Here is a 72,089-nt window from a genome sequence, read left to right as displayed (position 1 = left end):
CTGAAGCCTGAGAGGGCTTAGTACAACCTAAGAGAGCTAGCTCACAGTCAGTACTGAGACCACAGGCATATATAGCATTAGCTTGAATACACAGGTTAGAAAGAGCCCAAACATTAAAAGCTAGAGCAGAGAATACAGATAATACAGCCTGTTAAAATGGATTAGGTAGATGGTTTGCTAGATTTGTTTTGGCAGTGGTAAACACCCACAAGGTGATTTAACGGCAACACAGCCATAGCAATACCGCGACTGCATTGCGATGCTGGTGTCAGGGAAATATTTTACACAATAGCCTCCTAGGAGGAGCTGCCTGGTGGGGTAGCAGGGCACATCAAGCATTGTTTATGAGCTCGGCAGCAACCCAAATATGCAAAAGAACTTAACGTAGAATATATAAAGAAGCAAGATCAAGGTTTTTTCAAGAGTCCCTTTTCTCAGGGGTAATGATTATTAAAAACCTTGATTTGCTAATCATAAAGGTTAAACTAATTTTAAAAGCATGAAAATGAATATGGATTAGATACTGTAAACTACCTTGTCTCATTATTCTACATCTTGATAGAGATGACTGCTTTGGCTCTCCACAAGAAAAAGAAAACTGAGGGAAAGAAAGAAATACTAATTCATTTCTTCCATGGTTTTGCTCAACACCTCCAGAGGTACACATCAGCAGAAAGCAGGCTCCACATCACAACAGTCCCTTCACCCACACAGGGGTTCCCACTGAGTACACTGCAGAAAAGAGAAACAAAATCCAGGCTTTCTGAGGGAAAGAAGTTCAAAAGCACAATGCAGACACACGCTACATGCAACTTCCCCTCTCTGCTTACGTTAGGGCCAGACCAGACCAGGCTAGGCTAAGAGCAGAGGCACAGAGCACCATTTCAGGATCCACTCCCCAGCTTCTGGAACAGCAATTAAACCCCCCAAACATTAGGGGCTCAGGTGCTGACCCTTAAATAGGGTTGGGTGAGCCCCCACCCTTCCCTACCAGCTGACATCAATGGCCTGTAGCTGCTGTGGCTGCAGAGGCCATGGGAAGCTTCTAGGAGCATCAGGGAATGACAAGTTACATCCCCTCCTCCTCCACCCCAATTAATAAATGTGACAAATTTATTAACTAATAAATTACTGAAACACCAGGTTAGTTTCGCATCAAACCTGCATGCATGGCAAACTGCCATTTGTGTAGAACAAGGGGATCCTTGGGCTGCATCTCACATCAGGGGAGACGTAAAGAAACAGACTTGTGAACAGCAAACATCCTACCATTCAAATAAAAGGCATGAAATGCCTAATCGTGGTGCTGGCAGAGAAGAAGAAAGAAACATCTTTTTTTGATGCAAACAGGATATTTTAAGTTCTATTCACCTCAGAGCTTCCAAAATCCGCCTTTCCTCTCAATTTATTTCATTCTTACAACGTAAGCAGTAGCCAGAGTATTATGAAAATGTTTACATGAGCTTTTCAGACACAAAAGCAAAAACAAAAAGGGGGGAGCAGGATGTATGAAATGCAAACTGGTGTAAACCCGGTGAAGTTGTGCATGTGACCATCATACGCCACAGTGTTTTATACTTGCTTTGCCAATGGTCCTGTCTGCCTCCTCCACGGTGCAGTACAACTTGCGTGATCATAAAACAATGAGTAACAATAATGAAAGTGCTCCGCACACATTCTAACTCGAATAATTGCTTTCCGTCTCTCTACATTCCCCCCAAAGTCTCAGCAGGACGCAGCTACTCCCGTTACTTGCTTTGCTAACATGAAAAATACCAAACTCTTAAAGCAACACGTCACCGGGGACGTTAGGAATGTATTTATACAGCAGAGACACCTTGGCAGCAAACACCAGCATCCCCGTGGCTGCCTTCAGAGATACGGCAGGGAAACAATCACAGCAAGGAAGGCTTCAGCACATTTGCCAGGCATGGACTGACTAGGAAAACCAGGAAGGCTTTCAGCTTTTTCTGTGAACGTCCAGCTCTTGTTCCTTCACTGTGGTGCTGCAAACTCTAGAACCAGCTTGTGGTCTCAGGCACCAGGGCTTTGCTGGCTAGCAACTCCAGGACAGCTGCCTTAGTCACCGAAATACCTACCTAGTTCACTGAAAGCATCTGTACCCTTTCTCCAAGTATATGTTTAGTCATTGATGGTACGTTGTTACTGCCAACTTTTCCCATGTCAACACAGAGCAGTAACATTTGCTAGGCCCTGCTATAGCCACACTCATTTTACTACAGAGCACCAAAACAAAATGCCAGAAGGGTCCAGACAGAGAAGATGTTGGCAGCCCTGTTACACACGGAGTGCCTCACTGTACAGTTCCAGCCATTTACAGGGGGTGACAAAGAAGTCAGCTGGTTCACTGGCCCTCAGCTGTTTGCTCAAGACCCTCCAAGATCACAAAGACAGAAGAGGTATCTGCAGCTCTAAAGGTCTAGTTCATCCTCGTTCCTTCACAGTTACTCAGTCGTCCTCTAATTCCTTCTCTCCTTGCACAGCCCTAAACTGTGCTTCCTGGCCTGATCTCCCCCATAAAAGCACAGATGATTGTAATAAAAGAAAGAAATCAGTAAAAGAGCCCTGGGAAACAGTAGAGAAGAGAAAGAGGTAAAGGGTTAGAGATTTGAGGAGATAAGGATGGGAAAGAAAAAGTGATCGGTAGGAAATGGTGCAAGGTAGGAAAAATGGGAAGGCCATGCATTGTTTTATACTGAAATGGAACAGGGACATAAAAGGTGGGTTGCCAAAAGCTCTGTGTACTGGTCTGCCTCTTCTGTTTATTTAGTGATAACACTCATACCAGTATCAATGCTCAGGTCAGTGCTAAACAGTTCAGGAGCTCCCCACAGGGAGTGTGCAACGTAGATTAAAGTTAGCATGCAGAACTGCAGGAAAAGGGGCTCAGGAAGAGAAGAGAAAGGAAAAGAGGGAGAATAGGATCCTGCTGTGTTGGAAGACGTGCTCCTTTGTGATTATACACGCTCAGCAAAGTGCTGTTAGCTTTTCTCTCAGTCTTCGAGAGGGGGAAAGTCCATACGTATGCAACCATGACAACAGCACACAAACACGAAGTCTGCACAGTAAAATATGCACTCTTAAGAGACCATCAGAAGGCCAAAAATAAAAAATAAAATCCGAAACCCAATCTACAAGGTTTACAGCATGAAACTCTTCAGTCACTGGACCACTAGCACGAAGCTGGCCACCACTATAGGCTCAGAAAAACTTCAGAGGTCAGTTCACATTTATTGGGAACAACTAACCACTTTTGGCATGTCTGAAAAAATCAAGCAAACAACAACAGTAACACTAAGCTGTAATTTCTCTCTAAACTTTGAAGCTATTGATGTTTTTAGTATTGTGATTATAGCTTCAGTCTGGTGTAACCCTTAACATCCGAAATGACTGCATTTATCCATTCATCACCATCTGCTGCCAGAAGAAGAGTGACAAATAACCAGTAATGTCACTCAGCTTCATTTGAATGCTGTTGGAAAAACAAGAGCCACTTTTCCCAAGGTAGCCACACCACACCAACCGCATCCCTCCGGCTACAGAAGAACATCTGTGAAGCCTCAGCACTGCCTCCCAGCCCCAGCCCTGGCTTTTCCCTTGGTGATTCACTGACCGCTCAAGTCCAGCAGAACCCAGTGCATCAGGCTCTAAAAGGTTAGCTTTGTGTTAGGGAGAGGTCTGTAATATGGCCAAATAGGCCTCAAAAAGAATTTCATCTAGGGCCCTGTGGGAACAGCTTTGATACTCTGTCTGTAATGAGTTATTATTGCGGATCTTAATATTGGTTTATCATCTAGAAGCTCCAGGCAAGATCAGGCCCCCATAAATTTTTGTGTAGCACACTGAGAAAAAATCTCAGCTGCAGACCTCTCTGGTTGAAAGCCTGGCCCATTTCAGTGGAGCCAGGATATAATCCCAAGCCAAGACGAGGGCAGAAAGCTACACAACACAGTAAATCTCCAGGGGAGCTCAGTGTAGAGTGCTGGACTCCAGATTCGCACTGTGATGCGCCACTCGGCAGAGCACTTTCCTCCCCAGGATGTAGCTGGAACGTCAATAGGCTGATCCCTGCAATAGCAGCCTTGCAGAAGGGCAGCACTGGGCAATACAGGTAATTCTCCTGGGCAAAGAAACACGCAGACAGGTAGCTAATGCCACCTGCCCCTGACAGCCTTTCACATCACAAGTCCTTCTCAGCAGGGCAGCTCCACTATCACTGCACATATTCCCCGTTACGTTGCTTTGTGTGAAAGCTGTCTGATCACACAACCTATTCAGAGCTTTGCGTGAGGGCTCTCAGGGCTTGGTGGTGAGGAAAAGAAACTCAATGCAATTTGCCTGCCATCAGCCACAGCTCAGCAGCAAGAGATACGCCAAAGCCTCCTGATCCAGCCATCTTGGGAGGGGAACAATCGATGGCCACTTCGGGAGCATAACAGCCTGCTTCTGTACAACGTGGAGCCTGCATTTCCTAGGCCTTACACAGAGGCTGATGCACTGGCTTGTGTAACAGGATGATTATTTTAGCTACTGAACCTGTAACTTTTACAGCCAAAGACTCTATGTTCAATCCCTGTTGTCAACAATCCACCACAGGGTGCCTTACATTATAGTATCTCTGTACAGTAAGGGTTACCATGGCTTCCAGCATCCCATATTGCTACTTTTAAATATCACCATGTCAACTAAAACTCTACAAGGAGTTGCTGTGTTTCTCAAGGGATTGGAAGTTCATGCTTTATGGCAGTAATTATGTCTTTTTTTTTTCTTCCTGCCACTGGTACACAGTGAAATGCAAACCAGAAGCGGTGCCATGCACAATACCACGCTTGGGGTTTTTCAAGTCGCTGTGATTCATTCTTGTGCCTTGTCATCCTTCCAGATTTAAAAAAATAATAATAAATAAAAGTGACATACTTCTCTGTAAAGTATAGCTAGCACATAGTGATCATTTCTGACTACACTAAGGGCGGATTGTCGTTGCTATGACAATACAGTAAAAAAAAAGGAAGGGTGACTCCTGAGTCCGTGTAAGCCATCCTCATTCATCCCCACATCACTTCACATTTGATGCACAAGCTTACTCAAAAGAATCACTTCTTTTAAAGAAAGAGAAGGGCTGGAGGGATATACAGTGCATTACTTGCAAGACCAGGAGATTAAAGTTTGGGAGCTCAAGGAGGGATTTTCAAAACAGCTTAGCTTTGGTGTAACCCTGCTTTTAACACAGCAGTGATAAGACTCCCATTGTCTACAAAGTGCAAAACGCTACTATTTTTCTTGGTGAAAGAGGATCAGCAGCACGTGGTTTCAAAAACGCCCAGCAGTTCTGAAGTTGTTTGGTACCACAGAAACATGCTTTATCACTTCATACATGCTTTTTAATCACAAAAGCTTGGGGTCTAACAGAATTGCCTGTCTTAAGAAGACAGGACGCTGGCTGCTATATAGGCCTGTGTCTGAGACCTAGCAGCCCTGAGTGGGGACAGTGGCAGTTTGCAGAAGCTTGTCCTCTTTTTTTCTCAGCCATCTCCTGGCTAATGCCTGTTGCTGTGCTCCAGAAAAAAAATAATAATAATAAAAAACAGTGTATGGGAACAGATGTGATGTACCTAAGGAGATGGCAAAGGATAAAACAGAGAAGTGAAGGTGAAAAAACTTGGAAACAAATGTCCCTCTTCACTGTGTCTCTATAAAATCTCTCCTCTTGCTTTCCAACTTCTTGGGCTGAACAAACTCTACCCAATGCTGAGCATCTGGAAAAATACACATATCTACAAAATGAAGGAAAAAAATAAACCGGGAAAGAACAGCAGAGCACTGTGAAGAGCAAGTGATGTTGTGCTGTACCCAGCAGAAGGGATGGTGAAAGTCTTGAACAGCAATGTGGCAAAGAGAGGATCAACCAGAAATTGATTGGAACAATCTTCTACTATTCCCAGCTCTGCATCCTACTACACAAAGACAGGAAACCTTGACCAACACAAGATGTAGCAACTGGAAAGATTCTGCTCCTGGAAAACCAAGCCTGTTTGCTTTGAGATGCTAGTTAACCTATCCAGTATCTGCTGATGATCAGAGACAAAAGTCTGGTTCAGAAACACTGGTGGACAAGAAAGCTCATCAGAGCAGAGGCAGTACAAGAGAGAGGCAGTTCTTTTAAGCCGATAGTTTGGGGAGGGTCCCCGGACAATAAGACCGGTTTGCTTCTGGTGAAGGTACTCTGCTTACCACCATAGGCCCAATTGTACCATCTGCATTTGCTTTCTGGATGGCAAGCAAGCTGAAAGGAGAAGTCTAGTAAAGTGTCAAGGGATCCCAGAAGCCCTCCAAGGGCACACACTTCTCCTCCAAGGTCAAAAATGCTAGCAGAGACAGGGCCCACCTTGAAGCACAGCAGATACCGGCATGGCAGCGATGTTGGGTATCAGTTCACAGTGACACTGGAGATGCTCTGCCAGTTGGAAATGACTCTGAGGAGCTTCATTTATGGCTTCCTTCCTCACGCTGGAGGCACACAGTAACCCCACACATGCAAACAGCCCTAACAAATGCCTCCGAGGTTCTTTACAGGCACCCAGGTCCACCCACACAGCTAGATTTGTAAGACCATGGGCAAAGCAGACAGCTCTGAGGCTCTACAGCCACTAAAATACAGGGGCCATTAAAAAGGTTGGTCCGTAAGCTTGGGTCAAGTGGTATCCACGACCTGTTGTTGCCCTAGAATTTATTTCCACGTACCACAAACTCCTAAAGCAAAGGTTTCCTTTTTTCTCTCTTCGGTTTTCCTCGTGCCGTTTCTAACTGCATGATCAGCCCTTACTGTTTTTTTATTTGTTTAAAATGAAATGAGCCTAAGGCTGTGCTTGGTTTCTGCATATTTTATTTGATCATGCTGTACTTCAAGTATTACATTCCTTCAGTGATGTCAGGTCTCAGCAGCTCTGCTGGAGCTCTAACACACAGAGAGGACAGATTCACTGCCTCATGTATTTTCAAAGGATTTTTTCTCTCCGTTCACTGAGAATTATGCAGGAAGCTCAGGCAGAACCTTCATATATTCTGCAGAGACCTTTAATTATAAGTTTCTAGGATGTATCCAGCTACTATATTGTACCATTTGAGGATAAAGTAAGAGAACTTGGTGCCCCTTTGCCCTCCCACTTACACATCACTTTGAGTCCTTAAATTAACATTGTGTGCCTGCTCTAAAGGCACGCACCATCTTAACCAAGAGGTATGCATGCCCCCAGACTCATCCACGCAGGTCTCTTGTTTGCACCCTACGCACAGCCCTGCTTAGCTTTTTGCATCAAATTAATTAGGCCTCCTACTCATGTGATGTGGGATCCTTTTAGCTTGTCCCCAGTGGGAAGAAAGAAGTTAACCTCACATTGCACAAACTCAGAGAATGAATTTGAGAAATATGCCAGCCTGGCTTTGTCGGTAAAGGTCGGGAATCCTCATAAGGGTGTAGCTGCAGTGATACAAACATTTATACCATTACATTTGTGTTTCCTTAAGATACACTATGCTTATTACAAGTATAGCTAACTTAGCTAGGCTGGTTTAGGCAATAGCTGGGATACTGCCAAAATATCCTGTGACAAAACCAAGAGCTAGAAACACAAGACAAAAGAGGCAGAGTGACATGCCCAAGGTTTTAGGGCAGTTCAGTGGAAATGCAAAACTAGTCTTCAATTCTCAGATCTCCTACTAGTGTCTGCCCATCACATATTGCCATCTCCTTGTTAGGACTCTGCCCCAGAAGTCAAAAACCTCCCCTTCCTGGTGTTCAGGGCTTTCCCAGTACAATGTCCCAGCTGAGGCGGGATTCAGACATGGGCAGAGGTCAGGAGCACCTTCCTCTCCTTCAGATAGCATGGGTAAGTTCAGGTAGTGCTTACAGACTGAACTGTCACAATAACAGATCACAAGAAACATGTTCTGAATGAAGTTAATCTCAGGCTTTAGACACATTTATCTCCTTTCGAGCCCAACAGCCCTTACCTCTCACTCCGTAAAACAGACAGAGCTAAAGCCTATGGCAGTTGCCTTCACTTAATCACTAGATCATACAGCTTGTGAGAAGGAATGAGTCAACAAATCACAGGCATGGCCAGGGCCAAGAAACAAAAGTAGTTTTAAATGTCAAAGCAGACGTCTGATAAGCTCCTGGTGGCCGAGGTGAAGAAAGCTGCAGTTCAGGGAGGAGGGACACACACGGCTCACGGTTTTTTAGCAAGGCAACAGGACATTCAAAATACAGTGGAACTTGCACAAGGACACGAAGAGCAATTTGGGGGGACAAAAAAAAGGTCTAGGGACAAAGCCAAATAAACAGAACAAGCAAATCTATTCCTCACCCGTTCTAAGTTCCAGCCCTAGAGAGAAGCTGCTTCAACCTTGGAGACAGCAGCAGCCACTTCAGCAAGCCGTGGAGGGGCTAATATTAAAGCACCCCAAGTTAAGCCAAACTTTCAGGATCTCTTTGTAAAAGTGTGCAAACGCGGTTAGAACTGATACCCACACACTCCAAAGTAACCAGAAGTCTTCAAATAATCCTGCAGGCCAAAGAGATGAGCTTAGGAAAGGCAAAACATCAAGGAACTGTGGAAGGGACTTAAAAAATTAAACAACAGAAAAAAATCCCCAAGCACTGCAGGATGCAGAAATGACATTATAATCTGATGTATCACAATTACCAGTTAACAGTAAGAGCACCAGCATCTAACTTCCTTCTGGAATAAACTCAATGCACATGCTAGATGCAGATGTATTAAGTTCATTCAAGCATATCTTCCTTCGCATCAAACCCAAATCTACACCGGTATTTCAGTTTACCTGGTGGCATCAGTTGAAGAGCAAAGAGCTTTGCTTACTCTAATCATCTGAAACTCCACGGGAGGCTAGGGCTGCCTAGTAGCTAAGCCTCACATTTTAGACACTGCGGAGCTTTTTCCTTATGAAAATTTTGGCTTCAGTATGAGAACAAATCTCACACTTTGCAGACAGCGGGGTCGGGGACAGTCCGTATTTTCTCCTACCACCAGGATAACTACAAATTCCTTGCAATGCTTGCAAACTAGTAACACTACTGAAACCATCCTATCCACCACTATTGTTGAATTTCCAGCTTAATAAAGGGAGAGAAGGCTTAACACCAGCTCAGGGCTCCTGGATTTCGCTAGAAATAGCAGCTATATGGTGTTCTCTGTAACGTAAAGGAGAGGAGCACTCAGCTGTTTCATGTCATGCTTGACAGTAGCTGTCAAACTGTAAGATCAGGTGAAGCAATCAGTAGAGGCAATGCTCTAGCTACATCATAGCCTTTGCCATTTCTAACATCACCTGGCATTAAAGAGGAGTCTGGAAGCAAGCTTAACTTGTTTATATTGCACAGCAACCTGAGAGGAGGTAAAAAGTCTTAGAAAATAGAGCTTGGTTAGGTCTGCTACATACTGAACTGTTTATTCCAAGTAGCATATCCATAAATAAGATTTCGGTGGAAAGTTTGATGATCTGTGTTATTTAGGTAACTCTGGGCAAACAGAGAACTGCTAGAGGCACCCGGTTCCTTAAGGGCTCCATCCATTTGTGTTTGTTTTGTGCGTGTGTTTGGGTTTTGTTTGTTGAGTTGAGATGACCTGAAATTAATTGCTGTTTTACATTATTGGAAAACTTTGTTCTGTATTCCAAGAGGAAGTACTGCTGATTTGGGGATGAGACTGCATCTTCTGGGCATAATAAAATGGTGGTGACCTGTAGCCTCTGGGAACAGAGCAAACCTACAGAAGCAGCATTCACAGCGTCCCCCTGCACACTCACACACACACGCTTAGCTAACATCTCCACCCAGAAGCTTCCTACATGCTCACAACCCCATAAAATAAGTGTTTTTCTCCCATGAAACACTTCTAATGGATTAATTTGACCGATTTTGTTTCATGTGGTTTATTCCTTTCACTCCTACCACTTCATTTTTTGGGTGAGTTTCCCCCAAAAGTAAAGCATTAGCAGCGTTTCCTCAGGAATGGGAAATTTCACCTGCTGTTGCAGAGGTTCCCACACCCTACTGCTCAAAACCTAGCAGTGGTATTTTTATTAAGAAAAACAAAACTCGATTGGAAAGTTAGCCATTTCATTAACAGAAATTAGAACACCACGATTTTGGCAGCATTAGAACAGAACTGTGGCTAAAAAGCTTATCTCTATAAAGAAGTGCGGGAATGTTATGGAATTACATCGTTGCCATTACAGAGTTGAATTTCACACTATGTTGGCTGCAGCATCAAGAGATTAACTATTTTCTCATTTTATGTATTTTATGGAGACTCAAGCTGCACCTCTTAGGGGTTTTACAAGGAAATACAAGAAACACTTATTTCCAGTTTATTAGAAAATGTGAATAAATTTAATTGTAACAATAAATGCAACTGGAAATAATAGTTGGTAAGAGCTGGACATGACTAAAATTCTGGATGAGAAGTAAAATTTAAATTCTTCTCGATACCTGAGCTAGAACTATATTGCAGCATGTGATATGCAGCATGAGAACTGAAAACAATACGTGGAAGAATACACTGAACATACTGAATATATGATATACTGAATATACAATACTGAAAACCATGTGGAAGTAAATAAAGGGAGAATGACCGTAAGAACAGAGGGAGGATAAAAACAACTTTCCAGGAGGCAGATGACGTTCACATGCAGTACACCACTCATTATTTTTCTTCGTGCTGTCCCACGCACGTGTGAATAATGCACCCAAAAATGACTACAACAGAAACTCAGGATTAGAAACATGTCCTGTCACCTTCCTCTGTTTGAGCACCATAACGTCCAGAAATGATGGCACAGTTTTATCTTTTTTTTTTTCCCTGCCATCTTGTTATAGTCTGCATTTGAGACATCAAAGGTCCGTCTCGTTACATCTGAAGTTGGGTTGCTCCACTAGTAGAGGAGCAACATAAAATCCTGAGCTCCTTCTGAACTTAGCCTCATCTCTTGAAATTCTTTTGGGCTTCCAGAATTATCTGATGGATTTAGATCTCTAACTTTCCCTTGGCTTCAGTTGTAGCCATTCAGAGATACTGAAATCCAATTCTAATGCAAATCTACTTTATCTGAAGGCAGTTAAATCAACTCTTTTCTTTGATTGTAGCTTTTAATACTCTAGAGATGTCATGCTTGTATGCACTTGCGAGGTGCACTTTAGTGTACCTAGCTCAGGGATGGTGTGTAAAAACATCAACAGTATGGAAATAATTATTACTTAAAAATTAAGATTAAATGATTTTGACTTCAGGGAAAAAAATAATGACCATAATAGAAAACCTGGTTACAAATACTGTGATGTAACTATGATCTCTGAAGGACAATGTCCCTTCCTAGAGTAATTACTCCCCACTCTCATCTGGACGGAAAAATAATTGATTTATGGTACATGATTAATAGGGTTCTACTATATATGCTATTTCATACTGTATTTAGCAAACCTTTATGATGACTTTGTGCTCAGCAGGGAAATTCTCTGCACATCCATGCAAAAACAGCCCCCTTAGCTTAGGAGACAAAGGCAAGGTGTCAGGTAAAGCAAAGGAGATACTAGTAGTTTTTATGGTAGAAAAAACAGTTCTCTCCACTATTATACTTGATTTTTTAATTAAGATTTAAAATTCCTCATTGGAAACCACTGCCACCAGTAATCTTTTTAAATAACCAGTATCCAGAATCCCATAATTTCCATGTTCTGCACATTAAACCAACTGAGCACTTATGTATTGTGTTTCTTGTCACTTTGTCACTTTCTGGGCTGGTGCTTCAAAAGAATTAACACATGAGGAGCATTAAGCTAAGGAAAGACAGACAATGCTTTAAGGTCAGTCTTCAAGCCAGAGCATGGAATGAATTTGGCATTCACTGTGTCAATGGAGGTCTGCGTTTATCTGTATGTAGGAGATGGTTGTATGCTATTTTATTACTGTATCTCATTACTGATTTTATTAGGATCATTTTGCAGGTTTTCAGAGGGGATGCTTTTTTTCTTTTTTCTTTTTTCTTTTTTTTTTTTTTTCTTTTTTCCCAGTATTATTATTCAGTGCCTTCTGGAAGCTGATAGGGGGAGCTATTATCACAAAATGTCAAATGCCAGTAATGCAGAGACATACCTTTCACTGCAGTACAGTGGAAGTAGATTCAACAAATTTGGTGCCCGGTCAGTACTGGGAAATGCTGAAAGCAGTTGCAGGGAAGGCAATTGTGAGACTGGTGTGATGAGAGAGACATTTTTCAGTGAAGTGGAACAGGCTGAAGTGATGCTCAGAAACCCTGAGAAGTATTACATCTAATTAGTGTGGCTGTGCAAATGATGTAACAAGGCATTTGAGAATGAAAATGAATAGCAGTTGGATAAAAGATTAATAATCAGTATGTCTGACATCTATCAGATGCCCAAGAGAGGACTGCATCAGAAAGGTCTAGATACAGTAATCCACACTGAAATAAGATGGTGCAGATAGATACTGGAATAGTCAGTTAGAGGGGGGTAGATGAGCAGCTGCAGAGTGGAAAGCTGAGAACAGATGAAGTCCTTACATTTACATTTCGCTTTGGACCACACTACTGGTGGGTTGGAAAGCCAGCTGCCACTTTGGCATCAGCTTTACTTCCACTGCCTTGAGTATGATCTCTTACTTGCCCAGAGCAGTATTTCCATCTTGAGTGCTAAATATAGGAAACTCCCTTTTCTCCTTGTCCTCCTCCAATATATTGACATTATTGTGTTGAGATGGTATTAGAAACACAGAGGGAATTTTCCACCTTCAGAATTATGGTTTCAGATTGTCTGCAAACTTGGGAGGAAATAATAGACTTATTTGCATGTTGATTATTATTATTATTATTATTTTTTAAGTGAAAGAGAAACATGATATAAGAGAAATAGATAATCCTCATGACGCTGTGACTATATGCACCAAACATGGGCCTGACCACTGGGATGTAAGCATGTCTCAGGATTCAAGTTTAATGTGTTATTTTATGGCTATTATTTTTACAGTTAAAGAAAGTAAGGGATAAAGGATGAACTTTGCATATAGGTCCGCTCAAGGAGAAAAGCGTAAACTGCTACTTTGCCAAAAACTTCAAAGCGGCAAGGGCGTCAGCGTTCACTCACTGGCCACAGGAAATGGCCAAAAACTCAAACAAAATCATCCCATTGCTCTGCCGAGACCATGAGTCCAAACAGATCATAAGTTATTTGGTGAGGGAGGGAATACCTCTATTAATATTAAAGAAATTACACTAACAACTCAGTTAGAATTTGCCCAATGGGCAATGACCAGACCTAGCTACAGTGATTAAAGGACCTCATTCATATCTAATGATCACAGAGAGTAATAATCTCGTTGTAAGAGGCAATCAGGCACTTGTTCGCTCTTATCTTTTCTCCACATTTGTAGTTACTAAGAAAGGATCTGCCTTTGATCATTTTTCCTGTGTTGCCCTTTAAGTCATTTCATTAAAGGGCCAGAGTTTCCTGGATTAATGGTCATTTGTCATTTCCCCAAATCAATTTTGCCTCTAGTCCACTGAGACTTCACAAACATTTCCGCAAATGTTTTTCAGAACTTTGGTAGTTACAATAGTTCCTTTCTGAAAGAGCACTGTATTTCAATAAAATATGTGCCATACTGAAAACACTTCCTTCATGGGGAAGACTTGCATTGTCTCAGGGTAGCACAGCTGTTCTGATTGTTAATAAAAGAAATTCAGTCCTTCATATCAGCGAGGGGCTGAAGTTCAGAGGCTGTGCTTTTCTTCAGCATTCGGAGTTACCTGGGAGACTGTATTAATGCCATCTTAATAATTGGACCTGACTTTTTTCAGCAGGGATATATCTTTTTTCTTCTTTTTCTCAGACAGAAGCAACTTTTCATTTTTTCAATGGCACAAGATGGGAGGGAATTCAACTGCTCCATTCCCATCCTATGCCAAGACTGCTCCCCTTTCAACTCCAGCACATTTACTAAGAGGTACAACAAGTTTAACATAACTTCACACAGAGATCTCATATGATTTTAAACCAAACCATACATCTTCATCCACCAAGTGTAATTTATCCCACTTTTACAGTGGAGGTATAGCGATAAAGAGACACTAAAGAGACACTAATTGTGTTTTACTTCTTGGGCACCTACCACAAGACACATGTGGCCAGATTTTCAGACTGCTTTTGAGGCAGGTAACTCCCCTTGCACGGAGATTTGCAAAGCTGTTAGTGTGTTAGTCATTAGGGTAACACCAGATACCCCTCTGAGGCTCTCTAAATATCAATGCCAGAGTTGTTAGATTGCGAGTGGTACCAGCTATGAGCCTGAGCAGGCTTTTTTTACCTCAGCAAGGGAAGTCCAGGCCTAAACATATGACCAGATGAAGCCTGGGCAGGTGCCGTATTTCTCATCTCTGCAGATCGAGTGGCTGCTGTGTAGTTTGGTTTGGGCGGGTGAGAAGACACATGAGATATCAAGACAGACAGTTCCTGTGAACAGCGCAAGAGCACGCGCTGCTGCTAGCAGGAGGAGGACATTACAAGTTGCTCCACCCCTGGCATTCCTCCTTAGTAAGTCCATGCTGGAGCTGAACCTGTATACTCATCACATTCATGGGGATGGACCCTATTGAAATCTGGGGCTGTCAGGGTTTGCTCGTGGTCAGTCACCGCACTGTGCAAGCCACAATACCGCATTCTGGTCATCTCATTCAATAGCTTCATCAAGTACAATTGCAATTTGTAACTGTGATCGTGTTGCTTTTAATTTATTTTTTTTTAAATGGTAATTCACCTAAGTGACTCCCACCAATTGACAGGCATATACAGGTCACGCTTCATTCAATTCAGGCGTTTCAGTTCAATCAGCACGCAGTTCTTTTCAATGAAACCTTCCAGAAGTAGGCTGGCCAGGACCCATGAGATGCAATTGTAATAATAAATGCCAGTCTTTTTGAAATAGGTTTGAAATGCCTGACTGGCAAGACAGAAGGCAGCAGAGAGCTGAGGAATCGAATCTCATAAGAGTGCTTCTTAAACCCAAAGTGATGTGGCTACCAAGCATCTCAGTGAAACAATAAATTCTATTTTACACAGATCCAAAGAAACAAGGGATCCAAGGAAATGTTTCTCCAAGTTGAATGGGCATTTCCCAGGACTTGTTGATTTTATGACCTCATCTGTGCCCTTAGCTGTCAGCAAAACAGTGCTGAAAGCTCCCCATTTAAAGCAAGCCATAGCAAACAGAGATTTACCATCTATCCAAAGCTTGTATAAATTTACTGTGGGCAAAAGCTCAACAAAAGCTTATAAAAGAGGTACCTGTGGCTTCCAAATTAAGCTCATTTTCTCTAATTAGCCTCCTTTTTCACAGTTTTCCTTTTTCCTGCACTTAAAAAAAAAAAAAAAAAAAAAAAAGCTGCAATACCATGAATGCCGTAAAATTCATCTGCTTTTACTGAGCAGAGACTTGACACTTCAAAATTTTGTTGGAAGAGAAGTACAAACTTCTAGCTCTATTGCAAAGCAGACAAAGGAAAACAGGCACTGTGGTTGACTTGGATGTAGTGGTCAGAAATCTTCCACGTTTGCCTGTTATTAATTTCCATCTGGTTATATTCCAGAAGAATCTCTCCTCTCCTTGGACATTAATTCCCATCATAATTGTTCATTGTTTGTAGGCCAGTTTCTATGTTACCCCTTTCCACTGACAGAGCAAAAATTCATTTAATCTGATAGAAGTCTTACTGAAAGCAACCAGTACAGAATATGTTTATGGCAAATGCTGTCCTTGTCATTAGATTATCATTGCAGAGAGGAGGCAGGCAATTTGTTCATTAACTTTAAGCAACTGCGAATAAACGACTGGTTTCCTAGGACCAGTCTATAACAGAGGAGCTCTAAGCTCCTAAAATAATTATTTTAATAAGCAGCTTAGGAGGAGTTAATGGCTCTAGGAACTAGAAATGGGCTACAAAGCAAAGAATGAGGTGCTCCGTGAGCACCCTGCGCGCCCTGTGCTGGGCTCACCCTGAAATCTTGGCTCTGTGAAAGCCCAGGTCATCTAGCCTAGCTTTAACCTCTGCAGCACTGGGAGTGACATGTACAGAGAGAAAAAAAAATCTACAGTTAAGTTTGGCGCTCCAGTTGGATTCATCTGGTCCCAAGAGCATCTTAGCTCTCCCAGCAGTCCATGACACAAGGCAAAGGATACCTTCTGCAACCTCCCATGGGAGCAGAAAGTATAAATTGGCCAGAAAACCACAGCCCGTGCCATTCAGTGGAGCTATTGCTTCCTCGTTTTCAGCAGTTTCACATTTCAACCGGTTCTGCCCTGCATTGGGCACGTGCTATTTTTCGCCTCAGAAGAAAGGTGAACGCGGCCCATGGCACTGGGGTTTGTTTGCACATCCCTTCCCAGCAGCAGTTCTGCTATGTGAAGAGCTAACTGGCTTCCACCTACCTTCTTCTTCCCCACCGAGGCAGCCACAGCTGCTCCCTGCTGTGGGTTACTGAACTCCAAATCTACCGCTCATGTGAGTACTGCTGGCATTTCTCAGCCAAAGTCAGAACTGTAGTTAATAACAGCTCTTTGCTAACATTGGTCCTCTTGGTTGAAGCAGGTCTGAGGAGACGGGGACGTCTGAATAGGAGAAGGCAGCGAGCAGGATGGACGGTGATCTCTGTGCAGCATCTGCAGTCCAAGGATGCTACCCAAACGTACCTTCATTTAACTTAAACTCATCTGTCTCCACAAAGCAGTGAAAAATTACTGTGCTTTCAAACAGTCCTGTACCCTGACTTAATTGCAAGAGAAGAAAAATAAGTCCAACCACCAGGACTGTTAGCTGAATCACTCACAACTTAGCCTGCAGGAATGAGGCTGGATAAGCAGGGAGGCTCTTTCTGCTCCTAATACACATTGATCTATTCACTGCATGCTGAAAACCTTCAAGCTTTTATTCTGTACCAACAAACAGTGCAGTCATTTAGGTTGTACCAGATATTTACCCCCCTCCCTATCTCTCCTTGCAGACATGAATACTATTAGGAATGCAAATAACGTACCTGTGAAAAACAAAGGGTCTCACAATCAGTGAAATACAAACTGAGTTTAATAGAGCAGGCCTGGAAAATCTTCAGTAATGAGTTCTCCATAAATGTATCATACGGAGGCAACGTGCATGTAATACAAGATTTTGAGTTGGCTCGTTTGTTTGTTTTAGCAAAGAGAGTTATTATCAAACTACTTTGAAATGTTTACACTGAAGATGAGGCTTTCTCTCTATTTATTTGTTGTCTGCAAAATATGCTCATCTTTTCACACATGGATCTTGATTTGTACCTGCATCCATAGCTAATGATGCTGACCCAAAAATAATTCAGTAAACCTCTTTAAAAGGACAATAATAAATTCCTTCAAAATAAGGGGAGAAATTTAGGACTAATAAGCCAAAGAAATGATAGATCAGAGAGGGTTTAAAAATCACCTAGTTGTTGCTCAGCCTAATTTAAATAGAGGAAGAATATCATGTTTCATCAGCTTCCATCTTCAAATTTAAGAGCTCTTTAAGTCCTTTATACCTGAAGTGTCACTAGCACATACATTAATGCTGGCAAAATCCATTTACTGCAGGCAAGGTGTTCAGGTTCATCTCCTTGTTTTCCCCAATTGTGTTAATTTCTCTCAATGTTCTTTGTTTGTAGTAAATAAACAAACAAGCACTTTGCGTCCATTAATCTGAAGTTCTCCCCCAGTCATTTACATGCATTTTGGGACTGTGCTTATGAGCGTTGCCAGCATTCAGCCTAACTGCTTTGAAATCCCCAGCTTATTTCGCCCTTTGGACACAGCTCCTCCATATCTCACTAAAATAAAATGTAAAATAACCTGGCATACCTAAACACATTTCCTAAAAGTACTCAAGTCTTCTGAAAAAAATGAAGCCATCCAAATTTTAAATAGTAATTAGAATTAAAAATAAATGAGAACTTTGTCAGAGACTCCCAGGCATTACTGTTCAAGGAAAGCCATACATCCTTTCCCATCCTCCCTCAGCCATGGAAAGAAACCTTGGGGAAGGTGACTCACCCTTTTGTAGCATCCTGATTTGTATCCTGATCTCTTCCCTAGGAAAAGAGAATCTTCTGCTTGTATCTGAGAAGAACAGCAGGAATTTACCTTATATCTTGATTCTTTGGGATCTGACAGGGCACATGCTGTAAAGACGTGGGCCTTCTCCCCCTGCTTGGGCACCAAGTCTTATGAAACCAAGATCCTAAGGCATCTGCCACCTCACCCAACTGCACCTAAAATTGGCCCATTCGGTCAGATGTTTCTGAACAAAGACAGGAGGGAGTCAATCACTTCATACCGACCTCATATCCTTAATGATACAGAAAAAAAAAAGTATTTCTCAGAATCCCGTTCTTTACATTTCTTTTTTTCTTTTAATTCCTCCCCCCATACAGGCATAGCCCCGTAACAGGCAGCCTTTCACACTCTTCAGAGAGGGGCCAGACAAGTCCATCCCAGCAGACATCCTAAGAAAAGCAGAGAAACCTTTAAAATTGTGTCAGTTCATCACCGAATCTCAACCTCCCCGACTAGAACAACTGTAGCTCCTTACAACAGCTGAAATACCGGAGTGAGTCCCTTACTGGTGTTAATTAGTTGCTCACAATTGATTTATACTTGCTGTCATCTGCTCCAGTCTAGCCGTATTTACAGTGCTGCGTAGAACATACCACTGGTAAAAAGCTTTGGATATTCCCTGCGGTAGCACAACCCTTCATCATTCAGCTATCGTATCTACAAGTACAAACCCCAGTGTTCCTGCACCAGCACTCATAAGCACCCCATGACCATCCCTGGCATTCCAGCACCACTTTGGTCCCCTTTCAGGAGGTAGAGGGAAGATGCTCAGGTCCTTCTGCTCTCTTCTCCCTGGTACCCCCTCATCTTTGCCCAAACTGACCTGGATCCTGCAGGGAGCTCAGCTCACCTTTCTTTGACTTTTCTTTCTTCAGAGGGGCAGCGACTGGGAAGCCAGCAATCAGACTTGAAAATGGGTCATTGCTCTACACCTTTAAAGGCCTGTAATGTGGGTTAAACCTGTTTTTAAAGCTCATGGCAGTTGTACTTCTGTGTGGGTCAAAACCTACTTCAAGATGACTTCAAGAGTTTTCACTCATCCCTCACACTGTGCACCACTTTAAGGACAGACCTAACACTAAAGCCTTATGCTAAAGCCTTATTCCATGTGCTGTTAGCCATGCCTTTAAGTCCCTATGCTTCAAAGCATCGGTGCACTCCCATCTATCACCTCTTCCCCTCATCTCCTCTTCCATCATAGACCACAGCTCTCTAAAACATTCATTTCTTGGTCAAGCCAGAGCCTAACTTTCCCCTTCCCCTCACTCTGCAAGCCTTGCTAGGACCCCTCACACGTATAGTCTCATGGGGACATATGGAGTGGATGGGGACATACCTGTACCTCTCCGTGCTGATGGGCTTATTCTCACAGACTCAGTTGCTTACAGACTGGTTTCTTATGCCTGCTGGATGAGCCCCAAACAGGTGGAAGAGCACAGAGGACACAGCTTGTTTGCAAAAACAGTGACAGTAGAAGCCAGTAAATTTAGTTCACCAGAGGAAAAAAAATAACAAAAGGATCTTTTCCCACTTAATTGCTCTTTTCTTTTTTTTTTTTTAACTGCAAATTTCCTGCTTCCTTCTCATTTTTTTTCCTCTTTCTTTTATCCAAGGCTGTTTTCTTCCTGCTGTCTAAGAAACCGAAGCAAATTGTTTTCAGTGGATCTATCTACATGTGTGAAGATAGGCATGAGCAGAGCTGCTCATAAAATCAGCACCCTGAAGAGATGAGATCATTTCACACGTGCTGTTTGTTTCCCGTTATACTGGGGAATTTACAGTGGCTGCTGGCCACTATAAATACTGGACTGGTATGAGGTATTTCTCATATATTTTACCGCAACGTTCACTGCTGCGTTTTTGTCCTAAGAGTCATTTGATTTGTTGTAATTGATTCGGGTGGGTTTTCTTTCCTAATTAACTGTTGTTATGATGGAATGATGCAATCCTTTTCACAAACCAGAGCTTAGAAATGAAATCTGGAATAGGGTAATAGCAGGAGAATGGAGGAGAGCCTTACCTACCAGGAAGGCCTACTGATGGACTGTGAATCCAATTAGCTGTGGCATTTTTTGGTGTTGCTCTCATTAGCGGTGTGATTGGACATGCTCAGTTTTTCTGTGCTTGTGGTCAGCAGCCTGCAAAATGCATTTCTTTTTAAGACTTACTAAAAAAGGACATAGATCAAGAAGAGCTCCTGAGCTGACGTTGTGGCAGAACTTGCCTTCTGCTGGTGCTTTACCCATCACTAGCTCTACTAGCAGAAGAGTGAGGCCATGGAACTTGGCACACCTGCTGCCATCTCTGCAGAAGACTTCATCTGCACAAGGGCACACGCACAATGGAAGGAGAGATCAGACGAGGCTTGTAGAGAGAAACAACACCCCAGTTGCACTGCCAACCAGTACTGATTTACTTTTGGATGCTTAAGTCCAGGATCAAATGCTGAAAGGCAGGCTAGAAGTGAAATCATATCTCACCATTTATCCATCTGTCAGGCCAATGCATTTACCTTTGTTTAACTGGAATGCATGCTGTTATTTCTCTGCTTGCTTATTTTCAACAGAGGGTTGAGAGTGCTAAAAATGTCTACGTTGAAATCCTTTCCAGTTGTTAACCATGAGTTTGGGAGGGGACTGAAACCAGGACTTGCAGGAATTCTTTGAGAAAACATGAATCCTGAGTCTTATTCTGGAGACACCTTTTGAGAGAATCATCATACAAGTCAGAAGGTCTCTGTCAGCCCAGCCTTGAGATGAAAAGACTGTAATCACAGCACTCAAACTCTCCTCTGCTTTTCCAATACCATTGCTGCTGTTACAATACTGATACAAGATAGAGTACTGGTATTTCCACCTTGATCAGATAATAAAAAATGCAAAAGCACCTACATGTATCACTTGAATAACTAAAGTAAACATTATTACTCACAAATATTGGCAGTTTCTCCTGACTTTCTCCTTTCCTTTCCCTTCCCAGAGACGCCAGGCAGTGAAAACTAGGGTTTGGTTTGGTTTTAAATCAAACCATAAATTATGTGTATTTGACAATTTATATATATTTTTTAAATTTTTGACACTCCGGGGTTCAGATGTTGCAGGGTGTCATTCTCTTCTGCAGAAAAGGCTCTCGACTTGGTTTTATGATGCACCAAGCTCAGGACTCACATGATGTCATCGCCCTCCCAGAAGTCATTAAGGGTAGCCTAAGTGGATCAAACCAGGGTACTTTGGGCACCTGCTTTTTCTGTCTAGGTCAGGATTGCAACTTCCATAAGGCAAAATAGAAGCATTTCTGAATTAAAGTCTTTCTGGATATAAACCAATAAATAAATAAATACAATTTCCACTAGAATATTCTAATAAAGGGGAGAAAATCTCTGCCAAAAACAAACAAACAAACAAAAAAACCACCTCCCACCCAAAAAATATCAAACAACAACAACAAAAAAACATTTCTGGGCACAACAATCCTTTACCTAGAATGAAAGATATTACAGAAAGTCTTTTCCATTTAGTTTCAAGCAGACAAGCAAAGATAAGGTAATGGCCAGCTCTCCTGAAGTCACAGCCTCTATGTCATTATCCATTTTTTCCTTTTATGGAGATGTCCACGCTGGGAAAAAAATATGGCTGTCTTTTTCTAAAACAGAAATGGAAGTTACAGGGAAGAAGTAACATTAACAAACTGTTCAAACAGTGTTTAGTAAGGAGCATAAATGATGCTTTCCTATTGGCAAAATATCTCTTCTGATCCTGGGTTTCAAGAAATGCTGGGCTTGTGGAGAATGCACATAATAAACAAATGCAGATACACTTTTTTTTTTTTGGCCCTGAAAAATGTTGCTTAATTAAATAACCAGAAACAATCTTATTCAGCAAGTGTTGATCCAGTTGATCCTCCCTCTGCTTTGCTCTTTCTTGCTTCCTTTTGCTTCTCCAGTCCCTTAATAACAGATGGGCACAATGGTGTTAAAAATATTCCCAGCATTCCCAACGGCAATACTGAGGAGACCTATATGCTGCTATTAACATTAATTGGCAACGTTGCCCTTGATGGACAAGCTATTATCTTCCTAAGCTTTAGTTGTCCCGTTCTGAATACTTATCTTTATCCAACTGGTAAAGTCAAGGTCCCACTCTATTGTTTTCTCCCACAGAGGGTGATTTATTTGATAATGCAGTTTCAAACACAATTTCTTCCTAAATTGTCCTATCCATTCCATTATTTCTTTTCTATTATCTCCAAACTCCAAAAGACTAGGTAAAAAAATTAGGTGCCAAATTCATTGGAAGTTTAGAAACTCAGACTGACATCTCTAAATCCCTTTGATGAGATTCTGTGATGTCCTTCTGTCTTTCCAATTAACTTGGAGTGGTGCGGTTGTGATAAAAAGATCTGGTCAGTATTAGTCTTCTAGACGTGTAAATAAAAGTATCTGCATTTCATCTACACTTAGTCATTGTCACAGTTGCAATGCACATTTTTTATTTGATAAAGGTCATGCTTACTTCCTTTCCATGCCACAGACACATTCTGCATGTGCAGAGAGTGTCATGATTAAATAAAATTTAAAATAGACTGGAACAGGTACTAGTCAAAATGCTCTTGGGGAAAGCAGTGATGTTTATATTATCAGGACAGCCAAATCTTTAATGCTGTGATACTGTCATAGCAATTCACAGCTAAGCCACTTTATAAATGTTAAATTCCTAAGGAAATGGAAATTCACGTTGTACTAGTTTCAGAACGTTACTTCCACGTGTCACTTAGATCCTGAACGTGCAGTCGCCGTACAGCAAAGAACTTTTCCAATATGAAGATGTAGGTGTCAGGATTATCCTTCTATGTTTGTATGAAAAGCTCATTTTTGCTGCCCTGTTTTTTTCTTTTTTATTTTTTTCCTGGAAGTTAAGTAAAAGTCTTTCTTCTCAGCATGGTCTTCTGTTCATAAGAAGGTATCTGGGCCCGGTTCTGCCAATGCATAGACAAAAACAAGCAAAAAAACATTTCCGTATTGCCCAAGGCACAGCTATTTGAAGCCAACACTGTTGACCAAAACTCATCATCTGACAAGACCAAAAGGCAAACTGATTTTGTCTGACTGGCAGACAGGCTGGAGTGCAGATTCTGCAGCTCTGCCTCCTTGGCCCCATTCACTGGACTTTGCTCAAGACAGACAATTACAGAACAGGCACAAAAGCTGGCAGATTGACACGATTTTTTTTTTTTCATTAACACAACCCCTGGGTGTAGCTAGTTTGCTCCTTTTCCATATACCCACCCTAAAGCACTGAGTCTATTTAGCCAGGTAGGGCTGATTGAACTGTTTCTTTGTTACTGCCTTGAAAGCTCTGTAATAATGCCTTACCATTTCTTCTTCCGCCAGGTGAGAGCCCTTCTTGACTTTCAGGCAGAAAGCCAAGAAGAGATCTTGTAATAACTTGAATTCTTTGCTTTGCTTCAAACTCGTGGCTTTCTCAAGAGCAGGGTCATTGTACTGAAACAGAAGAGAGCAAAGCTCCAAGCTATCAAGCAGAGTACAAGCAGATTAGGAAGAAATGAAATTCATCAATACAGTGGCCTCTTGGTCAAAAGTTCACTAAGAGAGAAGGGAGCTGTATGATGCCCCCGTCTCCTTTTAATTGGCTTGGAGCTGTTTCCTACCATGCTCAAGCAGATGTGGTGTCAATAGAAGTCATGCAAAAGCAGAAACTTTTAATTATTTTAAAATAGCCTGCGTCATCCTGGGGAGCTGTGCTTAGAACTTGTCAGGGAGAGGAGAGATAAAAAAAAAAAGAAAAAGAAAAGAGAGAATGAGCTAATATTTGCTAGACTAAATCTCTGAATTTGCTTCCAAAATATTTGTGCCCACTGTTTATTAATGTAAGAGTTAAGTCGTTCAGCAGCACATCAGGAAAAATAAAATGCTGTAAGCATTTTTGCAAACATGAGTATTTGTGGCAGAAGCATTGTGCGATTACATGGGATTTATTTAAATCCTTCTCTTAACTCAAAAAATTGCATCTGTCTGGGAAGGGAAGAAACAGGTCACCATGCAACCTACTACAAAGCACAAAACAACTAGCTGTATACTGGGTATCCGAAACTTGGGCTATAGGGCAGAAGTTAGACTGAAATACCTTTGCCACAGTGTAGGCAAACCCGTATTTGAAATATGGCCACCATGGGACAGATCACAAGCTCATGATAATGTTTAGCAAGAGTGAAACTTAGCTACAGCAAGCTCACCTGAAGATAAGCATCTCATCTTAGCATAACGAGCAACAAACACATAACTAAATGTTGTGAAAAGCAGGAAACTTCCCCTCTACCTTCATGGCAAAAGTGCTTTCTAACACTGATTTGGCACTTCTGACAAACATTTTATTGACTCATCTTTCTTAGCACTGTGAAATTAAGCCACAACTGAAACCCTCTGGTTAAACCTAGCTCCAGGTCATACATTATCCTAGTACCTCCAACCAATATGAGTTTTAAAAGTGCTTACTGTTCACTCATTTCCCACTAGGTGTTACGAGGCACTTTACCACCGAGTCCAAAAAGAGATTAATGAGACTACTACAGCAAGCTTTGAAATACCCCAACCTACCTTTGTTTTCTGCCTTATGAAGCAAAAGAAAGATCAGAGGAAATATGTGTTGCTGATCAAATATTGATTTATTACAATAAAAATTCTGGCCAGTTATGATTATCTGCCAGCCGTATTTTTGCAGGGCTGCTCTTGGTACCTGTGCCTCCTGGGACTTCGTTTAGCACATCAAAGTGTCTGTCAGCACCAGTAGTTCTTTGTAGCACTAACAGGATCAGTTCAACAGTAACTCCCCTTGAGGACAAATGTGTAGAGCTGCTGAAAAGCATGCTAGAAAACAAAACAAACAAAAAAATCTTACCAAAAAGAAAAAAAAAAAGACAAGTTTGTGCAGGATGGGGCAATAACAAAGTAGAGGGAAAAAAAAAAAAAGTAAGCACTTGTAGTGAAGTCTCTAGATTTTTTCTTATGACAAATACCCTCTTTTCAAATTTCAGAAGTGACGTGTAATGTTTTACTTCTTGGCAACACAGTGCAGCCACAGCTAAGCCTGATTTCTGCAGATGCCCCCACGCGGACTCCTTCAGGCAACACGAACAGTCCTTCTGCAGTCTGTGGACAGCCTTGTCTTTCCAGACAATGAAGATGGTGCTCTTCCCTCCCCACGAGCTCTCCAGCTTGGCACCATACAGTCACCAGCTGTCCTGGGACACCCAGATGTGTCTGGAGGTACATCCAGTGATGCCCAAGCCCAGGCTTCCAGGTAACATGTTTTGAGCACCAGTACACTTTCAAAGTGACTTTGATAACATATTTGAAACCATGCACGCCTCCCCTGACATATCAAGTGTAGGATGCACGTAAATGCCTGCAGAATCAGTGCGCTGCTCAATACAAAACATACTAATAAGCATCCTGAAAGCTTAACTGCTTTGTGCTATAAATAACTGATTTCCTTTCCCCCCTGTGACTGTTTGTGTATTTCTTTAAGATTCTCAGTTTAAAATAAACACAGACAAAAACAATACATTAGAAGGTGCCAAACTGTACATAATGGAAAGGCATGTGGAAGAGTGCACGCTATTTTTGAAAGGCTGACAGACTCAGGCAACATTTTTCTTAGTTTAATAATAAATAATCATAACATTCAAAGCACACGTATTGCATTGACAAGCACAGGATGACACGGAAAAATGCTCAGGTTTTTGGCTGGTAGCACGTACTTGCACAAACTGTTTGCCAGAAGTGACAGTTCGAAGGAAGATGGGAATGTGTCTCCTTGGATCACAGGGGCCTTTCATCTAATTCCTAATTACTGTAGGTGCCCCTCATTTCTCTCTTGTTCTGTGTTGACCTATTTTGGTGTTTTGCACTAAGGATCATTGTCAGGGAGTCACAGTGAAAAAAGGCCAGGGACTACAGCTAAGTGAGAACTTTCTAACCCAGGGGGGAGCGCAGTACCTTGACCAAGGTGGAGCTGAGGCTGGGAGTCTGAGCAACAAGGATGGCCCGAAGATAGTCCGATGCTCAGGGACATTCGAAGTCCATCAGGCAAGGAACGAGGCAAACACACACACACAGGCAGGTCTAGATGAAAAAAAAAAAATCATGGAGAATACACTACAACTGAGTCCAAAATAACAGACAGGTAACTCAATCATGAGAGGCAACAAGACTTCAGCAGTAGAAAGCAAGAATAAAGAGGGATCTATGAGAAATGCAACCACAGCCAACTAGCAGGCTGAGCAGCAGAGAGATTGCTCTTTGGCTCCTGAGAGGATAAATTGCCTGAGACTTCCAACTGATGAGGAAGATTTCATTCTAGGCTCCCAGTTTCCTTGTTTTCTTAAGTGTTGGATGTTGGTAGATGGGGGCATAAGTGGATGGATGTCTTCTGGTCACTTTGAACAGAGCATTTGTTACCCATGACAGCAAAGAAAAGGATGCAGCAGGGCCAGACTGTGTTGCTCTGGTTGAATTTTTTATCCACAGAATTACATTGCTGTTCCTCTACATTTTAACCAAAAGAAAACACATCACAGTGCACTCTTATTATGGTCTCACATCTTCTCACAGCCTTCCTCATCTGGAAGAGCTTGACAGAATCCAGCAGCTGCTGCTCCCAGCTCACCTTCCTTTCCTTCTGTTGGCTTCTCTTCCAGCTCTGAAAATCAGAGAGACTATTTGCTTCACTCCACCCAACGTGGCTTTGCATTTTGTTGGGCAGCAAACCATGCTGGCCTTCATGCTGACTTTGTTTTATTCAGCTGTTTCCCAGCCACACACGTAAAAAGTTGTTTTTATCTTTCACCTCTCATTCAGATGTCATATACACCTCCACTTCTCTAAGTTGTGCTTGCTTTATGACCCGCTCACTCAGAAAGTTGGCAGGTGTCTGATGCATTCATGTTGAGAATTTGTCTCCTATCTTCAGCAAAACTGTCCTGGAGATTTTGGTCTAAATGACACCTTTCGTCTGTTTTTAGATATCATCTGGGTCTAGCCAGGAAGCCTGGACTGATATGACAGCCCACCCTACACAAAGGTAGAGCCAAACAGTACTACAGGTGCATGGGATACCTGTGGATGTATCTCATCCCCATGAAGGCAAAAGGAAGATTTTCTCCAGAGTACTGGCCTGGATTCACGGTTTGGACTTCTCAGTGAGTTTGAGTAACTAACAGGTAATGGTGGTACTTAAGCAGCAGAGCTTGTCAAGTGTGGAGGGGAAAGCTTTGTAGAGGGAGCAAGGAAGGAGCAAAATTCTGTCTCCAGAAATAAATGCTGAGTGATGTCATACTCTGCCAGCGTGGTGGCTGCAGCTGGAAAGCGTCCTGTTGCTTTCTAAATGTGAAAGTCATTGTATAGTTATATTTCATAATCATGTACACCTTACATTTTTAACATTGCCGGGAAGACTGTTTAAATATCTTAGCACAAAGGGAGTGTTTGCAATAATCCTGTCTCCTGAAGAGACACAGCCCATAGAGCTCAGGATGGTCTCTGCTGCCAACTCTCCTTTTAGCAAATGAATTCCCATCTGCAGGGGGGCGGGGGCTGTGCTGGAGAAATTTCAGAGAGAGATAATAAGGCATTTCTCCACCAGAATTACAGCTAAATAAAATTTGGCATAAATTCAGCCTTGTCTAGCCTAACAAATACCCGCTCCTCAGTTTTGTTAACTGGTTTGTCATAGTTACACATACAGGCACACCTGTACACACACGGTGCTTTATTTATTTATTTTTGACATTTCAAATTACTGAGAATAGAAATAGTACATTAATGCCCAGCCTGTGCAATCAGTACCCTTCTCACTAATGTTTTCCTCCTTGATTACCCTTACTGATTTCATACTGTTAGTACTCAGTTGTACCTTTCATCTATTTATGAAAAAATGTACACGCACAATTGTACACTGGTTTTTAGACAACATTTTGAACGTAAAGCTGATCAGACAATAAGCCTGTTTCTATTTCATGGTAGCTATGGAAGTTTTGAACAGTAGTGTGGAGCATAACCAAACCTCACTAGATGCTTTTTGCAAAAACTGAATGTCATGTCTTTTTCTCTCCCCTGCCACCCGCAGACCGAAAGTTAAGATTTTCCTGCATGTAGCCTTATATATAAGCTATGTATAAGCTTATATATAAGCATGTAAGCATGCATTTATATAAGCTCTTTCTAGTCCTTAGTCTGAATTAAGGCAAGATTTTTCACCCTGGATGTCTGGAGCTGAGAGTGCAAAGGTCTGAACCTTTTTTTCACATCCAGAGCTAGTGTGCTAAACCCCAGGAGTTTAAGAAAACAGAAAGATGTGGAAACATCACTAAAAGGAATGCATAGCCCTGAAGTGTTATGGTGTGACATGACATCATATACTGGCTGAGACTGGCTTAAACAGCAATGTTCTTACTGGTTCCTGTACAGTTTAGCTGAAGGCACCTCCTGTAAGCATCAAGAATGGTTATTGAATCGCAGACCATATTTTGTCTAGGGATCTACTAATGAAATGAAATCATTTCTAGGACAGATTGCAGGCGCCAGCTTTTCAGCTGCTGTAAATCAGCATAGCTCCATACGTTTATACCAGTTGAGTGTCCAACACAAGGTGTCCACCTGTATGCCTAGTTCATTAAGCTGGAGGAGGAAAGGTGTTTTGAGGATGGGGTGTACACCCTGTATTAAGTATCAGCACCCCACATATGCTTACTTGTGTCCCTTGCATATTCATTTGGTGGCAGATCTGTAGGGTGTATTCAGGACTGGACCAACATTGAGAAATTTGCCTGGCCTCTGGTTCAGCATTTCAGTCAAAAGCAACCAGTCTCCAAAAGCTACCAAAACTTGTTGGAGGAAAAGACTCCACATACTGCCTTCAAATAAGTTATACAGAAGGAAAAATACAGCTTGGGGCTTTCAAAATGTGTTCACGTTATACAGACGGGAGTCCTTAGCATGCTGGAGCAGGGAGCGGAGCTTGGAGAAACATGGTTTTACAAAGTCAGAGTAAATTAGAAAGAAAATAGATAAAATCCCCTCACAGTTCACAGTTAAAGAATAATCATACAGCATCTGCCTTCATGTCTGAGGCTGCATTACAATGAAGGACACACTCAGTCTCGCAAACACACATTGCCGGCATGGCTTATCATCTCCTACCTCTCAAGCTGATCCTTCTGCCTCAGTTAAGTAGTTTTCCATTGACTTTTTCTGTTCCTCTTCAATGCAGTGTGAGCTTTTGATGACATTGGCAGTTATGAAACTTCTAAAACTCAGATCTTGTTTAGTATGAGGACAATCTGATTTTCTGGTATCTTTTCTTTTGTACTTACCCTGAAATGGTGCAGCCTTTTTGAAAGGACTCAGACCCCTGAAACAGAGATGGATTTCTCTAGAGTTCAGCTCTGTTCCGGTAATAGTCAGGGGGGAAGAGGAATGCATTACTGAATATGTACCACTTCTGATATTCAGCCCCTCATTTACCTACATAGAGATGAGGGGATATTGCTAAAATCTCTTTAAAAACTCACTGATTCAAAAGTTTACACTTTAATATCAATTTAACGGGCCCTTCTATCTCTGAAGAAACAGCAATCTTTCCTCCTAATTTAACTCTCATTTATTTATCTTCACCTTTTTCCACCCTCCCACCACTGCCCCCTTACATTTAGCTAGTAGCCAGTTTCTTTTAAATGTCACCTGTTATGAGGAACGTTGTTAACCTGTTACAGATCTCAGCTGGGTCATTACATACCCCCATCTGCTCTTGCAACTCTGGAATTGTTAGTAAGTCATTACAGACTTCCTTTCCCAGGTACTTGCATCTTTCATGGTTCTGTTACAGTGCTGCCTTGAAGATTTCGAGCAGTCCTGATTTATATGGGTGTGTTGGGCCTCAAAAAAAAAAAAAAAAAAAAAGGCAGGGTTTTCATAGGAATGTCCTGCAGCTCCTCAGTGTGACCTGCACAGTGCAGAGGATAATGTCTCCTCATTCCCCAGTATCTGTGTAAAGCTGATTTTGTCAAAGAAAGAAGATATGACTCCTCTGTGGTTATGCGTATATATGTATGTATCTATCAAGAGCCCCCTCACTCCTTCTCTTTATGTTCATGATGGCACCAAAAGAGAAATACTCAGGGATTCTGCAAGGCTGCACCTCCTCGTCCCCATGCCCACTGCTCACAAGTGCAAAGGCTCACGCTCTTGCAGAGCAGAGGTGACACTGGCAGTAAGGGATAGCTGGTGCTGAGGGATGGCAAGCACAGCTCAGTGCCTGCATGCCACATTATGCTGCTCTGAAGGGCTACAGCATTAAAACCCCCAGGTCACAGCATTTGCTGCAATCTCAAATACTTTCCCCCGTGCTGCTGTAGGGTCACCATCAGCAGATGGCAGGAATCACAGCTCCTTTAAGCCCAGCAATGATTCCCTCCCTGTGCTCTGGCTGGCTTTGCTAGTAAGCCTCTGTGTTGGAGCTTGATGCAAATCTGTGACTTAAAGCCACAGGCTGCCTCTTTACTAACTGTCAGCACTTGGTAATTGTCTTAAATTTTCCTTTACGTCACCATAATTGCAGAATACTACGGCAAACAACTAACAATGGAGCAGAGCATGGCAAATAAATCTTCAAAGACCTGTTTGTATTAACCGTCGCAGAAATATCTGAAGCATCGACAAGCAGAAATCAAAAGACTGATTCAGGCGTGGGGCAGCCATTAAGAACATGCTTAAATGGATGTATAGGTTTAAATGCCCTCCTGGACCTGGAACTAAATATTTGCAGATTGAATCTGCGCTGATTAGCACCAATAGCCATGCTAAATTTCCACTGAGCTCGTAATATGCTCCTCCTTAACAGAGTGATGAGGGAGTAGCGGACCCGCACTTCTTATTCAAACAATTATGAAATTATTTTGATTCCAGAACTAATTAACTGGACTGTATCTTAATCATTCGTACTAGTATCATACAGACTGTAAGCAAGCTATCATATGATTCCCTACCAGCCTGATATATTTCAATTTAAATGTAACTTAATAATTGCAGCACCAATTAGTTAAAATGTAAGTAGGAAAAAACATTGGATGGAGACATCTTAATTTAAATATAATCCATTAAGTAAAAACTGCTATTCTAATTAGTGATAATGTAGCACAATTAGGAAATAAAATTTGATTGGTACATTGGAATTTAAACTTAATTAGTAACTGCTATTCTAATTAGTAAATGCAATACGTTTGATGCAGGGTTTTGTCAGGAAGAAGTGCACATACAGTAGAGATGACAGCGGGGAAAGAGGCAGGAGGAGGTTTGAGGCAGGTAGTGCAGAAGAGAGGAGTTCAACCAAAGTCAAGCTCAACATCCTGTGTCTGAACCAGCACTGACTTTGCAGCAGGAGAAGTTTGATATCACTCAAAATCCTTGACATGGAAGAGAATTTGCCATCACCTTCAGGTGGTCTGCTCCCATGGTTAAATACTTCCATTGCCCTGATTGAGAGTTTCACTTTGACTTTTACAGTTTTGTTTCTAGATGTGGATCAGCAGGGCAAATTTTGATAAACTGGGGAAAATAACGGTGGAAGTCAGCTGTATCAGAGAACTCAAGGTTTTGAATTAGGAAGTGTCTAGGACAGCTTTATATCAAAGGCACTAAAACTAAGACAGATCTGCACTTTTATGAAGGGGAGAAAATTGGAGAAAGGAGCTTGAGACCTATCTCAATCAATAGCCTTCTTGGGAAAGATATTACAAATTTTTGTTTTAAAATGAGAGGGGAGGAACAGTAACAACAAAAAAGGCATTGGCTGTCTTTTTCTTTCTTTCCTTTTTTTTTTTTTTTCACAGACAAACCACAATAATTACAGCATCTATTTCCTGGAAAACAGTTCATTTAAACTTCTTGCTAGGGATGCATATTTAGCACTGTTTTCCATTGTATTACTTTGCATTTATTGACACTGAATTCTGTTTTATCAAGCAGCCACTTCCTGTCTTCAACTCTTCAACAGAAATTTTAGTTTTGTTTTTCTAGGATAGCATATTACTGCTGGGGAATTCTGCTGCCTCCCAGTCACCTTTGTTCCAGTCGCCTCTGACTTTGCAGAACATACCAAGTCCTGGTACTGATCACTAAAGGACGTCCATTTTTTCCTTCCTTCATTACTTACATTTTAACAGAGAGAAAACATAGTAGAGGAACAAATCCATTACAAATAATTAATATATAGGAATGCTATGTGTACATCAATGAACATTTTCACTTATTCCATGGCTTTGGTGAAAGAGTCTTTGTCAAATGACTTTCAATATCCGATGTTTTATATTGATTGGATTCTCCTTATTAATATATTTGTTGCTACAGAGAGCTTTAATAGATTTGCATGGTAATAACTTCCCCTTATAAAAACTACATAGACATTTTTTTCCCACTGTATCACATTTATCCAAATGTCTACTCATTCCATTCTTAATTACAGTTTACACCAGATGCTCCCAGACTTCACTTCGAAAACATATGTTATATTTTCCATTCTCCTGGTACAATGGGCTATTTAAGGAGCACATGAAAGACACAGCTGGTAGGTCAGCACTTTCATACTTGAGTTCCTTTACACCCCTTGTGAGAATTAGTCCTCACACTTGGTTACTGTTCATCTTGTTAATTTATTTGGAAACCTTTTGTATCAGTAATTTAATTTCTGATTGCTTGTCACAAAAGCATCCCAGAAAGATGTTGCAATGTGAGAGAAGTCCCTCAGTTCCAAAAATAATTAATTTTTTATGACTTTTTATTACATAGTCTGAACTTTCTGATTGTCCCCTATTGTGACTCAATCATTTATTACCCTTATAGACTAGATGGCAATATCCTTATTTCTGATGTGTTTGGGAAGTAGAAAGTATTCTCTTGTATTTAGCAAGAAACATCTTCTTGGGCTCTTATTAGAGTTTAGCATTTAGCTTTCAAGAATTTGGGATTTCTTTGGTTTTGCATTGTGTTTTTTTGTTTGTTTGTGTGTGTGCTGAAACAGAAATTCTATGTTTCCTTAGTGTCTTCTTTTAGTACCCTGTTTAACAATAATACCTTTATTTATTTGTTTGTTTTTATTTTATTTTTCCGGTGGATAACACATTTACTCTGAACTTCTACTCTGCCATACATAAATGTGGAGATTACAGAATAAATGAATGGTGGTTAAATCCAATAATTTGACCCTTTCAACTGCTCCTTTTATGCATTTGTTCCTGCTTGGTTTAGCTAGATGACTAGAGAGTAAGCCTTTTCCTTCTTATTCATTCTTTTTAAAATTTCCCCTTGTGAAGTTAAAAATCTGGAAACACATTTTCTGTTTCTGGATGTAAAGGTGGAAACAAAACACCAGCATGCATCCCCTGTGAGCAGCGTGTAGTTTCCACTGCCTTCATGAACAGGTCACAAAAATGCCAATTAGAAGCTTTATCAGGATAACTGGGTTGGCTTTGAGGCAAGTATGGGGACTAGTTAACCATAAATAGTTGCTTGCAATGTTGTTTTTTCTGCCACTGTACAAAATATATGAGGGTTATAAACACCAGATAGAAATAGTTGTTTTCTAAGCTGAGTGCTTGAGCTGGTACAAGAATAAATGTATTCAACAAAGTCATGAATAAATTAAGGCTGCCAATTAGAAGGCAGTTCATGACTATCAGTGACAGACTTCCAGACAGAATAGTAGTTTAGGAAAACGCTAGTTTCAGTATAGGGATTCCTTAATCTATGGGAAAGATCATGGGATTTGCTTTCTATTGTGGAAGAACTCAACATGCTAACTGAAAAAGATCCAGGTCTTCAGGATGTTTTTGTGCCCTTTTCTGTTGGATTAGAGAATTCTACCCTATGAAAAAACTTCTGTGCTTGAAAAGTGATTCAGGATGTGATTCCCCCCAAGATCACCCAGCAAGAAGCTGAAATTCCTCCTCTAACATTTGTCCAAAGCTCCTCCTGCACAGACTGCTTGTCTGCTTTTCCAGTACATATATTAAATAGGAGAATACACGAGCCTTTCAGTCCCAAAGAAAGATGCCATCCCAGCCAGCAAAATCTGCTTGTATTTTGGCCCTGCAGTGTCATATAACTGTACTGTCAGAGGTATTCTGTTAAACCCAACACTCTACAGATTTGAGTGCACAGAGATTATAGTCCATAGTAAGCATGTAAAGATACTTGTCTGGTATCAGGGACTCCTTGAGGCAGAGGGGATATAATTACACCACACCAACTTTGATGGGTTTTTCCCTTCTGTGAACTTGTCTAATCTTTGAACTCAGGTATGCTTCTACGCTAGCCCATGGTATTGGCAATGACTTTGATGGTATAATTCTCCACTATGACTGAAAAAAAAAAAAAAAAAGAAAAAAAAGAAAAAAAAGACAAGGCTGCTTTTGTTTGTACTGGATCTGTCACTTGGCAATTTAATGTTCCTAGCTCCTGAATTATAAATACAATTGACTTTCCCCTCTCTACCACACTAACATTTCTATAGGTTTCCCTCATACATACCCCAGGAACTTCTTTTCCAAACCAAAGAACATTAGGCCCTTTAGTCACCCCTTATATAAAGCTATTTCATATTTCTGATAATCCTTATTGCCTTGTTTTGGACTTTGCCCAGCTCTGCTAGATCATTTTTGAGCTAGACAAACTGGAATTGCACACAGTGCTCAAGATGTAAAAACACCACACATTTAAACAGCAGCCTGAGGGTATTTTCTGTTCTCTTTCCCTAATAATTTTTAGCATAACTACTAATGAGGACTGAGCAGATGTTGGAACTCCAAGACCTCTTTCCTTACTGGCAGCAGTCAATTCAGAGCCCGTAACTATATGTGGAATGGTTTGAAGATTTTTTACCCCATGCAGGGCTGTTGTTTCTAATGAGTTTTTTACATCCTGAAGAAAAAAAGGCTTTGAGTCACCCCAACTGGCAAAATGTCATCTACAGCATATAATTCCCTAACTGATATGTACCAGAAACCACTCACAAACAGACAGTTACATCCACCCAGTGCTCCAGACACCTTGTAAACCTGAAATCTGGATACTTCTCTCTTGCAATGCTCTCTCCACTAAAGAAACTCACGTAAGCATCTGCTTAATACCACTGCTGTTAGCTAAATATTTAAGCACATGGTTACCATTACACTCCTAGCAAATCTTCTCATCTCCAGCAACATTTCAGCATTTGCTTGAATTTAAGTGTAAACTTACATACTTCCTAAGTGGAGTTGCCTTCCTGAAAAAAATATCTTACTGAATGAATTAACTAAACAAACCCACACTTCCTAAATCGTAGGTTTTCTCCTACTGGGAACGCATTGAGTGTGCATAGCTTAAAAAATTGAACCTGGTGCTGAAATCACCGATCAGAATTATTTTACACCAGCAAGTGCAAATGTGTGCCTTCTCAAGAAATGAGAGCTGCATCCAAGACAAACTTTGCTAAAAAAGGAGCTGCAGACTGAGGGGAGATCTTGAAACAACCACAGCAGGCTACCAGGTGTACACATAGAATAGAATCACAGAATGGCTCAGGTTGGAAGGCATCTTAAAGATCATCTGGTTCCAACCCCCCTGCCACAGGCAGGGACACCTCCCACCAGACCAGGTTGCCCAAAGCCCCATCCAGCCTGGCCTTGAGCACCTCCAGGGATGGGGCATCCACAGCTTCTCTGGGCAGCCGGTGCCGGTGCCGGTGCCTCACCACTCTCATAGGAAAAAATTTCTTCCTAATGTCTCATCTAAACCTACCCTTTTTCAGTTTAAAGCCATTACTCCTTGTCCTATCACTACACACCCTGACAAAGAGTCCCTCCCAGCTTTCCTGTAGGCCTCCTTTAGGTACTGGTAGGCCGCAATAAGGTCTCCACAGGGCCTTCTTTTCTGCAGGCTGTACAACCCCAACTCCCTCATCCTGTCTTCATAGGAGAGGTGCTCTAGCCCCTTGATCATCTTTGTGTCCCTACTCTGAATTTGTTCTAATAGGTTCATGTATTTTTTTATGCTGGGGGCCCCAGAGCTGAACGCAGCACTCCAGGTGAGGCCTCATGAGCAGACTAGAGGGAATCACCTCCCTCGGTCTGCTGGCCACACTTCTTTTGGTGCAGCCCAGGAAATGGTTGGCTTTCAGGACTGCAAGCCCACACTGATGGCTCGTGTCGAGCTTCTCATCAACCAGCATCCCCAGGTCCTTCTCCTCAGAGCTGCTCTCAGTCCATTCTCAGCCCAGCCTGTTTGCGCTTGGGATTGCCCCAGCCCAGATGCAGGCCCTTGCATTGGCATTGTTGAACTTCACGGGGATCACACAGGCCCACCTCTCAAGCTTTTCCCAGTCCCTCTAGATGGATCCTTTCCTCCAGTGTGTCAATCACAACACAGCTTGGTGTCATTGGCAAACTTTCTGAGGGTGCACTCAATCCCACTGTCTCTGTCACCAACAAAGATGTTAAACAACATCAGTCCCAATACTGACCCCTGAGGAACACCAATCTCCACTTGGACATTGAGCCATTGACTGCAACTCTTTGAGTGCAACCATCCGGCCAATTCCTTACCCACTGAGTGGTCCATTCACCAAATCCATGTCTCTCCAACTTAGAGTCAAGGATACCATGTGGGACAGAGTCAAATGCTTAGCACAAGTCCAGGTAGACGATGTCAGTTGCTCTTCCCCTATCCATCAGTGCTGTAACCCCATCATAGAAGGCCACCAGATTTGTCAGGCACAGTCTGCCCTTAGTGAAGTCATGTTGGCTGTCACAAATCACCTTCTTACACATCACATCACCATTGCCAAATTTGAATCAAGATAAAACATCAGCCTCTATCTTGAAAAGCTTCTCTGACCTTGGTTTAATGCCACAGGAGCCCCTTGAGGTGTGTGCACATCAGATTAACCACACTCATGGTTTTAAAAAAGTAATTATTGAGTTTTAGATTTCCTCTGATAAGTTAGTATTCAAATCAGATCACTGCCCTGACGTTCTACCTGCTTTTCATTCGGGAAGCAAGAGCCACTTAATCTGACCTTTTGTGTTTTACTGGGAAAGTGTTTCTTCCCGTCTTCTTTCGCTGCCCAGGACATGGAAAGCCACACCGCACAGAGCTGCAGAGCTGGGAAAAGTCTTCCCCACAGGAGCTCCAAGCATGGCAGTGCGTGTGGAAAGCACAAAAACCTCTCCAAGGAGAGGGATGTTGCTGTGACTGCCAGCTTGCATTAAGTTACACAAGCATATATTGACCTGCCAGTTTTTTACCAGTTTAGCACATTGCCTTCGCATCCAAAGCTTCAAAAGCCTCCCCCAGCTTTTTAGAGCAAGCTCTACCATCTTTCTGCATGTTTTTACAGCCTTTAGCACAACAGCATGGTCCATGACCTGAGCTCTTTGGCTAAAATGTGATCCCAAGACCTGATTGGTCCCTGTCAAGCTGGTAAATGTTTTTCTGCAAACTGCCACGGAAAGTAAAGTAAATGGAGATAAGGGACTTGCTCTGAGTCACATCGTGAAATAGTGTTTGAGGGAAGAACATTACCTGCCTGTTCTGTACAAATTGCATTTCTCCTCCATTTGCATGAACTGAAATTACAGTTTGGCTCATACAATGGACCTGAAATAAGCACAGCATTCACATTGAAGGACTTGTACCATTAGGCCTTAGTGGATAAGTAGTGTTTGTTCCCAGAAAATGATGGTCATGTCCTCTAAATGCCCTTTTGCAGTGATGTATTTTGATTAAGGATCCTGAAGAGCCCCTGATAAAGAGCCAGCGTGCCCTCACACCAACCACTAAGCACTGCAAGAACATCTCAGCTAATTTCAGCTGTCAAAAGATTAACGGCCTCGTCACAGCAGTCACCTGGGTACACTGCACTCAAGGGAGGTTTGCCGCTCTGGCAGGCTTCACTGTCCCCCAGAGATACCTGCCTCTCTGCAGGAGAGGGTGATTCATGCTATCCTCAAATAGGCAAGTAAACTAGGGATTTGCATCACATTTTGGTAATGTTTCTCTCTCCTCCTCAGCCCCGATGACTCTCAAGGGAGCCCAGATACCCAGGACAGACCCCAGGGCCAAGTAGTTAAAATAATTTAAGATAAAACCCTTGCAATGAGCTTCTTCTGCCCCCAAGCAGCCAGCCACCTAAATCGGGTAGATCTTCAGCAGAAAGCTCTACGGCTGTCAAGCCTGCTCCTCTGTGCAAGACAAATGCCATCCTCACTTACAGACATGGATTGCAAGTAATTGCATTTCAGACAAGATTTTCTATCCTTGTCTCCACCGAGCCACGTGGGGATGTTCTCTTTTCAACATACGACTGAGCATGGCTTTGGCATGTTCTGTGCAGAGTATATTTGACATTTTAATTGATGCCATTTGTTAATTAAGAAGGATAAATGATGACAGGGAGAGGGGAGGAGATCTTATAAAGAATGAATAATAACCTCATTCAAAAGCAGGTAATGAGGTACCAAGCTAAAAATATGTAAGAGCTTGCAGAACTGTCTAAATGTTTTTCAGAAATCCAGTGCTGCCTGTCTCATCTTTTCCTTATCGCAGAAATGTCAGGGAGCCAAATTCATCAACGACTCCTGACACAGGCTCTTTGCTCAAGGATTTGCTCTCAGGAAAGGCATACAGACCTTGGTTTTGCCAGCAGTGGCCAGGGTGTAGATTGCCATTTGCCCTTACCTTTCTCCCTGCTGGCTATCACCACGGTGTCTACCATGCAGAGGATGGGGCCACTGTGCTGGGGCTGGGTGGGGAAGCACCAAGTGGCATCAAGAAGGAAGGAAGTGGAGTCAGTGGCATGGTACTGAACACTGATTCCCTTTCAGAGGCACCACCTGTGTTTGGGGCTTGTTTTCTCTGAATGCTGTTTGTGTGCTGAGCAAAGCCCCTTACCAGAGATGAACAGAGCAGTGTCTGTTAGCCAAGATGGTTGCTCTACAGAAAAGCAGATCCAGAAATGCCTCATGTCTTGCTCCTGTTCATACAGACACACAGTCAAGAGAGATTGGAGGAAAGGCCAGGCAGAGGCTGGAGAGGAAAGAAAGGCAATTGGTGCCACCTGACACAGGGAGAAAGGATGTCACATCCAAATTGTCCATAACCTCCTTAAATATGGTGTTTTGCACAAAGCAGGACTCTTACCACCATCAAGAGGCAGACTGCCTTTCCTCTCTAGCTTCAACTACCCTTTCCCAACCAGCTTGACATGGCATTTCTGCCTCTCCTTCTTCCCTTCAGAGGGTCCAGAGATGCTCCCTGCTGCCCTGTAGCATGGCCCAGGCTCACCTCTGTCTTTCTGATCTTGCCCTCTCTCCTCTCTGCTCTTTGCGTATGAGATATAGCACAGTAAGTCCTTGCATCTAATATGGGCCTTTCTAGGCTGTAAACGTGGAAGCTCTTTAGCATGGTCTATAATGAACACACATTAGGACAAAAGGAGACAGTTTACAGGAGGTCTCCACATCAAGGAGCACAGCAGTGATGTTGTGTTGTTGGAGGAACCAGCAAGGCACTAAAAGATCCCAAGCCTCCGTTCTGGCTTTCCTTGGGAGTCTGAGTTATTGTCAGCGAGTCTCCCACTTTCACCAGGCCTCTGTTCCCCCCACTACAAGGCAAAAAAAAAAGGATGAGCCCTATCCAGGGCTGGGAGATGATCCCAGCACTAGGGCAGTGGCAGGGGTTTCCATGAGCAGATATACTGCAAAACTGCCAGAAAAGTTCATCTGAACTTCCAAAAAAAAATTTTTTTAAATGAAAAGTTTGCGGAGGTGATTAGTCCCAGCTCCAGATTGGTGCAGGCTGATTGTTTGTAATTTTTATTTTTTTTTTCAGTATTTGTTTTAGGTTGTTTACTCAAAGTATTCATTTGTTTACCTTGTTGTTTTTCCACTCCCTGCATCTGTTCATTTGTTTGAGTCTCCTCATTTTCCACTTCTGTTTCCTCTCATTACAGTAGAGCATCTGCTTAGCACTTAAAAAAATCAATCAAAAATAATCTTATACCATGGAGCAGAAAGTTTTTATGAAGTACAATTGAAGAATGATTATTGTCTGCACAATCCCTTTTATTATTACTATTTGTTTAGACTCCAGCTTGACAAAAACTCTGGATAACCTTGGCAAATCTTTTTTGGGGAAAAAAATGTGTGGGGAGAGGATGCTCTAAGAGAATACCAGTGGGGGGGAAAAAATCAAAGAAATGAGACCATTGCCTTTCCCTTCCTTCCATAAATCGTTTCAAGATTGAGAGAGGAATAATCTACAAAAGTCTAGGATCTTCCCTGATAGCTGGAAATCCCAAGTCAGGACGAGGCTAGCTGTGACCTGACTGTGGAACCTCAAATGGGAAGCTCAGATGGGTGTATTAGTGCAGGGCTCCTGGGAGACACAGTATGACCATTGCCTCCAACAACTCCCCTTCCTTGCTGTGTCGTCCTCTCCTTCCCCCCATCCTTGACCTGCAGCTGCTGTGGACACTCACAGTCCTCGTCCCCTTCCCTGAGGGCTGGAGGGGAGCCAGGAGAGCGTTCCTTCCTTCTTCTGCCTCCTTTCTGGTGCAGAGCCAAGGCTCTCACTGTGTACTTGTGCTGAGGAATCTCACCTGAAATGGTGAGGATTAGAGGGAATTGTTTTGTTGATTAAAAGGAAGGCATGGGGCCTGGGATAAAAAGATACTGGGAGCGCATAACGTGACACGACGCCAAGTGTCTTCATGCTGACTTCTGGCTGCAACGTTGGGAGTTTGGCATGGGTGATTAAACAGGTAGATGAACCTCTGTCAGGGAGGGCTTGTGCTTTTCCAGCAGGCTCCCAGCCTATCTCCAGGTCCTGCTTACATCTAGGAGCTCATCCTGCTGCCAGTGCTCAATTCCAGTGATTCGTGATTGCACGCACCACATCCCTAGCTCAGCCCAGCCTTCCAGCCTGTTTATTTCATTCTGTATACGCTGCTTTCAAGGAATTGTGAGCAGTGACTCATTAGAGATTTCCCCAAGCAGGAGTGCAGTGGGTTAGTTATAGTCATTCTAAAGTAATAAAAACGTAATTCTCTATTTTCTCCCTAGGATGTGATCACAGACTGCACTAAAATCTTACCTCCTAATGTCATAGACAGGTCTTCTTCACCAATCACTTGCACTTTCCTGGGTCTCAGTTACCTGTTTAAGAACTTGTATGGCACTGGGGAGCCCAAAGGTTCAGAGGAGAGCAAGCATCACCCTCAGGGCTGCTTTCCTCCAGCACGTGCCAAAATGGGAAGTGCAAGGAAGACCTATAGAGCTGGGTTCAGCCATGTGAGTGTTGGCCTCCCCTCTGCCACAGGAAGACAAGCTTGCTGTGTCCATGAGGGTAAAGCTTCATGGTGCCCATGTGGGGATGTGCCACCAGCTCACATTGCCACCAGTATCCAGCAAAAAGCTGTATGGAGGTTTAGAAGAATTTGCTCTGCATCTACAATTGCCTGAGGCACCTGTGCCACCTGGTATGAGTCTGGAATAGTGTGTCTGCCCTAAGCATGTTGAGAGAGGTAGGATGAAACTACTCCCTGTGAATAAAGAGAAACTGCAGCAGATCTGTACCCATTCTGGGCTGTTTACTCAGACACTTCTTTCACCTCTCACCAGACACAAGATAGGGAAAAGAGACAAGTTTTAGAGATAAGATAATGCTTACTATATAAGATAATACTTACTATATAAAAGTACTGTTCCTCTAATTAGCAGAGATATTCAAGGTAGTGAGTAGAGGAGAGCTTTTTTCTGCCTTATTCTACTGTAAAGATATGCTATCATTGAGAACATTACTTAATTAAATATTAGAAACGAGGACACTTTGAAATTGAATTATTCTGTTCTCTAACAATTCTTTCTAATGTTCAAATATTGGTCAGGAAAAAAAAATAGCCCTGCCACAGTCATCTGGTACTAATTGGTTTTTTATTTAGTTCAGTATTAAAGCACAAACTTTGAGGAAAAAATTAATTCATTGCTCTCCAGTGTGGACAGCTCACAATGAGTAATTGTGCAGAAAGAAAGAAAACAACCCAAAGTCTTTGTAAAGCCCAACATCTGATCTCAGTATCATCCATCATCCTTTACAAAACTCTAGCTGACGCAGGACATACATCTTTTCTATGATAAAAAGACATACATCTTTCCTATGCTTTCCTAGCATTAAAAAGCAAACCCAAGGTAGGATTTTCAAAGGTACTTACTTCCTGCTGTGCTCTCTTGATTCTCATTGAAGCCACTGCTAAAATCCTTACTCCCTTCCCAAAGACCAGGGCAAGCCAAGCACATCCAAGCACCCCACACATATAAAAATCAATAAATGCTTGTTTGTATCATCTTGATTGTGTTGGGTTCATGGTATGGAGACCCAAAGGTCAATCGGACCAAGCCAATCCACTGAGGTTACTCCTCCCTTCAGGTTGTCCCTTTACCCCATGACAAAGCTTTTCTCATGGTCCTGGTTGCTCAGGAAGCAGGGGAGACCCTGCAGGTGCCTTTCTCTCCTTTTGGCTTTGTCCCAGTTTACAGAGCTACAGAAAAAAGCAGATAGAAGGGCAGGAGAAAAGAGTGGTGGGACTGCTGTGGGGTGCAGTGCCAACTTACTTGACAGGGGCTTGGCAGACCATGTGGCCATCCCTGTGCTTTCTTAGACAGCATGTACAACAAGCATGAGCCAAATTTTCTGAAAAGCAATACCAAGACTTGTGTCAACACCAGCAGGAGCTGGAGGAGGGCTTTATACATGCCTGGTGCATCAGGGAAACATGCAGTCGGGGATAAAAGACGAAGACTTGCTCAGGCCTGCCAGAAAGCTGAGAGTCTGGATGCAGAGAGCAACTGCTGTCCCTGTCCTCCCCTTATGACAGTCTTGCATGGATCTGGCACGGGGTTGCTGGTCCCCATCCCAGCTCCTGCATCAGCAATACTGTGTGAGAAAGGGTGATCACAGGGAAATGGTATGTGTGAGACTTAGCTGGAGAAAACCCTTACAGCACACGCTGTACAGGTGGGCTTTTAGGAGAAAGTGATGGGTTTGACCATGTAAAGAAGCAGATTAGTAAAAACAAGGCACGCCCTAATTTCTGCTCATCAGCCAATCACTTCCTTTAACAAACTATGTTAAAAGTTATAGACTATCCTGTTTTGCATGGCTGGTTTTCAAACATATCATGCTCTGGGGAGAGCACTCTTCCTTAAAAGACAAAGGAAAGGGGAAAGGGGGGAACAGAACACAAAAGGAAGCTACAAAATCTGTGGAGAGTTAACACACAAGGAGATGGCAGTCTCTTCATTAGTACTGAATAGGAGAGGTTTCAAAACACGTGAAAAACTTGCAGATCCTTTTGTTGCACCATCTGTTTTGTCCGGCTATATTCTCATATTAATCATCTTTACTCCTTGTGAGTAAATCCCTTAGGAAAAAGCTACAGAGCATGTTTAAATTTATTAAAACTATCACAGTTTATTAAGAATCCATACCCAGTATCTTCTCCCTTATGCACCTGCTGGAGCAGAGAGAAAAATGGTGGTGATTGCAAAAAGGTTTCTCTCATCTCTATACCTCCCACTGTTATCAGTGGCAGTCACGAGCATTGGATTTGCTGTTATGTCTTGTGCACATCCACTGCAATGTGTAAAATACTGCACCAACATGCCACGTCTTTCCAAAGACCTTTTGTCAGAAGATTAAGAAAAGGTGCAGATACAGTTTACAGCCAGTCTAAGGAGAACAAGGATGTAAATGAGAAAATAACAGCATCCATGAAAACTCTAAGCTGCTCTCCCAGTACCTAGAGCAATGTGTTGACACTGCCAGACTTACCAGTCAGCATTGGCAGACATCAACCACTTAGAGGTCCAGAGCTGACATCTCCCAAGACAGCAGAAGTAGTTTTCTATCTTCACCATCCTTTGCCAACAGAGGAAAGAAGAAAACGAGGCTAGTCCCACAAGGAGCTAGGGAGCATGTGATAGACCACATGGCTGAAGGACTTTGTACTCAGGAGTTTTCAAGACATCTCTGAAAGCAGCAAGAGGAAATCCTGAAACAGTTTTTATTGGGCTCTTCAGCTACACTGAGAGAGTGATTTTTTCAGTGATAGAAGAACAACTCATTTTTTCTGATCTTAATTACCACACTGTGCCTCATTTTCCTCCCTGTATGCCAAAATAATTTCTATATCAGTAGTGGAGGTTAATTTCTGTGCACACAGGGCTGCCAAGCCATGGGCAAAGAAAGGACTGCAAAGTACAAGACAGAGCTTGGACTCAGGTTCACTGAGCAGTTTCTTCACTGACGTTAACACTACTGCCATTGCTTTGCTTACAACACCCTGCCTAAGCCTATCTAACCTGCACAAGGTGTCAGAAGAGCAGATTTCCTAAACCCATCAGCCACACCAATAACACAAGCCAAGCTTACTGGGCTACTAAGGGCTATGAAAATGGTGAAGGGCCTAGAGAGAAGTGGTATGAAGAATGGCTGAGGTCACTTGGCCTGTTCAGCCTGGAAAAGATGAGGCTGCGGGGAGACCTCATCGCAGCCGACAGCTTCTGTCATGAGGGCGAGTGGAGGGGCAGGCACCGATCTGTTCTCTGTAGTAACCAGTGACAGAACCCAAGGGAATGGTGTCAGGCTGTGACAGGGGAGGTTCAGGCAAGATACCAGGAAGAAGTTACCCCAGCTCCTGTCAAGCATGGGGGGCTGCACCTCTTGCAGGGAGCCACGTCTCTGAGAGGTTGGGGGCAATGGAAGACCCCCAACCCTCCCAAAACATCGTTGCCACCCTCTGGTGGCACAGGGACCCCAGGAATGAGACGATGAGGGAGCTGCAGGCCAGGGCACAGGAGGGGAGGTGGAGGGCAGTTCCTGTGCCCAAGGGGCAGCCTGTCTCTCTGGCAAGCAAAATGGCCTGAGAGAGGCACCTCCAGGGAAGGGGCCCTCAGCCCCCCTCACCCTCCTCCTTCCACATGAGGGCCTCTTTCAGGCCGCACAAGCCCCCTCCCAATACGGCCATTGGGCGTGGTGCGCCATCACAGCGGCCATCACCGAGGCCTCCTGATGTCACTGTGGGATCTGCCGCACCTTTGTCCTGGGGGCTATAAAAGCCCCTGCACCTGGACCCCCACTCACTCATCTCTAAGGTGCTCTAGTGAGACCCAGCCATGGCTGGGATGAAGAGACCCTGGGATGAGAGCTGCCCACCTCTTCGTGGGAGCAAGTGGTTCGCTGAACCAGTGAAGAAGTGGAGGCGGAGGAGCGCTGGCCGAGGCGGAGCAGCCGCGGCGGATGGTGTGGAGCCCATGGAGGTGGATCCACCTGCAGAGGAAGAGCTGATGGAGGTGGATCCACCTCCATCCTATCTGACATGGCACAGCGTCATCGTGCCAGGGCTCCCACCAGCGAGACCACGCCACCGTCTTCGCAGAACCGCCGGGACTGCTCCCTATTCCCGGCCCTGCCTCCGCCTCCGCAGATAGGGGGGAGAGGCCATCCATTCACCATCACGCAGGCTTGCCTGCACGATGGCCTCTTCCCCCCCCTTGCCCCCTCCCTTCTCCCATCCCCGCCTCTCCTGCAGAGGTATCATCTCTTCTGCACGGAGTGCCAAGCACTGGGCAAGAGCGCACTCGCCTTCGTTTGGGCTGCTGCCCCGGGGCGACAGGAGAACCCTTGCGAAGGCCACACTGGGCAGGGGGTGTCTCGGCCCCAGGACGAGAAGGCTGCCCAAGAGGTGCCTGAAGACGAAGCCGCGCCCTGCATGGCGGTGCACAGAGAAGAGCAGCAGATGCCTCAAAACGGTGACACAGACAGCTGCTCCTCGGAAGAAGCAGAAGTCTTCAGCTCTGCCTGGAAGAAGCGCAGCAGTGCAGTGTAAAGGCCCTTCAAGACGCTTGGGTACCAGCTCTTCCCAAGCCGGGGCAACAAAGTGATAGAATAATCATCAGAAAAATAATAAATACATAAATACATTGCAACAAGAACAACAACAAGGACAATAATAATAATAAACAACCAGTAAAACTGCTTTCCTGTCTTCTTTGGTGTCATTGGTCCCAGCCAACAGGGGTTCACAAGGGGTAGGTCCTGTTAAACAAATTTGATTTCCTTTTATGATAAGATCACCCGTCTAGTTGATCAAGGGAAACCAGTTGATGTGATCTTTTTGGATTTCAGAAAAGCTTTGGACACAGTTTCCCATAGGATCCTACTGGACCAAATGTCCAGCATCCAGCTGGACAAAACCATCATACGATGGGTGAATAACTGGCTGACGGGTAGGGCTCAAAGGGCTGTGGTAAATGGGGCCGCATCAGGCTGGCGTCCGGTCACCAGTGGGGTCCCCCAAGGCTCTATTTGAGGGCCAGTTCTCTTTAACGTTTTTATAAAGGATTTGGATGTAGGACTTAGAAGGTGTTCTGAGCAAATGTGCTGATGATAGCAAACTGGGAGGAGCTGGTGACTCTGTTGAGGGTGGAAAGGCCTTGCAGAGAGCTCTGGGCAGATTGGAGAGCTGGGCGATCACCAACCACATGAAGTTTAACAAGAGCAAGTGCCGGGTCCTGCACTGGGGACGGGGCAACCCTCACTACACGTACAGACTGGGCGACGAGACGCTGGAGAGCAGCCCCGCAGAGAGGAATCTGGGGGCTGTGGTTGACAGCAAGCTGACCACGAGCCAGCAGTGTGCCCTGGCAGCCAGGAGGGCCAACCCCACCCTGGGGTGCATCCAGCACGGCATCGCTAGTCGGTCGAGGGAAGGGATTGTCCCGCTCTGCCCTGCGCTGGTGCGGCCTCACCTCGAGCACTGTGTGCAGGTCTGGGCACCACAGTACAGAAAGGACATGAAACTGCTGGAGAGGGTCCAGAGAAGGGCTACAAAGATGGTGAAGGGCCTAGAGGGGAAGACGTACGAGGAGTGGCTGAGGTCACTGGGCCTGTTCAGCCTGGAGAAGAGGAGGCTGAGGGGAGGCCTCATGGCGGCCTGCAGCTTCCTCACGAGGGGGAGCAGAGGGCAGGCGCCGATCTGTTCTCTGTAGTGAGCAGTGACAGGACCCGAGGGAATGGTGTCAGGCTGTGACAGGGGAGGTTCAGGCTGGATATCAGGAAGAGGTTCTTCACTGAGAGGGCTGTTGCACACTGGAACAGGCTCCCCAGGAACGGCTCATGGTTAACCATTTGTCCACCAGGACTCCCAGGTCCATCTCCACAGGGCTGCTTTCAAGCAGGCCAGCTCCCAACCTGCCCTGGCACATGGCGTGATTCCTCCCTAGGTTCAGGACCCTGCATTTGCCTCTGTTGAGCTTCATGAGGTTCCTCTCTGCCCAGCTCTCCAGCTTGTCCAGGTCTCTCTGCATGGCAAATTTGATTTCCTTTTGTAATAAAATCACTCATCTAGTCGATCAAGGGAAACCAGCCGATGTGATCTTTTTGGATTTCAGTAAAGCTTGTGACACAGTTATGGATATTCTATGATTCTCACTGAGGTGTCAGCTAGTGCACCAGGCCCTGGGCTGAAGCAAGGTCAGTGCAGGCACATGGTCCTTTCTGCCCACTTCACTCTGAGGGTGGTAACTTCTGGAGGCTGCAATGTGCCAAAGCCACCACCAGGCCTTGTACACCATGGACCACATCTGAGAAGAAGCGTTTCACCTCATGTTTGCATTGTTAGAGCTATTCCAGGCTTGGTTTGCATGGGACAGTCACATGACAGTTGAGCACATCTGAGTTTTCCTGCCAAAACCAAACAGATACAATTACTCCTGTAAAACCTTTGCTGGCTCCATCCAGGCAACACTTTAATCTGTAGTGGCCAGTGACTCTCAGATGAATAAAGTTACTTCTCCTTGAGGAGGGTGCCAACCTAACTGAACTCATGTGCAAAACCCACTGAAGCATGAACAGGCCATCTAGGGTGCTCAGAAACCCGTTCCTGTGTAACTGGCTTCCTTAATGACTCACACAGACATTCACAGAGTATGGAAAGGCTTCCCCCTCAGTTTTGTTCACAGTACATACAGCTTTTCACCTGTAACATAAAAGTTGTTGTTCCCCCCCCACCCCCTTTATTTATTTATTTATTTTCCTTTCCTGAATTAACCAGGCATGGAAAAAGGGGGATCTGGCTGAGTACCACAGCTAAAGGATGAAAATCACACGCACACAGAGAGTGAGCAGGGACATGCCGAAATGCCATATGGAGGATAAACAAGCTCTAGCGACCTTCTCGGGCTATATCAAATATTCATGGGAAGCAGGCTCATGGGGATACAAAACTAATAATAATGAACCCACCCAGCATCCTGGCACTCCAGTTCCCTCTTTTGCAGTGTTACACCCACCCCCCCTTGCACACCAGATGCCTGCCAGCCCACCAGCTCAGGCCAGACCCAAACCAAGCCACCTGGTAGGCTCCAGCCCATTGGTAATACTTGAAGCTAAAAGCAAAGAAAGGGTTCAGTGTTGTAGGGGATTAATTTGCACCCAGGCCTTTTTGAATGAGAGAAGAGGTTGGCTCCAAGAATGATGCCAAATATGGTGGGAGAGAGAGAAAACTGTGAGGCCTTTGGGGAGACCTGGCAATCTGTGTACTCCATCAAATTAGAAGATCAAGATGGCTGTTTTGTAATACCAGTGTCATTTTTTTTTTTACATTTATACCTTAAACAAAGACCTAGGGGGTTTTAGCCTTGTGGAACATGTTCATTGGGTCCTTTCTGGACATCGGGGAAGGCATGTATTGCCAAATTACCATCCTCAAACATGAAGAAAGTCATTTCATTAAAAGCCAGCCATTCAACCATAGCAAGTTACAGTTCTTGGAGGATGTCGACCTTGAGTTTTCATTCTACAGCGCATTTCAAAGGAAAAATGGGACCTCCTATACAGATAGCTGGGAGAATGAACTACACAAGATGAGATAATTTTACCAAAGGACAATGATATATTTGAAAGCAACAAGGATATGCTGAATGGAAATGACTCAAATTATATTGATGTGAATACTTAGGAAAACTAAACATGCATAAGTCTTAGCATCAGTGTTTTCAGCTTTAATCTCCTAAAAAAAGAAAGGGAAAAATGGCAATGTTGTCATTGCTTAAAAGACAGCAGCAGTATCTTGATTTCAGTATTCTCTACTTCTCTTTGAACTGTTTTCCTTTCTCCTACATCCTTCAAAGCTAACAAAAGGTATTTTAAAGTAGATGCTATTGCCCAGAGGTGAAATGGAAAAGAAAAGCAAAAGAAGAGTTGTATGAAGACAGAGGGCAAAAATAACTAGACATCTATAAAAACAACCTGGTCCCCAATAAAAACAGAGTTGGAACCATTAAGAAAAGGCTTAAATGTTGCAGAAAGCAGCTTAGATCTCTTGCAGTAACTATGTGAACGTGATCATTAAGGAGCCATTTGCAATATATACTTTTGTATGTCTTTACATAGTAGTATGGCTATAATTTTAATCACCTACCTTATGCTTAGCCCATTAATTCCGTATATATGGATTAATATCTAATAGTCCAGACCTTTGAACAGGTCCAACTGCTTAAAAAAAAAAAAAAAAAAAAAAAAGAAAAAGAAAAAAAAAAGCCATCATGCATACAGGGAAAAAAAAATCACAAACAAGCCAAAAAGCAGCAAACAAAAAGAAACAAAAAGCAACAGGGAAAGAGATAAAAGCAGAAAATATTTTTTCTTTGTTGTCCTGTGAAGTTGCTGCAACAAAATCACATTCATTTGTGGTTTATTGGTGGAAAAATTAGTATTAAATTATTGGGATATGTTAAGTGAGGAAGGTCAAAGTGAAGGCAAAACAAAATTCCATCCTGCAGATACCTGGGAAGGAAAGCTTGAAGAGAAGAGAGAAAAGGTGCTGAGAATATGATAGGAGCAGATGGGTATCTGTGATTAATAGAAAGACGAGGGTGAGCAAGTAGCTGTATGACAGGGCACTGTAATAATAGGCTATTGCTGATCATGATGCTATTTTAACCCTTGGGGTGTTTTGCTCTCTCTTTCATAACCTAGGCAAATGTTTTCCTCTCACAAGCAAGCACATGCACTCAGACATGCATATACATACCCCTCTCGCACATGCTGGATCACGAGCAGCATCTACCACATTATCAGAAGTGGTCTTTCTTTTTGGCCCAGCGCATCAGCAGTTCTGGAAGGAAAGTCCTGTTACAATTCCTTATTTTGTCCAAGCAAGCTCTCCTTTCCCCCCACACCAAGGGATCCCAAGCACAGCATTATGTACCAAATGGCCTCTAGAAATATGGCTTGCTTTGTTTTTTAATTCAATCCACCCTTCTGTTCACTTTGGTATTCTTTGCTCAATGTCACAGCAAGAACAGCTTTGTGATTACCTTGCTACATGTTTATAATTAATTTCTCTCAGGAGGATTACAGCCAATATTATTACCAAATGCATTTCCTAAGTATTGAATCAGCATTGGTTCCAAAAAATACATACGATTTATTTTCCCCCTAGGGAGTAGGTATTTGTAAGCAGCAGATTACTGACATGCTGCAGCCGGAAAGCAAAACATATTAGCAATTAATACAGCATTGTGAATAAAAGCCTGCTCACTTCACAAATCTCTCAATGGCAGCAACTCAGCAGTGCCCGTGTCATGAAATCTGCCTCAGGACTCAGAATACCAACCAAGGTTAAGAATAAGAGCAGGGGGTTTAAACTCACTGTGGCAGAGACTATCCTATTCCGCCTTTGAACAGCACTTAACGGACAGGGGTCCTGCCCTCCAACGGGTGCTCTGAGTGCTGGCACAAGGGATGAAGGGTAGTGCATGCCCATGACAAAGCTTCAAGCGTGTTGTAGAAGAGCTGAGGCCTTCTAGTGGGATAACTACCAGAATAAGTTTTCTTTTTAAAAACGCCATTATTTCAGAGGCGAATGAGAGATTTCTTCTCCCTGCCCTCCCCTCACCAGCTTTCTGTATTATTTTCCTTAAAACTCCCCCTGATCTGTGATAGAGTAACTTTTGTTGATACTGTCCTTAAGCAAAAGCAGCTTTTCCCAGGGACACTAGCTTCTGAAGAAGATATCTTTAACCAGCTCTGAAGTAATAAAGCAAATAGCCATGGCGTGATCTGATATACCTTATAAATCAGTAACCCCTCAATACAAAGGAGTACAAGAAGCCTCACAGTCCTCATTCAGTTCAGTAGAAACTTATCCTTATCTTTCCTTGCTGAGCCATTCTTTGAAAGGAGCAAAGGAGTAGTACTTAATTAAAAATACACACTGGCTCATGAACCCAAGAAATGGGAGCTTGCTAGAAGTACCTTCATGAGCCTGGAGCGAGCCATAATGTCACAGCCCATGCCCCTGCATGCACGCATGCTCTCTACGAAGCTAGTTGCACCGTGCACAGTTTTTTGTTTGTTTTTCCTTTAGTGCAGCACTAGGTCATGTACCTGAACCTCTTGCAGTGGTCGTGAAGGAAACAGTCTGTGCTCAACACACCTTCTTAGGTTTGTCTTTATGCACAGACAACACAGGGTAGAAAGCACATAGCAAGAGGCCTGCCAGCTGACTCTGTAGGCCTGAGGCTATAACCCTTAAGACCTCTCCTTTGTTAGCTCCAAAGAGGTTGCAGGTTGTGGGAGCACAAAGACAGACAAGCCATCCAGGAGCTCAGCAGCACTGGAAGAGGTTGCACTAAAGAGGGTTGGCAAGCCCCTGCTCACAGATGGTTTGTAAATCAATTTCTAATTGCCAGGGTAGGTGTGACCTCAATTGCTTCTCACACAAAAACTTGAGATATTGTACAAGAAAAACAGCTGAGAAACCACCAGTGAGGGCTTTTAGCCCTTTCCAATAGCACTTGGTCAGTAGGGCTGAAATGGTGTAAAGTGGATCTGCAAGTGGATGGCAAGTGGATGGCAAGAGTCCATCCCTCCCTCCCTCCCCTTTATTCGCCCATCTGTACAACCAGTACATAAACCTTTACTGGATGAATAAGGTAATTAGCAAATGTTAGTACAACATTTTGCAAAAGAAAAGGAGGGAGAGAAAATGAAGGTTTCAACAGTGTGATTTTCCTTACCCAGTGGTAGCTTTTACAGTTGTCTTAAAGTGTGTGCCCAGGGCTAGTGGTAATTGGTGCATGGGGGAAGCCCGAACATCGCCTAGATCTCCCCATGGATATCCTAATTGTTACAGCATCCAAGCTTTCACCTAAGGAAAGTGGTCTGCAAGGTTTTTAAGATGTAATTAATAACATTCAAATGTCAACAGCCTTAACCTTTTCAGTACCATTTGCTGAAGCAGAACATCCAACTCCCAGTGCTCACGGTCTGCGGTTGCCCCAGTACCCTTTGATGCACTGTGCATTCGAGAGGATGGCACATTACAATTAAGTCTTTAAGTCTGGATTATGAAAAAAGTGCTTGGATGACAGGGATAAGTGAGCTATTCACCTCCAAATTACACCAGCAGGACTGATGACGGTAATGCCAATTAAAAAATACAACACGAAACTTGTTTTCCCCTTCCCTGACCCCAAAGCTCACATTGCTTCATGCTGTCTTTCTTTTGATAGCTATGAACTTGGAGTCTGGCTCGCAGCCAGATTTGTGAGTTTTTCAACATTTTTTAGAAAACTTAATGTGGTAATGGAAGCTCCCTGAAAAACATGTGTACAGCAACTCAGCTTCTGTCATATGGTATTGACTACCATAAAGTTAAGGCTATTAAACCACAAGGTCTTGACAAAACTTCTAGCATTTGGTCTTAATTGTGAGTGTACTTGCTGGGAGATATTACTGTATGCAAGCCTTGTTCTTCTTCCTCTTTGTTCAGCTTGTTTGAAAATGGGATACTGGGCCACATGGACCTAAGGTCTGTCCCAGCACGACCATTCTTACAATATTCAAGACATACAGGACAAAAATCACTAGACTGCTGATTTGTCTTAAAGCATTTTGCTAAAATGCTTCAAAATGTATTTTCCCCCTTGTTTTAACTACCAGGACAGATTCTCCAGCTCATGATGTCTTGAGTTATGGCACATGCATTCACTTGGTAAGAAATGGTAATGCCTGCAGCTTAGCAGAAGTGTACAAATGTGTTTCTCATAGTATAACCTCCAAAGGAGGGTGAAGTCAGTATTCTGAAGAACAATTCAAACAGAAACAGATTTGTTAACATACAATTTGGCTGCTTGCTTGAAAGTCATAGCAAGATGAATTTCTGGGTTGTTTGTTAAGGCAGAGCAAGAGTATTTTGTTTGCTTCCCCAGGACGTCAGCTCTGAATACAACCCTGCAGCACAGCACATTTTAAACCTGGATTCGAAGCTGCAAACTGCTACTGTTTGAAACAGTGAGCTGGTCCACAGGGAATCGGGATAACAGGGCAAGAATGACAAAATTTCAAAAATAACGCATTTTGGGTTCTCTGCATTTTTATTCTTTGATGTCAACAGTTTGGAGTGATATATACTGTAAAAGCAACCTCCTGTCTGGGAGGACCCCAAAGCTAAATGATGGAAGCAATATGTAGGGATCCCTGCGGGGGGTGTAGGTTTCCAAAGGTTAACGCTGGTGAATAAAAGTCTAGGTCCCTGCTTTCCAAGTGGTAAGCTGTTTCTGCATTTTATGTATCTATTTTGTTCCCCACCTCTCTCCAGCAAACAGTTACGAGGACGGAAGAATGACTCACACATTTCGGGTATCTCAGGTAAGAGGAACATCTTAATTCTCACTGTGACACAGTCTGACCTCATCCTTTTCAGGATGTTACACTCAGTTTATTCACACCCTCAGAAGTGAAAGCACATTTCTCCATACATTCACTGGAAATTGCATACTGCTGTATGAATTTTTATGTAATTTTATGTACCAGTGCCTAAAACTTATTCTAGTTACTCTCAACTTTGATAAGAACATGAGTAAAAATTCAGCATGCTAAAACCAAAAGGGACCTGGATCAGATGCAAGCCATGTGTTATGTAAATTGCCCCACATAGCCCTATCTCATAATCATAACTGTATAATCTGATTGTCTGAGTCCAATTATTTTAGATACTCCTAACAATCAATAGAGATTCATCCCTATAAACCTATTTGACCCCTTTTCTCAATGAGGCATGATTACACACATAACAGTCCTCCATTAACCTTTGCTTAGGTTGGAATTAGTGATCAAATCTGACATACAAGTGATGGAAAGTTGCCAAGCAGCCTCAAAAATCCATCATCAGAACGAACCCAACACTGTGGCCCTTTCAGGGAACAGAATTTCACCTGACAAGGTGCATATTAAAAGATAAGAGAGGATTTATTGATCTTTCATTTCTCTCTACTGCTCTGTTGTTAATTGCAAATGTTACAAGGAAAAGTATTCAGAGTAAGCGAAGCTTTCCAATATTAACCTCGATAAGTGAATTAAGCAGCAATACTCCACAAAAAATTGGAGATCACTAATGGGTCAAAAAATGCAATTCGTTCTTGCTCTGGGCAATCAAGACTCTCAGATGATAGACCTCTGCAACTTACTGCAAGCTTGGTAATTGCTACCCATTACTGCAATAATCAGAGTCTGACCCCAGGGATGAGCAATACCAAAATCCTGTTGGGTTTCAGTGGCACTGGGGCAGCAGCCCCCACCAACGGGCTTGTCCTTTGAAAAGCCCAGCCAACAAGTCACCCTACACACTTGAACAAGACTAAGTCATTTAAACTGCTTCCAGAAGAGCAAGGAGTTAAAATCATCCTGAGGCTATCCTGCTCATATCATGATAAATCTGGAGCAGTGTTAATTAACAACCAGAAGAGATTCTTTTCCAATTAGCAGTAAAAAATATATAAAAAAAAAAAAATCCATACACATGACCATTCACAGGCAGCTGTGTTTCAGAAGTAAAGGCATAACTGATATTGAGAGCTTCCAGGTTAGCCTCCAAATTATTCCTCAGCATTGCAAAGCTCAGATGAAATATAGAATAATTCTTCTACAGGGGCAGGCATCAAGAGCAGCTGTGCAGGGATCAATAAACTAAAACCAGGGGGCGGGAAAAAATGTGAAGCCTGGAATAGCAAATACAATATTGTGCCTTACCCCAGTGTAATTTGCTTTTACAACATGCAGAATTTGTCATACCTGATTCAAAGGTCTGACGACACTAGTAGCCTTCCTTTAACAAAAACAGCACCTGATGCTTTGAAAGAAGGCAGAAACACACTGAACCTGTGAAAGCACACACACGCAAAAAAATAATATTTTTTTTTAAAAAAAGTATATTGCACTGTAGGAAGGTTCCTACACACCATCCCAATAGCTCCTGGGTTAACAGTACTAAGCACCAACTTGGCCCTGCGCTCTCAAGGGTACTACAAAGTCTAAGGCTAGCTGCAGTGCAAAGAAATAGGTGAGCTACTGATCTCAGCAAAAGGGAAGACTAATCAAAGGTTATTGAAAGCAACTAAAATTGCTAAAGTAGCGCTTGAGATGGTTGAAATCCTCTGCCAGTACCTTTTTCTTTGTATGGCCCTGAGTGAAGCAAAGGGAAGCCAGGAGGCTTTTGGCATTAACTTAGTGATGGCACCTGGAGAGACTTCAGAGACACACGTAGGGTAAGTCTGGATTGATTTTGTGTTTGGCTTGTCTGTTAGAGATAGATGGAAAACAGTGGCAATATGCATTTTAATGAGTTTTAAATTTTGAGGATACCAATAAACCATGACATATTATGGCATGGAGTTAATAAGGTCAGCTGCATGAAGATAAACCATATGAGAAATTATAACCTCTAAATTATGAAAAAAATAACAGCAACTACCTTATATTTGAGCATATACATCTGATTTTGGTTTGAGCCACAAACAGCAGATGAACATGTAGTAACTCAATCTAAATTGTTTTCTTCATCTTGAACATGGACTAGATCCTTAAACTTCTGCCCTAAAATCAGCGTGACAGCTCACCCACTCGTTGATATGCAATACACTTGCTGTCCTTTTCTCAGCACTCTACCTGAGCCTCACACCTCTGTGAAGCAATGGAGAGGTATTATTCCCACTTCACACAGGTGAGAAATGAATACAATAAATAATTTTAAAAAGAAACAAAACAGCAAGCCAAGTCCTTTTCAATTAATAGAGCTAGGCATCTAAATAACCAGGTGAATATGGACATTAAAGAGTCATCTGCTTTCAGGCAGCAATTCCTCCTGCTGTGCTTCACTTCTAATTTACAGATTCAAAGGCCTACCTCTTCCCTAACTTTAACCTTTTTATTTTTTTGCAACTTATGATCTTGGAGCTGACTTGCATTTTGCCCTCGAAGAGCTGTCTCATGCGTCCTTCAGCCCAGAGCCAGCACCTCCCCTTTTCTACCTGCCACTTATAGCAATGAGCCTATGAAGAGCACACTGCTTTTAACCCATGATTTAGAACTCCCAGAGCAATGGTGTGAGCAATGGGCATTTCCATGGTTTTCTGGGACATCCAGGAACAGCTCAAATCACCTCTAAGTGGACAAGAAAGAAAAACACAACAAAACTCTGGCAGATCAGGGATGTGGTAGACTTTTCCTCTGTGCAAACACAAGTGATTCTGAAGTCCTCTGTCTCTCCTTCAGATTCAGCAAATATTTTGCTTCCTTGAAGCTCTTGTTTCAAACATGTAACACCATGCTTAACAAACACACACCTATGTTGTACTTGCAGACCCTTTTAATGAAACTGATGATGCCACTGACCTCAAAGACCACATCTAAAAGTTCCTTGCTAGCAGTATCTTCAAGAGAAGATAGCAGGGTGACAACACTGGAGTTCTGCTGTGAAATAATTGTACATTTTATGTCCTTTATCTTCCTCTGGCACTGATCTTGTGGGCTTCAATGTACTGGAGTTCTCTATAATTCAGTGACGTGAATATAAGCACCTTTTCTATCCAGCTATAGCCAGCTAGTTCACATAGCCTGGGAGCCAACAGCAACCTACATTTGTGACAGTCATCGGTAGACTTTGGTCACAGAGCTATTCTTGCCGATGTTCAGAAAAGGCTTTGTTCATTACAGACATTCCAGAAAGCCATCCAGGATATCAAAGAGCTGTTTTACATCTGCCTATCTCAGTGCTGTTTTGTGTATGTGACTAACTCCCCTATTAATTTCTTATCTCCAGTGTCCCAGTTTCATCTCCCACTATTAAGTTGTCTCCCTGTCAGTCACTAATGATTTCAAAAAAAACCTTTCAAAGTGGTATTTGCTCTTTTGAGATCAACCCTTTTACAATGGAACAAGTGAGGAAAGCAGGCACAGGATGATGCAAAGTATCCAGGGAAGAAGAGCCCGTTAAAAAGAAGTTGTTATGTCACTCATCCATTTCATACATAACTGCTTCTTTTCCAACAAGTAATCACACCATGCTGAAGATGGGCAAAGTTCTCATTAGATAGCATAGCTCTTCAAAACAAACCCTGTGCAGTGCGGGCGTGATTCATAAAGGGCTGTAAGGCAGCACGAAACATGTTGGCACATCAGGATGCTCAGCAGCATGGGTAAAAGCACATGCAGAAATTATGACAACAGTGCCTACTGAAACCCTCACAGAGTTCCTTCACCCCCAAATTGCTAGGAGGTGTGATAAATCCCTTCTGCAAAATTGGTGACCCTTTCTCTCTCCCCTCCTGCAGTTGCTGTAACGGTCTCTCTCGTGCTCCTACTTCCTTGCTGCTTCTCTTAGAAAGGACAGCAATTCATTGTGTGCGGGCAAGAACAAAGGTGCTTTAGAAAACCGTTCTCTCACACATTTGTGATATTTTATTTCTCCCAGTTCTGCATGTTTGTTTGCATTTTGCAGCTTCCAACAATTTCAGAGGGCTGCATTCATTGTTTATTTTTATCTTGTCTCCTTGGCTTGTAAAGAAAGACACTGTACCTCATCCTGCCAGGTAACACAGCAACATTTTTTTAAGGCATTTTGCTTAAAGTATTCTTTGTTCTTTCCATGCCCTTCATCCTTCACTGCCCTACAGCAGCGTGTAGATAGTCAGACGTGCGAATGGGGCAGCAATGCCCAAGATTTACGCTCCTCATCCTGAGCTTTCTGCAGCCTGTGATGCTATGCAACAGCAATAGGCAAACTCAACCTAACTGCTGGTCACTTCAGACACAATTTGGCTTCATACCCACCTCTAATGCCTTACCTCCTCCCTGCCCCCATGTGTGTGCCTATACATGGGCACTGACTGACTTGCATCAGTGCAAGGGAAAAGAGAATCAGGCTCACACGCAAGTGGTGCTCCAGGGTCTTCCACAATGTATTAAGTGCACGGCAATTTTATCAGCAAGTCAGTCACACAAGTCTAACCCGTTTCCTTTTTAAGTGGCTGTTTTAGTATGTTTTGGCCCACCTAAATATGTCACATAATTAGGCGAGTGATCAACTGAAGTGCAGGCACAGGTGTCTCTGCTTGTTATTTATCTGTGCTGCCTGACATTTAGATGGGAAACAGCAAATACCTGTGCAGTGCATCTTGCGACAGCCCCAGCCTCACTTTGGAGGAAAATATTCATCTCAAAAGCAACACACAGGAGCTGGTGCCACCCTCTGCAGAGCCTTTTCTTTTACCTTAGAGATCCAGTGCCCTGAGGAAGGCATCTCCACTTGTCTCACTGCTTAGCCACCATGGAGACAAAACAGATGCAGCTATTCTTTCCCGCATATTGAAAATCAGTTTCTTGTGTACTCTTCAGTTCCATGTCTGTAAAACTTCAGGGGTATCGATACTGCACCTGGGCAATGGGGCTATGGCATGCTTACATAGTCCTGCCCATGCCAAAATCCATCTAGCAGCTACAGTGTGACTGCCACCTGGATCACCTCATTTGATCTGGCTGCACTGTGCTTACAGGGCTGGAGAAATGCTACTGTACTCACCACTTCCAGGCACTTCCTCAGGGCCTGGAGCAATTCCCTATGATGATTAGCGGAACAAGAAGCCAAACTAGTTTTAATCTATTAACTACAGTTACAAAAGATAGCTGCTGGGGGTAGGTGACTGCTAGACCACATAGCCCCACCAGTCCCTCCTGCTTTCTTCTCAGACTCTTATACCACAAAAAAATAAAAAAAAAAATCTTTGAAAGCAGGAACAGAATTACTCTTTATACTGCATTTTGAAAGTGATCGTGAGATTAAAAAGCGGCATCTATTTGCATCCAACAGAGTAGAAAGACATGCACTTGTGACTTGTCCCAATTTAAGTCCACAAAGAAATTCTATTTAATCCTGTGAAGTAATACTAAGTAATGGGTCATGACCTCTGATCCAAGGATATAAACTGAAGTCCCTTCTTCCACCCTCTGGTTGCTAATAGGGAAAAAAACATGCAAAAAGCAAGACTTCATCTGGAGATATTTTCCCATAGTTAAATTTCCTTGTTTGCTCAATGACTCCCATTCATACCCATGGACTAATTCCCATTTGCTGATGCCCTTTTTGGAGTGGGAAAACTCCAGTTTGAAAATCTTGTTTTATTTTAATGCATAAGACATTCAGAGTAACAGCTGAGATCTCCAGGAACTCTATGTAACCCTTTTAATGTGGATTGCATTGGTTCCACACAGGTTACACTATACTATATAGTATTTAGTAGTTCAGACCACATCTGTGAAAAAGATCACAATCTCAAAAACAAGCTGTTGAGTGGATTGCAGGAGAAAATTTGTTCAGAAAAGAATAGATCAAATCCTTGAAAACCAGGCCCTGATGTTTTCTATTGGCATTGCAAATGTGACTGTAATTGGAAGCTGTCAGCTCTCAGGTAGCAGTTGCGAATTAAGGTGATGAACCAAGGTAAGAAAGGGAGGTGATAAACAGAGACACACTTTACTGTCTGCAGACACACACTGTCATATGTGAAGGCTGTAACACAGAGCACTATTTATAACAACACTCCTTCAGAAAAAGCTCCTAGTACTACGCCAAGTAGCTACAGGTTTAAAAAGAAAAAGGGGCGGGGGGTGGTGCAGATTTTCACACTGTGTTTTCTTCCATTTGCTTTCCCCCTGCTCTGCCCCTGCTGAATTCTCCCTGCAGCTCTGCAGTGGGTTGCTCTGTGATGGTGGGAAAGTGCCTTCAGATCTGATACCACTCGTTGTCCTTCTTCGCCTGATTGTGCAGTGCATCGTGCAGGCCTTACATTTTCTCTCTGCAAACTTAACAAGAACTGCAAATGAAATCACGGCTCATTTTCCTCCATAATCTGTTTTAACTACAATCTCACATATGTATAATAGCATGTGGCTTAGGCTAGTGTATATCTCACCAGGATCCTTGTCTTCTGAAGTGGATTTTGATGAGCCACATCTCTGCAGGAATAAAACAAGAATGTCTTCTCATGATGCTTCGAACATTTTACCTCAGAACTTGGATCAAAAGCAATGTGTCCATTGTACTGCTAACTCTGCTATGGATGGATCTTCTCTGACTCCTGCTGCAAGGGCAAAATGAGTTAGCAACCTGAATGGGCCAGTCATGCTCCATGTATTACCACCCAAACAAAACCAACTATTTCCAAATCCAAGTTGTGTCCCCATTTACGTACAGTTGGGTACATTGGGCTGTACACCAACTAGTCTGTACACCAACTAGGCTGTACACCAACTAGTCTGCCTTGCACTTCACATTAACTGTGGAGGGAGCCTGGATACCCAGGAGCTTGCCTGCTGTTGATGGCTAACATTAGGGGAGATGGCTCCAGCTATTTTGGCCAGGTCCAAGGACTCCTGAAGCCAAATGCAGTCATTTCTCTGGCAGCTTGGGCTCACACACCAGTAGTAAAGTACAATCAGTGTTAGTTCAGCGTCCATTTTGCATTGTGGCAAGTGCTTATAACACAATAAAGCATCAATTTTGGGGTTTATGTTATTAGCTACATTAATTACTAATCATCTGATTTCATGTTACAAAACCTACTTTCACCAGCCTCTGTCAACTCCTCCCTAAGGCTGGCATAGGTTAGGGATGCAACTCTCATTTTTCATGTTGGTGCTCGGACACACTTCTCCCCACTTAAGTTGATTATGGCTAATTAAAATTTTATATTATAGAAAGACCAGATAAAATGCACTTTAAAGTCATTCCAGAGATTTTGCCAGCAATAAAATGAAAGCCTGTCTTCCAGGCCATGTTTTAAATTCAGACTGAAGAGTATTTCCTGCAGTGTTTTATTCCACTGCATGTATATTTCAGGCTTCCTTGTTTTAAAGGAATTTATTAAGCTCAGGAAGATGTCCAGCATTGTGTCAGTTTTGTCTCAGGTTAGTTACATACACTTAATGGTGCAGTCAAAGTGGTTTGCAGATCCACATCCTGTGAAGTGGCAATGCTTTCTTTCCAGCTCTGTTGTAATGCTTAAGCCGAAGATTTGTATTAGCCACGGCTGGGAGTGCTCCATGGTTTTGCCTGGTCCTAATTTGAGGATGCAGACCTCCTCCTTCCTCATTTGGTGACTTCTCATTTCTTGCCCTATAGGCTAGATGTACTGCATGAAAGTTTCAACAAGATGTTTTGCCTGTGTGCTATACATACATAAGCCCACAGGCTGAAGGGAACTCATCAAAAACACCCTCTGTTACTGCTTTTTATCACTATATGCCAATATCCCGTTTAATATATCTCCCTTAGCATGTTTTACTTTAAAGATGACAGAAACTTCCCATTATAGAGCACACTGACAGTGAAATAAATCAATAAATAAATTAAAATAAAGGAAAAACATCCTTTCAAATGCATAAAACTGCAGTAACTTCTACGATTACTGTTTTAAACATCAAAAGTTACACCAGCTTCCGACAGCTTTCCTTGATTTACTGACAGTATTTAAGAAGTGCATATTTTATAGCACGTGCTGCTACCGAGCTGTATTTCAAAGCATTCAGCCCACATCACATCTGCCTGCTTGAACATGGTGTAATAAGATAGGACAGTGTATGCAAGCTTGGTTTGATAGTTCCAGGCATATTTTCCACCAGGAACCTCATAAAGTTCAAAGCCCATGATCTAGATGAGGTCAAGCACAGGATAAAAAAATACATCGACCTATCTCTAACTAGGACCATGTCTAGCTGTCCCACTTTTCCTTGCTGGATTGACACACAATGGAAGACCTCCCTTTATACCTCTGCTTTAGAGGTCCCAGAGAGAAAGCAAAGCATGGGATTTTCCTGCTACCCACCTACAGAGACAGCAAAACCCTCCAGACTTACCTAAGATGGAATTGGGATGTCCGTTTTATGGGCATTTTGGTAGCTGCTGACCTGAACTCAAGATCACTGAAGTCACTAAGATGTTTCATGGCATCTTCGGGGTTGGCCCCAGGAAATTATAATACAGAAAAGAAGCATTCATGAAGGGAAGGTAGTAAAATCAGCGATTTGAGCAGCATCAATCTCCACAACTTCCATATCCCATGCCCAGGAGATCTGTCATGAACATGTCTGTGGGTGGGAATAATCTGTTTTGTTTTCCTGCTTCTATTTCTATCCAGGAAAGTTTTTAACATCTCTTTCTTGAAAGCCTTAGAAGGTTTCAGGGTGTGTATGTTGGGGCGTGTGTGGAAAGGCTGGCAATGCTGCCACAATACCACCTAGGAGAGATACTTCATGATCACATTCCTCCAAGTTCCCCCATGTGGGCAGGCCATACCATTAGCAAAGACATCACCTGGAGTTACACCCAGAAAAAAGAGGTTTTTTTCTGCTTTGCACCATCATCACAATACTGATAATTGTGGCCCTGAGACAGCACGGCCTTGAAGGATGTTTAGTTATCAGACGTTATACACTTGCTAGTTGGAATTACTAGTTGTTGTCAGATGACACTTGGAAACCATGAATGGCCATGTAACACTGTTAAAAAATAAATGAAAAGGAACTTCACATTTTCCCTGTGCTTCAGTCCTTTAGTGGAGGAGAGCTCAGATATATCCTCTCTCCAAAGCCTTGCAAAGCAATTCATGTACCCAAGGGAGCTACCACTGATGATACACAGCAGAGGTGGTCAGGTTGGTGGGAGTTACACAAAGCAGGCAGAAACAGGGGCAAGGATCCAACCCTGCGTATATTTATAATGAAGAGGAAATAGCTACAAATAGCTTTTACAATGCCTTAAACACCATTTTCTAACTGCAACATGTGCCAGTGGCTGCCCAGCTTGATACAAGTGAATATGACTTTGCAAGAGCAACCAGCAGTATGCCAGCTCTCCAGTGTTTCTCACGATAAAAAAACAGTTCCTCTGGCCTTTCTGTGTGACCTCCTGTGGAGAATCCTGCCAGCAAATATCACTAGTGTAGCAGTTCCTCTGAGAGAGGGATGAGTCCCTGTTCACCTCAGTACCACACATTTGTGTCATTGGCCACAAGCATTCCCACCCAGTCTGGTTTTCTCTGGCAGGGGCAGTTATGTGATCTTGCTGTGTGCACTCCTGCCTTTCCACTCAGAGGTTGTTTTTGAACCTCTCTGGCCATTTGTTCCTAAACACAATGGATGGATCTCTCACAGGCATTTGGATCCTACACGTGTGTGATGGAGTTGGGTTGTAGGTAGGGAAAAATTCCTCCACCTCCTTAGCCCCCAGGGAAATGAGAGGTGGTAGAAAACAGGCTTCACTACCTCCAGTGTCTGCAAAGTCTACTGGTTTAAAGTACTTACTGCAATAGCCCTAATGCAACACGCAACTTGTGTTTATTTGTCGTGAGGCAGCAAAGGGCTTTACTTGGATAAAAGACTGATTGGGACTGATAGGCCAGCTGTGTATATCCACATACGAGTGTGAGTCCAAGGTGGTTGTTCTGCACACAAGAAATTTCTGTGCATTTTAGAAATTCCCATGCTGCCTACATTGGAGGCATGTCTGTGACTCCAGAAGATAAGACATACACAAGATATCCAAACGCTGGAACATGAAGATGACTGGAGTGCAAGGCTGGGTTTATCAAAAGTCTGTATCAGGCAGATGCTCTGCAGACTTCAATGAATACTTTGCATTTCAGTTCTTTTCAAATGCAGCTCTGTAAACAGTGAATAGTCTCACTGTTAATGACTAGCTTGCTGTATTTATAGAAAGCCAGATGTTATTTAGCTATAGTAGGATTTAACAAGCAGTCCAAGAACTGAGGCCCTTTTTTTTTTTTTTTTTACTTTTTTTTTTTTTTTACATATTTTACCTTTTAAAAAATAAAAATTTCCAGCAACTGAATCATTAAAGTTTTGTTGCAACAATGCAACAACAGCCCCTAATAAAAGAGCACCTACAATGCTTAGCAGCACCAGCACAACACAGGACAAGGGGGTGATGTTTTTTGTAGAAAAAGTTACAAAATATGGAAAGGAGACCTGGGTTCAAATAGAAACAAATGCTCTAGTACTGCAGTGATCCTTCATAAGTCAGTCCCTCTGCTCCTCCTCTCCCACTCTTTCCTGCTTTGAGCACAAACTCTTTGCAGAGAGGGAGTGCTTCTACAACACACGTGTAACAATACTGGGAATCTTGGGGCTCTCTTGTTGGCAAGGGCATTTTTTGGCATTACTGAGATACTGATAATAATCGTAAACCTCTTCCTACCGATTCCAAGTCTAATTTTTTTGGTAAAAATATTTTGGTTCCCATCAACTTTAGGTGCCTGCTGTCCATGCCAGATTGCTCTTCATCCAAGCAGCTAGGGCCAAAACTTGAAGTAGAGGTAGGGAACAGCCAAGACAAAAAGGAAGTGCAATAAAATAGAATTGCTAAGCATAACTGAAGGTCTGCTGGCTCTGCCATGGACTGATTCTATGCTCTAGATGTTGCTTTGATAAGGCTGCTGATCAACTTATGAATATCAGCTATTCAAACTCAAAATCATTTTATTCAAACTTCTCTTTTAAACTAAGCAAGGGCCCATGACCTACAGGACATCAGCCTTTGCAACCTGCAGAAGAGGTCTCAAGACTCTACTGCTAGAGCTACAGCTGCCCAGAGAGCCCAAGCAGCATTTTCTTCCTGATGTGACAGTCTTCCTAGCACAGCACTATGTAACCATCTGTGCTAAGGCTGGGGCTAACTCCGGCAGATCTCCAAGAAGCCAGTAAAGCCTGCAGCGCTCTTATTTGGAAGAGGCATCCCTCCTTTTCATTGCAGCAAACCCAGTAACTCTCCACATCCTTCTCCCACCCACGGGGAGCCAGAGACTGGGGTCATGCCACTTTTTGAGAGCACATTGCCAGAGTGCTTCCTCTGCCTTCTGAGACTGAAGGATTCTTTTTTATTATTTTTTTTTCATGCACAAAATTGAGTCTCTTAATTCCAATGAGGACCCTTGCTCTGGTTGAGAATGGTATTTCATTGAGTTTTATATGGAGAAGAGCTATCTTCCCTTACTGGCATTTTTAATTTTTATTTTATCAGGCTAGTTTCTTGGTATTTCTTCTGCAATGCACCCCTTCCAGGTCCTGTACAAGCACGTTCATGGCATTTTGTCCCTGCCCTGAGCCTTATATTCAGAACTGAAAAGCAAGCTGCTTTGTCTCAGCCAGCGTCTGGCTGTGTATGTGCAGAAATACAGACCTCCTTCACAAAGCCAAACTGATTTCTTTCCTCCACCCAAGAAACATTCCAGCAGATATTACCGCAAGGCTGACAAGGCCGTCTTTCTTTTGGGGTTTAAGGCAGAAATCTATACCTCACTTCTGTGATATACGTGACTCACACTATCAACATGTCAGCCTGGATTTAAAGAAAATACATGATCACATCTCCTAGGGGATCTGAAAGCACAGACTAGGAACGGTGGGCCATCTGTCCCCAGATCAGGGAAAAAGTTGATGACAGGTGCAGTGTTTGCCCTGCTACCTTCAACGTCTCATTCTGCAACTTGTCTTTTCTTACACTCTTTTCCTCTGTTCATTCAGGCTAAGGCAAGGAGCCTTTGTTATTCAATACCTTGCTGCCTCCTAATGTAATGCCTCTACCCCATGGGAGAGGGAGGGAGTCAAACAGTGGCCAGCCTCTTTGGGTTCAAAAGGTGCCACACTCTGTTAAACAACGTGATTGATCTGCAGGTGAAGGCACTGGAAAATAGTTCAGAAATCAAAAGGAAGCAAAGCAGGGAAATGCCATAAATTGGGAGCTGAAGAGCCTGCTGCCCCGTTTAGCAGAACGGTATTTTCCTTGTCAGGCAGCAAGTCATCGTCTGACAGATTCATAACAGCAACTATTAGCCGGTTCGTGCTCCTTATTCCTCGCCTCCACGTTTATGCTCAGCTGATTTTACTGTGCAGTGCAGAGGAGGCACAGGCAGATGAACCTGTTGTTGTTAAAAGCCTGGTTTCCAATCTTGAAACCCTCTGTGCATGCACCTACATCTGCACTTAGACCTAAAATTGGCACTTGACACCCACTGGAAAAGGTAAGCGCCGACAGGCTCTCTGAATCGCTAATCAGTGTGCAGGTGTTTAATTGCTGAATTAAGAACCTGATTTTGAAAACTGAACTCTAAGTGTCTGCATTTCTGTACCAGCGTTAATACTGCCTTCAGAGTTTTTCTAGGGGAAAAATAGTGTCTGGTTACACAGGGCAGTTCCCGTGTTTTTTTACACGCTGATCCTCATTGCTGTGCCTCTGCCGAGCGTCAAGTTTCCACCCCGTTTTCCTTAGGCAAAGGGGATAACAAAAGGCAAATTATTTCTCTTGTAACTTCTGCTCCTGAAAGCCTTCCTCCATGTTCCTGGTCCTCCCAGCCTACATGAAAGTCGGGGGAGATGAAACTGGAGGAGCTGCAGAAGACTTGGGGCATACCCCTGTTACTATTTCGAGGCAGCTCTGAGTGGCTCTTTTTTGTTAAGAGACTGGAGATTGAGCAATCAACTTTTTCTTCTTCTTCTTCTTCTTCTTCTTCTTCTTCTTCTTCTTCTTCTTCTTCTTCTTCTTCTTCTTCTTCTTCTTCTTCTTCCTCTTCTTTTAATTCAATGCCTTGTCTTTAGAAATAATTATGGTTGAAATAAAAGTTGGGAGAAAGTCAGCTGAGAAATAAGGTGCAAGATTGTTAACAGCAAGATCCCATGAGATCTGATGCATCAGAAAATGTTGTGATTTCTCTCCTTTTAAGGTCATATAACACATTGTCAACAGGAAGCTTTGAAAGACATGTTCATTCGATTCAGGTGACACCAAAAGCCAATACAAATAAAGCAGGAGAAGACAAGGAAGTTTTTTGTAGAGGAAGATGGGGTTGTAGGTATAAATTAGCATGCTACAACAAAAATGTTAAAGCAGCTGTACAGCTAAACATAATCTCAGGCTACAGAGAGAAAGATTTTATATAAATATATAAAATTTCCTGGAAAAAGAACCAGAACAGTTCTGCTGGCATAGAATAATCACATTCTAGGGGGAAACTAAAATCTGAATGCCAGAGGAGAGAATTCAAAAATCATTTGCCTTTCCACTCAGGTTTTAACACACGGATGTCAGTAAACGGTCAGACTTCAAAGGTATGTAATTACGTCTACACTTAAACATACCTGAGTGAAGCAAGGCTGCAGGCTACAGAATACAAGACCTCTACAGGTGGCTCAGTCTTTGTGCCTAACCTGAATTCTTCTCATGGTAATTTGAGACCACCAGTCCTTGTCCTATCCATCATACAGAGGCAGCTGTACATACAATGGCTCCAGGCTCTGGAACCACTCACATTCTTATGCAACATAGCTAACACTTCCAGAGACGTACTTCAGATTACCTGCAAGTTGTAGTAGTTGGTCTCTGCTCCAGCTTCTCATAGTATGTGTGATACTCCCTATAGCAAAGGGACTTTTTAATGAGACCCCTGTTGTGAGTGATCACCTTTGGCTCTGTATTTTTACTATTCTCTTCTGATTTTTTCTTCCCTTTACAAATGCAAGTCCTCAAAAAAAAAAAAAAGTTTTTAAAAATGTCTTTTAAAAAGTTTTTAAAAATGTGCCATTGTATCATGCTTTAATATTTTGTATGATTGCTTTTTAAGGAACTGTCAATAAATCTACACTGTTCTTACAGATGATTTGATGGATCAATGGGCAGAGGCCAATGGGATGATGTTCAACATGGCTAAGAGCCGGGTCCTGCACTTTGGCCACAACAACCCCATGCAGCACTACAGGCTTGGGGCAGAGTGGCTGGAAAGCTGTGCAGAGGAAAAGGATTTGGGGGTGTTGGTTGATGCTCACCTGAACGTGAGCCAGCAGTGTGCCCAGGTGGCCAAGAAGGCCAATGGCATCCTGGCCTGTGTCAGGAATAGTGCAGCCAGCAGGAGCAGGGAGGTGATCGCCCCCCTGTACTCTGCTCTGGTGAGGCTGCACCTCGAGCACTGTGTTCAGCATCGGGCCCCTCACTACAAGAAGGACATGGAGGTGCTCAAGCGAGCCCAGAGAAGGGCTACGAAGCCAGTGAAGGACCTGGAGCACAAGTCCTGTGAGAAGTGGCTGAGGGAGCTGGGGTTGTTTGGTCTGGAGAAGAGGAGGCTCAGGGGAGACCTCATTGCTCTCTACAGCTACCTGAAAGGAAGGTGTGGGGAGCTGGGGGTTGGCCTCTTCTCGCAAATAACTAATGCTAGGACTAGAGGGAATGGCCTCAAGTTGTGTCAGGGGAGGTTTAGGTTGGAAATGAGGAGACATTTCTTCTCAGGAAGAGCAGTCAGGCATTGGAATGGGTTGTCCAGGGAGGTGGTGGAGTCACTGTCCCTAAGGGTGTTCAAGGAAAGGTTGGACGTGGCGCTTAGGGACATGGTTTAATGGGTGACATTGGTAATAGGGTGATGGTTGGACCAGATGATCTTGAAGGTCTTTTCCAACCTTAATGATTCTGTGATTCCCATCCTCTATAGCTCCTCCACAAGGTCCCAAATTAATTGCTCACCTTTATAGCTCAGCTCATGCTTTCAGCATACCGCAGTTCCCTCTTTTCTTCTCACGTTGAGACTGTATTCGATTCCTGGAATCACCAGAATGGAACAATCAGGAACTGGCTCACCAGAAAGTGGCAGCACATTTGAAGGAGAAAATACAAAAAAGCATCCAGCTGTGTGTGGCACAGGTTCAAAAATTTATTCCTTGACTTCTGATTAACTTTTGGTATGTAATCCTAATTTCAATTGTTATACCCAAGTTTTTGTACCAAATCACCCTCTATCATATAAAATAGACTAGATGAAATTATACAAACATCAGAACATCTGATACTACCTGTGTCTTCACAGAGACATGTAGAGAATTACCCCAGACAATGACAGCAAAGCCTTAGCTGGCCTCCAGATGTTGTCACAATTATAATGAGAACGGCACAGGACCAGATCAGGCTCATTTATCATAGAATCACAGAATCATAGAACAGTTTGGGTTGGAAAGGACCTTAAAGATCATCTAGTCCAACCCCTCTGCCATGGGCAGGGACACCTTCCACTAAATTAGGTTCTGACCTGTGCTCCTCACAACCTCAGCGAGCAGTCTGCTACTTTCATATCAGCAAGTAACTCATCCTTGGGGATGAAGCTCACTGAAGTGGCAGCACCCTCGTACCGTTCTCCTGCTGGGGTAGTGGAGTCAAACTAGTCCCATACACAGATGAAGCTCTTAACTGTCAGTTACCAAGAGCTAAATGTCCCCACCTTTCTATGTAACCTGTTCCTTTTTTCCTTACACATATTGGTTGCATTTTTTCCACACTGTTGCATGCTCTTGGCAGTAGCTTAGATCCCCAGGACAGCCTCAAGAAATTGTTTGCCCTTTTGCTTTAAAGGTAACTGACGATCATTATAGCAATGACAATAGAGTGTGGCCTTACCTTGTAGGCTCCTCCCTACTTTGCTAGTGTTATTTTAATACAAATAGCAAATATATTACCTTTAGTAATGTAACATATTCTGTTTGCGGAAATATATGCTGAAATTATTCCAAGTTATTCTAGATCTTTATTGCTACTTATTTTCTAGATTTTTTCTATAAACTATACAACACCTTGTTATTGTATCTACTTTGTTTCTGCACAGTACTTCTTGTTTAAATTTAGCTGAGTCTTACCATTTAACTTTTCTGAAAGTTTCAGAGCAGAGATATCATCTATTCCCTTTATTCCTTACACAGACACATCTCTTTCAGAGCAGCTCAGTGAAGATTCAGACAGTGGCTAATTCAACCTTCTGGGTCCTCTGGAGCTTTGATGTGCTGTCAGAGCAATGGGAAAGCCATGGCTAATCTGAATTTGGTAAGAGATTTAATATCAAGCTCAGATGGAATAAATGAAATGGAAAAAAGATGGCATCAAACACTCATGGTGGAGAGATCATGGGGGGTTAATTGGCAACCTTTCCCTTTGATCATGATCCAAACATCACTGAGCCTAAAAGCCAGATGTTTGGTTTGCTACCTCGAGGAACAAAGGGGTATGTGTATAACTTATTAAAAATAAATAAGCTATGTTTTTTTGTTTTTGTTTTTGTTTTTGTTTTTGTTTTAAATGCTACCTCTGTGCATGAACTTTTAAAACTTTCTTTGTAAAAGTCTGCTCAAAGGCCTTTGAAATCAAGCAGGCCACAGATGAGGTCAATTTAATAGATGATTTGTGTTGTATGCAACTTTTCTACATCAAAGTTCTCTTTAGATAATAAAACGTTGACCACTTTCATTCTCTTTGGCTCATACTTCTTATTTTTAAACTTAGCTGCTTCAATATTGTTGTCAATAATAAATTCTAAGCACGCATGGGATAACACACACCTAATTATACTCTGAGGACAGACTTCCAGAAAGAAAATCTACATTGTGGCCCATCAGCAGCATTTCTGTGCCACACTCCACACATTGCAAAGCACGTTGCTTTAAATGACTCTCACACTACTCAGTTCTGTCTTTCACTGCTTTTTGCACCTGACAAACCGTTCAGTCATTAGCACAGTGACTTGCATTCCCATATAGGAAAAATAGATATTTATGATGGTAGGACAGGACCTGAGACACTGCTGCGTGTATAATCAGGTCTAGTCCAAAAAATGAGATGCAAAGGACCACTGCATGGTAGAGTGAAGATCCAGGCCAGACTTACAAATGAGGCTTTTTTTTTCTTTCCTCTTTTCTTCTTCTTCTTTTTTTTTTATTTTATTTTTATTTTTTCTGGACATTTTAGTTGCAGATGTTTCTCTGATCCATCAGAAGAAATGAAATTACCCACTGAGCAATAACTGCAATAAATATATGAGCTAATTCTGTACTCGAAATATGAAATAGGGGAATTGAAGCGCTGCCTTAGATGGCAAGTTCAACCCAGCTCTAGTTCGGCATTCCTACCAACCTCCTCCACTGTATATTTGCTTGCTCCAGAGATCACTTCAAAAAAAGTTCAATCACTACCTTGAAAATTAGAACAAGCTTGTGACTTTGATAACCTTCTGTAAATCAACTTGTGCAGTGCATTTCTGAAATAGAAAAATTCTAAATCTTTTCATCAAATATTTACAAAACAGCTCATATTAGGCTGTACACAAATGCTCATTCTCATGTTGAAACCTCTTCCGGAGCTTCCTGAACACATTTAAGTAGGAATGGAAGTGCCAGCCTTTCTGTGGTGGCAGCACCAAGAAGCTAGTTATAAGGTATGTTCAGACAACTAAACAAGCCTGGATAACAAACTCAGCTTCTGGTGCTCATTTGAACTGAAGCACCCAAACCCTTTGATGTTTTCTCATCATTAATTATTT

At 42.8% G+C, this 72,089-nt stretch overlaps 3 long non-coding RNA genes across 3 annotated transcripts in view; all 3 read right to left on the bottom strand.

Moving 5' to 3' along the window:
- Positions 1-769, bottom strand: part of LOC118157207 — a 21,713-nt gene extending 20,944 nt beyond the window's left edge. The window contains exon 1 of the long non-coding RNA XR_004746576.1: positions 652-769. This is a non-coding gene — a long non-coding RNA (uncharacterized LOC118157207). The remainder of the gene's footprint in view (positions 1-651) is intronic.
- Positions 770-25,899: 25,130 nt separating this feature from the next.
- LOC118157214 lies at positions 25,900-29,700 on the bottom strand. Its single transcript, XR_004746583.1, has 2 exons — positions 29,622-29,700; positions 25,900-27,848 (listed from the first exon to the last, which is right to left on the bottom strand). It is a non-coding gene; the product is annotated as an uncharacterized LOC118157214 (long non-coding RNA).
- A 14,080-nt stretch (positions 29,701-43,780) lies between these two features.
- On the bottom strand, positions 43,781-44,326 carry LOC118157213. Its single transcript, XR_004746582.1, has 2 exons — positions 44,167-44,326; positions 43,781-44,064 (listed from the first exon to the last, which is right to left on the bottom strand). It is a non-coding gene; the product is annotated as an uncharacterized LOC118157213 (long non-coding RNA).
- Positions 44,327-72,089: the final 27,763 nt, after the last annotated feature.

Source organism: Oxyura jamaicensis (assembly GCF_011077185.1).
Source record: "Oxyura jamaicensis isolate SHBP4307 breed ruddy duck chromosome 4 unlocalized genomic scaffold, BPBGC_Ojam_1.0 oxy4_random_OJ72816, whole genome shotgun sequence".
Classification (NCBI taxonomy): domain Eukaryota; kingdom Metazoa; phylum Chordata; class Aves; order Anseriformes; family Anatidae; genus Oxyura; species Oxyura jamaicensis.
The sequence above is the reverse complement of the archived record's forward strand: the minus strand, read 5'-3'. Positions and strand labels throughout refer to the sequence as shown.